The following is a 65,447-nucleotide window of genomic DNA, read 5'->3' as shown; positions in this document are numbered from 1 at the left end:
ACAGGCCCATGAGCAGCTGTGGCAGATCCAGACTGGACCAGGCAAAGAGATCCAGGCAAACACTGGAGTAGGCAAGTGTGGGTTATGTGCACCTTAGGTAACAAGGCCTGGGGCGTGCTGTCACCCCTCCTGCCCAAGGTGTGCTTCTGGGGGAGAGTGAGGCCATGGGGCTGTAGCAGACACCCTCAGGGTAGAGGTGCAACTCAGCACTATGTCTCCCATTCATCAGACCTGCATGCTGCTCTGCCGGTGCTTCCCCACCAGCTACCCAGCACTGGCCTGGAATATCAGGCCAGCCAGGACAGAGTTGATGCTAGAGAGTTGAGGGATGCTCCAGAGGCCATGGCAGAGCTGGAGATTGCTGATCCCATTCCTGAAGGGGGGTTGTCCTCCTGTTGCCCTGTAATTTGGTGATGTCCTTGGGTTCTTCACGTGGGCCTAGAATCCCAGCTTGCTTCAATGATTGTGAAAGCCTGTTTATCAGCAGCTGGCCAGGAACTTTCACCCTTCTCTTGCACATCTGGCTTTCACTTACCCAGGCTTGGGTCACTTCTGGTTTGGTCTAATCTAACGTGGTCTTTTCGGGCCTATACTTGAGGTCCACTCAGAAGCTACAGTTGGTGGAAGATGTTTTGATAGATCAGTAAATATTAAACCGGTATTTACATAGATTCAGCGGCTGCTTCTTTGCTTCTGGGTGCAATTCAAGGTGTTCACTTTAAATCCCATAAGGTTGGGGTCCCAGCTACCTGAGTGGGACCCACATGATCCAGTGTGTGGCTGGTGAGATCATCTAGGGCACTGGATCTAGCCATCCTAAAGAAAGATAATCCCAGAACTGGTTACAGTCCATCACTGACTTAGGAGCTTCTACTCTGGAACTGACTCCCCACAAGGGGTCCAAGAGAGTCCATGTTTGATAGGGCTCACTTCTCCTCTCATACTGATGTAATTCATGGGCTTTCAGTGGCATTTAAACAAGGGTAAAGTGCCCAATTCTGATTGAAAGTCAATGGGAGCTGGGCATCTCAGCCCATCTGTGTTGTAGGAAATCTCCCTCGTGTGTAGGTCGCAATGCAGGTTCACTTCCCCGAAGGGGGTATGTAGGGGGGGTCACATCTGATTTCTGCTTATTAAAGTGTTCCCACTCCACTGCAGTCTGTCACTGGGACTTCATTCTCTACTTGATCCATTGTTGGGACTTTATTCTCTACTTGATCTCTGTTGTATTTTTAGGGAGAGATTTTCAAAGGTACACATGGCAGGTATGCACTGAAAGGCAATGGGAATCAGGACCCAAGTTGTCAAAGCGATTTAGGCACCTAACGCCCAAAGATTTCTATGGGGCACCCCTGTACTTTTGAGGATCAAGGCCTAGGTGCCCGGCAGCTGTATGTGCCTTTAGAGATTTCCCCTGTATGTGCTGTGTAATCCCATCACACACAAGAGAACTGCCACGAACTCTTCCAGTTCCCACAGCGTGGCATGGTACCAATGGGCTCCTTCTTCCTGGCATTCCAGCCCTTGAACTAAGCTTCACAACACTCCGGGGAGACACACTCGCACAAGAAGCTGGGGAAACTCAGGGGTGGAAACATAGCTTCTACCTTCCCATCCCACGTCTTGGCCACAAGGTCGGTCTTCCTCTGAAGTGTCAGAGCCGCCTCTCAATCAACTTTACGCAGCACTTCGAGAGACATTACTTGCCTAACTGTAAATGCCAGGTATAAAATACTGAGGTCATTACGAAGAGCATGCTTCAGCATGGAAAAGGCCAAGGGGTTCTCACTGAAAAAGAGGAACATACCACAGTGGAATAAAATGCACTCTGCGGTGGCGGGTTGCGTTATAAACTTTCATATTGACACTTTGGAGAGAGTTGCTCAAGAGCCATCCCCATGAGTGGTTCTAGCTACGTAGCAATAAAGACATCTGCCCTCCCTGCCAGCACTGACGTGTGTAGGAGGAAGGATGCATAATGAGTGTATCTGGCCTGTGCTTGGGCTCTTTTCATTCAATTCAATAAATTATGCAGGTGATCCCAGCCTAGTGCCAATAGGACCCTTAGGCCCCAATCTGCAGCATCACAAACGGCAGCAAAAAGTCACGTCCAAAAAAGTTTTTACATGATTTTGCATCTGCCTCCCACTGGAGAGACTCATTGTGCATAGTCCCCATAAACAGGCCTCTGTGCAGATGAAAGACACACATGCATATGTGTGTGTTAATTGCCAGTGCCTAGTGGGGACATGCAGAAGGCTGCCATCCCATAAGAAATGATACATTACATTGCAGAGAGGTAGTGTGGCCAAGCATCTAGTGTGCTGGGACTCAGAGGAGCTAGATTTGAGTCCCAGCTCTGCTGCTAAATGACATTAGGCAAGTCACACCGTGCCTCAGTTTCCCCAGCTGTAACATGGGGACAATGATGCCGACCTCCTTTGTCATCCATGGATGAGAAGTGCGAGGTAAAATTATTGTTAGTGTGTGAGAAACTGAGAGTGATCGTGTCCTTATGCACATACACACAGGGGTAGAGTTAAGGTGGTCCCTGCAGGCCTGCCATTACCATTTCCCAGCATCTGCATGCTCAGCCCTGAAACTGTTGTGCTCTCTTAATATTATTTCTGGTAAGCATTTAGCAAAGGCTCCATTGCGAACACTAGCCCAGAAACACAGGGGGGAGGGGTCCTTCGCTGTTACAATCATTGCCTTCTTGTGCCAGTCTCCCAGGTAGCACCTCAGCTCATGGCCAAGGCTCATTAGTACAATTCCCACCAGATCTCATGCCAGTCCAAGTACCAAATGATTGTTAATTCATTTATTAGCTTCACACACAACTGGCTTCGGAGGCTGAATTACAGCCCTGTGATTCCATGTGGAAAAACTGAACTCGGTAAAAGGGCACGGATCATGCACAAGCCAATTACTAGTCTATATTGGTAGTGCTGAGGAGCCCTTGTTATGGGCCCGGACCGTACAGCAAAAACCAAGCAGGAGATCCTGCCCCACAGAGCTTACACGCTACGCGGAAGGTTGCATGCCCAGCTGCCTTTACTCACTTATTTCACACAGGATCACGTTGCTTTGGCTGGTGTGGAATGAGCCCCAGTAGGTTCCAGCACATTGTCCCATGGCTGCCTGGGCTCTGCCAGTGCTCACCGGAGCTTCTCCAGTCCCGTGAGGCACCATCACTGAGATGACACCCAGGGAGCAGAGCTGTTGTGCAAGGGTCATTTTTTCCCATTGCTACATTTGTTTAGGGTTCTGGGTGCCAAAAAACTTTGCGCTTACTCACACAAGGGGGTATTTGTACATGTGCACTCATGGGGTCCTGGCATGGGCAAAAGAGTGGTAAGAGGAGCAGTTCCTCCATCTGATTTACACTGGCAGGCGTTCAGCCCTACAGTGAATTACATGGTACAGAACCCTGGAGAGCCATGATACAAAAGGAGGAAGGTGCACACTTATGTGGGTGTCTGCACTGCACATTCAGAACGTGCCACTAACAACCACCAGCACAGGGGAAAGAGTTCCCAGCCCTCGGTGAAGGGAGAGCTGCAGTGCAAAGTGTGCACACGCACACTAGCTTTCAACTTCATTCAGAGCAAACAGGAAGAACGGTCTATGCAAACCTGGCTCTGGGTGCTAGCAAGAGCTCTGTTGCTCAACCATTCTTGAGCAGTGAGGCAGAACTACAACTGCTGACAGTGTTATGAAGGCATGGGGCCATTGGCTGTCAAAGACATATGGAGGGGCTTTCCCTGGAGGGAGACATATATATCCAAGCAACACACAGAAGCGAAGCAAACTCGATGGGAAAAATTCTTTTAGCCTAAAAAGAGTTGTCTCATTCATGGCAGTGGGTCAAATTATTTGCATGCCAGTGTGTGTGGAATCTTTGATTGATCAATATGCCCTCCCCCAGAGAGCTGCACCCCCTCACCAGACCACCCCCTTCCAGCACGGTGCAGGGTAGCAGCCTGTTTCCTTATCTGCTGCTCTCTCCATTCTCCAACATTTTTCTGGCGTGCTGTGACTTAGGCTCCCAGCTTAGTCACCTGCGGATCCAGCCCTTCGGTTCAAAACAAGTCTTGAGCAACATACCCATAAACTCTTCTCTTTCCTCCAGGGAGATCTGCTAGAGACCCACCGCTGGACTTACCATCTTGATCTTTCACAGGGAGCCCTCTACACACCTGCTCTCTTTGCCTGTCCCCTTGCAACTGAGAAGGGTTCTTCCTTTTAAGCCTCTCCCTGAAAGCCTGTTTCCAGCTCCAGGTGCCTGCCTTTGGGCTAATTGGGCCCTCAGTGTAGCCTATTAACCCCTTCCTGGTTTACACACAAGCTTGTAGGCCCCATTATGCTACATCTCTTGAATCTTGTTAGCAGCCTAAGCACTGAACCATAGTTCCTCTCCAAAATCTGGCCTCATGTTTATTCCTAACCCCTCCCTGATGCCAGGGCCGTGTGTGTGTGGGGGGCAAGTGGGGCAATTTGCCCCATCCCTGAGCCCCACAGGGGCCCTCACGAGAATATAGTATTTTGTAGTATTGCAACTTTTTTATGGAAGGGGCCCCTGAAATTGCTTTGCGCCAGGCCCCTTGAATCCTCTGGACGGGCCTGCCTGATGTTCCAGGGATGGGAAAGGGAGAATAGACTCCAGTCCCCAGAGTTCATTTGCCCATGCTGCTCAAGGAATGGAAACCCACTGAGCATTTCCCCTGCTTTTGATTCTGAATCCACCTCCAGTGGCCCATGAGCGGTCAACTAGGCCAGGGGCTTTGCTCAGCTGACAAGGGGTTCGGGGCCTGACATCATTACACTGTGGTGTGGAGGAGCTGGGAACTTGGGACTGACAGCACATGCAGTGTTGCCAACTCTCATGGTGTTACGGCAAGTCTCAAGCTATTTGAGGTTTTTCTTAAAGCCCCAGCTCCTGGGGTCATGTGATTAGGTGAGACTCTCAGCTTTCAATTTTTATTTTTGTAGAAGTTCCTTTCTCGTGCTCGGGGTTGAGGGAAAGAGCTTGTAAATGTGCCCCATCATGACTGGGACACCCAAACACATAGAAAAGGACCCTGAATTTATTATTTTTCTTCGATTCTCATGAGTTTTAAGCCAACCCTATGATTTGGGGGAACTGACTCTTGATTTCTGACGGACTGGAGATGATGCTACTGCTTTCACAAAGGACTGTTGGAAAGGTACGTACATTCAGGACTCACATATGGTCTTTCCTGCAAGAAGCCACGAGCACTGGCAAGGAAACGTCAAACCTATCACTTTCCTGGGCCAGGGGACATAGGGGCATCATAGAGGTGACAGCATCTGGGTGCTTGCTGGGCTGGAATGCAAGGGGCACATCTTCTCTAGGCGCTTCTAGCCCTCTGACCCACTGAGCAGCATCGACCTTAGACCCAAGGCAGAGGGCACATTTATTGCCAGACACTTAGAAGAGAGGAAATCTAGGGGCTCAGATGGGATTGTGGCCCCACAACGACAGGCGAGGAACCCTCAGAACCACCCCGAGATGGGTCAGGACTCAAGAAAGGAGAACGCCAGCTCTGAGTTTTGGGGCGAGCTGTCTGTCACTCATCAGCCAGGAACCTTGTATCAGTGAGCTTGCTCTGCAAAGGTGCAGGAAGGATTGTGAAGTTTTCAGATAGGAAATGACACTTCCATTGCCTAATTTAAACCTCGGAGCACAGGGCTGGAGGCAGAGCCAGAGAGAGAGAGGAAGCAGGAGGGTGCAGAGAACAGTGTGGATAGAAAGAGAAACTTACAAGAGAAAGGAGAATGGTGAATCTGCTGCACAGCATGAAATACTCCTTCATGGTGACAACCCTGAGCCTCCTGCCACTGCTGGGTGAGTAGAAGAGAAGGTGCGTGTGTGTGTGTGTGTGTGTGTGTGTGTGTGTGTGTGTGTGTGTGTGTGTGTGTGTGTGTGTGTGTGTGTGTGTGTGTGTGTCGCCTGCAGATGCTCTGGGTGCTTTCTTGTGCTTTGGACTAGTGGATCTAGGACTTTGAGAAAAGGGAAAAGTGCTCCCCACTCTTAACGAACTGTTTAACCACTCGATTGCAGTGACAGTTTAACCAGTGGGACAGACACTTCCCTTTGAAAGGCCAAAGTGATCAGCTGACAGCTAGGAATGGCAAGAGAGATGATTTCCCCTAAGCCTTTTGCTCTCTTTGGGCTAGACTGACTTGGGCATATGTTTCATTGCAGCCCGTCAGGGGCCTGCCCTCTGATTACGTGACCAAGTTTGGCTCATTGTCTGGCTCTAGCGCCAGTCACCTGGTGTCTGACGGGGAGCAGCTGGTGGGGTGATTTTTGTGCTTCCTGCATCATTGTGGGTAGGACAGGTTGGGAATCAATATCATGAGCATTCACTCAATCCCATGGAAAGGGATCGCCTGCCGCAGCCTGCTGTATGCTGAGTGTAGTGGCTACATCCCGGGAGGCCAAATCTGCTTTTTGCCAAATGATGGGGGGGGTGTCTAGAACATCTCTGCTGGGCTGGCAGATGTCTCTGGAACACTACACATTAGCCAGAGCTGGGGAATCCTGCCAGAAATATCTATGCAAATATGTTCCAAAGATAATCTGAGCATTCAGTGTGGGTCGAGCCAGCACCCACTGCAGTCACTGGGCTTCTTTTCCGGGACTCTAAGTGGGGCAGGATCGAGCAAACACTCACGCAACATACAAGCAACTGACATGAACATGAAAATCTGTTAACCCTTGGCACCCGGATTACCAGCCCAACTAGTGCAATGTACTAATGTAATGTATCATTATCGCTCGACATAGCTAGACTCACAGAAATGTGGGGCTGGAAGGGCCCTGGAGCGCTCCAGCCCCCTGCTAATCTTCTGAGGTTTCTTAGCTAGAAAATCCTCGGTTTGATGCAGTTGTATTGAAAGCGAGCCCTGGTTTGAAAGGCACTAGAAAAAACTGGCTACGCCAGGAGCTGCTACATCGCTTCACATCAGCTGAGGATCTGGCCCTGTGTCAGTAGCATGCCCATGTTAGCAGCCCCCTGCGGTATTAGTGATCGTGATCTGCGATATGGATTATTACCTATTCCATGTAATAGTGTCCTGTGTATTGTTAGAGTGCTGGGGCACTGGGAGCTGTAGGTCTGGCTATTGGCATCTCTGCCATGCCGAAGATGTGCGTGAACTCAATGTGGGTGAGGAGATTCAGTCACAATCTGCATGTGATGGGCTAGGGGCCGTGCATGTGGCTGAGGCAAAGGAATGATATTAAGGGACCCTCCACTGATGGTCTCTCCTCTCCTAGTCCTTCCTGTTTCCTTCCCTACAGGTTCCTGACATTCTTGCCCTAACCCCATTGCTCCAGTGGCTCTAAGCCAATGGGAGGGAACCGGTGGAGGGAAGGAGGGAGGTGGGGAAAGAAATGAAGGCGAGGAGGAGGAGGAGAGAGAGGACAAGACAGACGGAGGCTGACTCCAGTGTCACATGAGTGAGGAAGTGCTGAGTGATGCAACGGCTCTTCCGCTGGCTCACATGCGATGTGGTGATGATCTTTTCCCTCCTCTGACACCACTCACTGACCCTTGTGGTTTTGTCCATTTTCCTTTTGTTCCAGACTACATCAGAGGACAAGAGAGCTGCCAGGGTGAGTCCCTTCCTCTGCTGAACTGGGCCACGTGCTCTGGGGCTGCGCTGCAGGTACAGATCCATGTGAGGCTTGCTAAGGATGAATCCCAGGGGACCTCCTTCTGCCTCTGTTTTCCATTTTCCTTCCTTCAGCCACCCAACCCAGAGCTCCTCCCCAATCCTGCACCCTCAGCTCCCATAACCCAATGAGCCAACCACCTCCTGTCTCTGCGCTGCCACTAGACACTGCCAGGGCTGGGCTGATGCAGGAGGGTAACCACAGCCCGAAGGCAGAGTGGAGCTACCCCTGTTCATACAGAAGCAACTGCACCCTGTGGGAGACAGGGCCACAGCCTCGTAGAGTGGGCTGAGGAAGAAGCCTCCTTAGAAGGCCCTCAGTCAATCTGGGCTGTGCTACTGATCTGCTGTGTGACGTGGGCAAGTCACTTCATCTCAGTTTCTCCATTTCCCCATCTGCCAATGGTGATGAGACTAGTGACCCACCTTCCTCTCCCAGGTGCTGTAGGATTAATTATCCAATGTCTGTACAGAGCTAGGCACAGGCATCAATTTTTCAAACTTCCGGTGAATGCTCGACCCCCCAGCTCTGCCCCAGGCCCGGCACCCACTCCACCCCCTCTCCCAGATCGAGCCGGATTCAGCCCTCCTTGAGAGCTAGCATGAGTGCCAAGGGGTGGAATAAAGCGGAAACTGGATGGCAGGATCCCAGAGGGAGGGAGAGACACCAAAAGGAAGTAGGTGCCACTCCTTTGACATCAGGGGTGTTGCAGGTGTTCATGCCAGGGTGAATCCAGCTCAGAGCATCTGGGCAGGACAATCCAACACAGAAGACAGGCTCTGATCCGCTATCAGATTCCTCTGGCCATGCAATGGAAGCCAGGCAAAGGGCTGCCATTGCTCACAGATCACATCCCGGTGCAACTAACCAGCCTCCCGCTGCTCCCCTGTGAGGTGCCCAGCTGCAGCCCCACTGAGCCCCTGAAATAGCATTGGGGGGGCCCCTCGGGTCTTCTCTAGCCCATTCATTTCAGGCTGTCACAGCCCCCGGACACTGTTCTTTGCTCACTGTCCTTTGTTCCCAGTAACCCTGGGTTTCCAAATTGCTCCCCGCATGCTCCCTGTTGGCCAGAGGGTGACCTGGGAACACCCCCGCCGCTGTGTTTGCCTCCCTCAGCTTTGCCAAAAGAACCCAGGGGGGATACTGACACCAGCTGCTGTGACATCGGCCTGACCGATGGAAGTTTACCAATACAACTGGAGTCAGCCAACAAAATCACAAGCATTCCCTCCACGTGTGATGAGCTGCAGCAGGAGGACAACGCCTTCTGCAAATGTGTGATGGACAAGATCCACAGGTACGAGGGCGCACACCCGGGGAATGAGAGTGTCACCCGGGCAGGGCTCTGTTGGAGAAGGTCCCTCATGGCTAAGGGCAAGGGGCAGGCTCATGCCACAGCAGCTAATCCAAGATTCCCCCACATCCTGGCCCAAGAGGGAGGAACCTGGCCCAGCAGGAAAGGGCTCATTCTCTGGCAAGAGGGGATCTAGGCCAGAGTTTCCCCCAGCCCACACCAGGACAGAGAAGTCTGTCAGTCCCAGAGTTTGCCTTGTGCTGAGGTGAAGGGTTCATGACCTCCCACACTGGGAAGGGTTATTCCCATAGTCCACACCAGCCAGGCTCCCTTCCCTGCTCCCCATTAGCTTAAACATGCCTAGGAAGCACTTCCCTTGCCTCAGCTTCCTGGGGCATAGGATACGTAGTCCATGGCGGCCATTTCCTGTCTGGCAGGAACAGCTGTGGACCTCTGGCAGCTGCACTCCACCCTCCACGAGTTCTCAGCATGTACCTCCTCCCATTGCAGCTTTTGGCCTGCCTTCGAGGAGTACCTCACCAGGGAGGATGTGAGTGAGAGCGTCCTAGACATAAACAGGGTGAAGGCGCGGGTCCAGAATGTGAGCACCTCCATCACCCACGATCTCACCTTCACGCTCACACCGAATGAGGTAGCAAATGCCTTCCTTCCAAAATGGCAGCCTCTTCTCCTTCTGAGCAGGAGTGGAATAAACCTTGGGCCCTTAGCCTCAGTCAGACACCTCAGGGCCTGGGTGATAGCATGGGATGGCCACACTGCCAGAGTGCTGAAGGCAACCCCCGTGTTGAGTTAACCCTTGCTGGTGCACTGCAAGCCATGACGCAGCCAGGTGCTTCTTCAGAGCCCATGTCTCCAGCTGCAATAGGGCTGTAACCCTTCTGCCCATCTGAGATGGCAGCAACAAGGGCTGGGTTCAGTATCTAGGGGTTCTGTTTCAATAACGCAATGCAAAACCGGCTCGAGCCCCCACCCAGTGACCTGGGACAATTACATACCACCCCTGGCGCCTTTAAGAGGCAATAAATACTTCCCCTCTCGCAAACACAGAGTCTGAGTGTAGCAAAATCCTTTTAATAAAGGAGGGAAACAATGCAGCATCATGTTGGGAAAACACCACAGACAGGATTCATAGCACAAACCATGAGCAGGTTCTTAAGTCCAGCAACTCACAAAGTCACCCGAAGTCCCAACAATCCAACAGCCCAAAAGTCTCTTGAGTCCAGCAACTTGAAAATCACCCAAAAGTCCAACAACCCAGAAGTGTCTGTCCCCGATCAATGCAGCCCCAGAATTTAAAAGTGTATCCGTAGAGTTTTACCCACCCCTAGCCTGGGTGGAAATGGGGGGGGGGCGTTAAGGGGCTCCTTTCGTGGTCCGAGACCGACTGCCCCGCCTCTCCGTGGGGTTCTGCTGCAGCCTTCACCGCAAGCCGCTCCACTCCACTAGCCATCCCACGAACTGCTCCACTCTGCCAGTCGTGCTGCCCCATCCTGCCCCGCCCCACCAGCTGTCCTGTGAGCCACTCCAGCTGTCCCACAAACTGCTCAGCTCCGCTCCACCAGTCGTCCTGTGAGCCACTCCAACCGTCCCACAAACTGCTCCGCTCTGCCAGCCACTTAGCAATAGATCTTCAGCCTCCCCACCACTAGTTGACACAGCACTCAGTGGTCTCAGCTCTTCAGTGATTTCAGCTTGTAGTAGAGGAGCCCCAGTGCAGGTGCACCATTGGCCCAAAATGAATTCAGCTCAGCAGCCTGTAACTAGACCCCTAATAGAATAAAAATTAGCTGTGATATTCAACAGTGGAGAAGGTAGAATTGGTGTTTTAAGCCCTCAAAAGGGGCCCATACCATCAGGTACACTTACCCCCAACCTCTCTCCATTCACTGAGTTTTGAACTCATGTCCCTTGTCTAGCGAGTGCTAACTTAGTTGATGGTGAGTCCCTCTGTCATAAAACACTTTATTCTTCCTGCCTCAATAACAGAGACACTGGGGATCCCATAGCAGCCGAAGTGACTGTTTTGGGCTGCTGTGAGCTAAGGCCAGGTAGGGTGGGTGTGCCTATGCAAACAAGACCAGCCCCTGAAGTTCTTTTCCACAACTTGCCACAATTCACCACCAGATGTCATGGTAGCGCTCATCCTGACTCTGCTTACAGAACTGTGAAGAAAAGATCCTCTTGAAAACCCCACTAGAGAAGGTGGGGGATGCTGGCAGCTGTATCTCGCTATCTGTAGCTCTCACATTCACCTCCATGGCTGGCGTGTGCCAAGTTAGTTGAGCAAACATAGAGCACTGGGGTCCTCCTTGTCTGGAAGAACTTCCTTCTCACAGAGGTTACACCCAGCTTATGTGGCAACAGCTAGGCTGCAATGTTCTCTAGCGGTTAGAGTGGAGAACTGATTGTCAGGACTCCTGGGTTCTCGGTGCAGCTCTGCCACAGATGCTCTGAGTGACTTTTGATGAGTTGCTTCCTGTTTCTGTCTTCGGTTTCCCCATCTCTGTAGTGGGTAGAATAATATCCACCTCACGGGGACTTTACTAGTGTTTGTGGATCCTGAGATGGAAGGTGCTCTAGAAGAACAAGGCATTTTGTTAGCAAATAATAATCAACTATTATTGTTCCCCTAGGTCCCCAAGGAGCTAGACACAAGTGTGAAGGGGAACGTGAGCAACATAAAACTCCCCAGGGGACTATTTCAGTCCATTCACAATGAGACAGACTACGTCAAAGTGGCAGTGCTGGTGCTTGACGTTGGAAAAGTGGGCCTGTTTAAGGTAAGCATTGCCATAACAGTCAAAGCAAATACCTGAAGCAAATACTCACTAGCAACCACACACCACAGAACAAAAACACTAACTCAGGAACCTATCCTTGCAACAAAGCCCGTTGCCAACTCTGACCACATATCTGTTCAGGGGACACCATCATAGGACTTAATCACATCAGCTACCCTATGAGAGGCTTGTTCAGCTGCACATCTACCAATGTGATATATGCCATCATGTGCCAGCAATGCCCCTCTGCCATGTACATTGGCCAAACCAGACAATCTCTACGTAAAAGAATAAATGGACACAAATCAGATGTCAAGAATTATTACATTAAAAAAACCAGACGGAGAACACTTCAATCTCCCTGGTCACTCGATTACAGACCTAAAAGTCGCAATATTACAACAAAAAAAACTTCAAAAACAGACTCCAACGAGAGACTGCTGAATTGGAATTAATTTGCAAATTGGACACCATTAAATTAGGCTTGAATAAAGACTGGGAGTGGATGGGTTATTACACAAAGTAAAACTATTTCCCCATGTTTATGCGTCCCCTGTACTGTTCCTCACACCTTCTTGTCAACTGCTGGAAATGGGCCATTTTGATTACCACTACAAAAAGTCTTTTTTTCTTTCCTGCTGGTAATAGCTCACCTTAAATGATCACTCTAGTGTGTATGGTAACACCCATTGTTTCATGTTCTCTGTATATATGTATATCTTCCTACTGTATTTTCCACTGCATGCATCTGATGAAGTAGGTTTTAGTCCACAAAAGCTTATGCTCAAATAAATTTGTTAGTCTCTAAGGTGCCACAAGTACTCCTGTTCTTTTAGTCAGAGCAGAGGTTCAGCTGATCTCTTAGCCATCCTGCCTCCGGCCCTGAACAATCCCTGATTCTCCAGAGGAAGGCGAATGCCCCCATCATGCACCTCACTCATCAGGCGGTGTTGAATAGGGAGGGGGAAATGGCAGGGATCAGATTATGCCTGGCAGCATGAGGGTACATTCTCCTTATAAAGTAGGCACTGATCCATGAGAGTCACAACTTGATTCCACAGCTGATGCTGAGAGGCATAAAGGCTAGGTGACTGAATTAACTCCTCCGTGGCCATACAGAGTCTCATAGGACCCATGGCAGCGCACGGGCTGCAGTGTGTTGCTGCATCCCTCGGTGGGCCAGCAGCAGCCGCAGGGAAACAAGCCTAGACTGCTGGATCTAAAGGCATGAACCTCAATTACCTAAGCTAAAGGATCCAGCCCTGTTAGACAAGTGGGCTCATCAGCTGGGAGAGACAGAGCACTGTGCTAAGTGGGTACGGGTTCTTCTGCACTTGGGGTCCTCAAGCGTTCAGACTAACTGTGGCAATGGAACTATGCCAATGTCCCGCAGGACCCAGACCAGACAGGCACCATGCTAGACAATGTCATGGTCAGTGTGAAAGTGGGAGGCAGGCAAATTGCTGGACTCAGCGACTGTGTAGAACTCACCTTCTCCCATGGACGACTGCCCCAGGTAAGCCAGCATTCCCCTCCCTTCTCCGCCTCACCGAAGGGGGCCACCCTGCTCACTAACCCACTCTGTCTTTGCAGAATGTGTCCGGTCAGTGCGTCTTCTGGGACACCAAGAAAGGTACGTGAGGCGGAGGACAGGACTGAGAATAGACACTAGCTCAGGGGTCGGCAACCTTTCAGAAGTGCTGTGCCGAGTCTTCATTTAGTCACTCTAATTTAAGGTTTTGCGTGCCAGTCACACATTTTAACATTTTTAGGTGGTCTCTTTCTATAAGTCTATAATATATAATTAAACTATTGTTGTATGTAAAGTAAATAAAGTTTTTAAAATGTTTAGAAACTTCATTTAAAATTAAATTAAAATGCAGAGTCCCCCGGACTGGTGGCCAGGACCTGGGCAGTATGAGTGCCTCTGAAAATCAGCTCGTGTGCTGCCTTCAGCACGCATGCCATAGGTTGCCTGTCCCTGCACTAGCTTCACCCAGGGAGCACAGGCAGCCCCAGGAGAGGCTCGATTTGAGAGCAAGAAAAACCTTGCAGAGACAAGCCACGCATCCAGAAAGGACTGCGTCTTGGGCCTACCAGGGTGGGACTAGATCTGCGGGATCCTGCTGACCTGCCAACTCCTCTGTGCTGAGAGCTAGCAGCAATGGGGCAGTGCCCATCTGCCTCTTCACCTCTGTGGAAAGCTTGTGCCCTCCAGCGCCGAGGCCTTGGCTGGAAGGCAACATGGACACTCGTGTGTCTGGCAATGCAGTGGGCACCGGCGCTCACTCAGAATAGGTTGGGCTGCGGTTGCTTGACTTGTTTGGCTTTTTGTGTGTTTTAACTGCAATTGCTCACAAATTCAAAGTGTCCAATCCTGTGTCCCTTCCTGTTCAACGGCTTGGGGGCAGGCAGGAACCACTAGAGCCAACGTATTGTTAGAATAATCTAGAAAGGCCTGTGGTGAGGCAACATCAGAATTTACCTGTAGCCAGGTGAGTGATACAGGAACCCCCACAGAAATACCAGCCTGGGCACATGTATCTAATGAGGGGAGGAGCCCCTCATCTGTGCCTGAAGAGGTATTTCAAATTTAATAACTTCACGTCCAGGCTCTGGTTGTGCCAGAGGCTGTCACATGGTATATGTCCTTTGTTCTCATAGGCTAGACAGACACCAACCTATATATGTATTTGTCCCCCATCAGTGTCGCATCTGAGCCTATACCACGGTCTTTGCAAGCCACGGCAAACGAGACCTTCATCCCACCCCATGTCCTTTCCTTCACCATCCGCTCCCCAAACCAGAGGCTTTACAATGTCTCCTCAAGCTGTGCTTTGAGATCTCCAGGGCACTCACAGGGCCATTCAGCTGCTGTTTCGCATTGGTGGCTGTTACAATCAGTGTGCAGCGAGGACTGAGGATGTGCTTGGTTTCCACTCCGTAGCTTCTCCGTGTGAATTTTGCAGGCAAGCGTGGAGGATGGAACACATCTGGCTGCGTCACCACACTCAGAGACAAGGAGACCGTGTGCTGCTGTGATCACCTGACCTTCTTCACCCTCTTAATGGTATCACATATACTCAGTACCTACTGCTTTTAGTTTGGCTTCTGCTGCCTGCGCCATCCTGAGCCCCAGAAGCCAGGTTCAATCTGTGCTGGAACTGTTCCATAATTGACCAGTGCTATTACACCTCATCTGAGGCCTGTAGAAAGTCAGCCCAGCTTCTTTGACAAAGCTGGGCTCCACCTCTCCAAGCCCCTGGTCTCTAATCAGCAACAAACCCAATCTAGCTCCTTCAGGGGCTGGATGGCACAGGGGGACATTCTCCAGCTAAGCATCTGGCCTGCAATACCAAAGCAGAGAGACTCAAATTCTCTTCTTCCAGCCTGAGGTGCTGCCCAGTCATTACTGTCCATGGCACCCTTAGCTAATCCCCGCTTCTCCTTCTCCCATCTTTATAGAACATGGCAGGAGTGACTGGTCTGCTTAGAACCACGGCTCTCCTTTTGTGCTGCGCTTAGCCGGGTAGCCTGACTAGCTTTCTCACACTTCCACTCCCCTTCTCCTCACCCAGGGGCTTTGCAAGCTGGGCCTGCAGCAGCAGCCCCCCATTTAGTCCCCACCCAGCCCTGCCCAGAAGCTCAGCATTACTGTCCCAGCAGCTCCAGCAGGTTGTTACGCTGCCTGTGTTCTTTTGTTCTCTGCTGTTGCACCAGCCCGCACCTGTGGTAACGCAGCGCCTGTGTTTGTGTTTGACAGAGTCCATCCCTAGACGTCACAGTCCAGATGTTATTAACTATCGCAAACGTTGGCTGTGGGATTTCCGTGGTCTTCTCAGCCCTCACCATCATCCTGTACTTTGCTCTAAGGTAGAACACTTCCAGCTTCTCCCTCAGGCCCTCTCTGGATGTTCCTGGCATCCCCATCCTCCCGCTGGAGCCTGGAACTGGGTGAACGCAGTCTATGGGCCAAGCTCAGCCCTAGTGCAAACTGGCACAGTTCCAGTGACTTCACTGGTTGTAACATCTGCTTACACCAGGGCAGAGACTGGCCCCAAATCCCCCAGAGTCAAGGGGAAGGGAAACAAGAACTGTCCATGGTCCTACGTTCCTGAGGCATCCCTCATGCCGTGGTCATCCCATTGCGAGGGGCAGCCTCTGAGTGGCTCATTTGTCCCCTTCTCTGCCAGTCACTTGGGTTGAAGTAGGGCCCAGAGGTCACAACCAGGGACATGGGGGCCGTTGTGTTGGTCTCCATGCACACAAATACCAACAACAGAGTCCCTGCCCCAAAAAGCTTCCAGTCACCTCCCCTCTCATTCTCTCTTCCCCCTGCCCCGAGCTGGGTCCTTTGTTTTCCCCTGGGTTGTGCCACGTCTCTCTCTGCTCTGTGTTTCATTAGGAAGTTCTGGAGATAATATGTCTCTCGCTTTACATGGTGGGAGAGATTAAATCAACAACCCACATTCATGGGCCTATCTCACCCCCAAAGAAGGATGAGAGTACCCACCCATTGATTTCCTAAGAGGCAGTGAGGAATTGGTGCTCTGAGAGCAGCGATGCTCTTTGATAGGTGTCACTCTTTTCCTGAGCTGACTTGGGTCTTCACTGAGCCTCATTTCGCTCTCAGGTTCGCTTACAAAAAATTCAAGTCCAATGACACGGCCAAGATTCACGTGAACCTCACAAGCAGCCTGCTCCTCCTGAACCTGGCCTATTTGCTGAACAGATGGATCTTCAGCCTGGGCCATCTGGGGCTATGCAAGGGCATCGGAGGCTTCACTCACTACTGCCTGCTCTGCTCTTTCACCTGGATGGCCATTGAGGCCTTTCAACTCTACCTGCTGGTCATCAAAGTCACCAACATCTACATGCGGCACTACATGGTGAAGCTGTGCCTCGTTGGCTGGGGTAGGCTGCATCTCCCTCAGGTTGCTAGGGGCTGGATTGTCAGACTCAACGGTGGGCTCCCTAGCCGCGGAGAGCTTAGGGCGAGCTCTTAAAGGGACACAACCAACCTGTTTGAGATCAAAGTCTGACCTGCCTTAATAAGAAGGTTAGATCCTCTGGATTTTAAATATCGACCTTTATCAGAGATCAATCCCACAGCAGCAGTTAACAAGGCACAGCAACACTGCTGGGAGAGTAGGAGAAGGAGACCAGAGCCCACCCAACCTGAGTCTCCACACAATATCACATCTCTGCAAAATGGCTTCTTAAGACAGTTTGTGTCCACTGAGATTTGCCTGTTGTCTCAGACCCTGTCTGGACCTGAGCTTAGATGGACAAGAGGTCAGAGCATTTAGAAACAGAAAGAAAAATTAGCCCCCGATATCCCCCTTCCCCAGGCATTCACAGATGCCTCCCTTTGCTTTTTCAGGCTTCCCTGCTCTCGTGGTCACGATCACTGGCAGCATGAACAGCTATGGAAAATACACCATTACGGATATGGCCAACCAGCCCACCCTCACCCTGTAAGCTGCACCCTCTCTCCTGGCCCTCTGCGGCGTGGATTAGCTCTGTGGCTTGGCTCGGGAAAAGCAAGCCTGCTCCTGTTCCTTGGCTGCCTTAGAAAGGAAACTGGACCAATCTTTTCTCTGCTCCTCAGCTTCGCAGGAAGCTTATGCCCTCTGTTCCAGTTTAAGCACTGAAAGGCCACCATTTGCTGCAGGGCTTCCCTTGCATAGCCCCAGAGGCGGCAGGTATAAGAGGCCAGGGGAAGCTATGCCTCCCAAAACAGCCAGCCCGCCGCCTTTGGAGCGCACTGCCACTGAAAGGGTGGGTGCCCTGGCTGTGGCCTGGCCTGGGCTCCATCTCCCGCTCGTCCTCTTGCCCCAGGGCTCCGCCTCTTCCCGTCCCAGCTCCACTTGCATGGGGGCCTCACGGGGGGGGGGGGGAAGAGGCATGCGCAAGTGGTGAGTGGGCAGCCCGTGAGCAGCGGGGCTTCAGGGAGGGGGCTTAGTGAGGCCGGGGGTGGGCCTCAGGACAGGGCTACAGTCCAGGCACACGCAGCCTCCCCCCAAGGAGGAATCACGCACTGCCCCTGCATAGCTCTTTGCCTAGACTGTGCCCCAGCTGTGACATGGGGACACCACCCGCTGTAGAAGTGAAAGAGGAAGACCCAGGGCCCAGTAGTGCCTTCTGTGGGCAGCCGAGGCTTCCACGGACCTCAGCGGGGAATTGGGGAAAACAAGGAAAGCGGATCTGGCCTTCAGCATCCATGCTCCAGCCTGCTCCTGGCAGGACCCCATGGCCTAGGGATGGGAGTGGCCACTCCTAGGGCTCCACCCCACAGGAAGACTTTGTTTAAAAGGGCTGCTTGCCCTATCCCAGTACACACCCATTGCCACATGTCTTCGGGATTCACTGGCTGCTGCTGTGCTGGATGGAATTCCTGAGGTGACAGAGTGGGAAGAACATCACTGCCCAACATCACAGACCAGGGGTGCACTAGCACTGGGGCATTCCCAACCGCAGGAGATATGATCTGCCACCCTGTCCACCCGCACCATCCTTCCCCCCTTCTGAAACCACCTGGTCCTGCCTTCTAGGAGGGACTCTGAAGTGGGGGTCCCCAAGCTAGGAGAGCTACATGTGCTGATCCGTAGGAGCCATTTCTTGGTGTGCTGCCCCATTCCATTGCCTGCCCCCCACCCTGCCCTCCCCAGCTCTGCCAGCATCCCCAGCTGCCCCCCGCCCAGGCTCACTGTGTTGTCCCTTGCAGGTGCTGGATAGACTCCGCTCACTTGGTCGTCCATTACGTCACCAACTGCAGCTACTTCGGCCTGATCCTCCTCTTCAACACCCTGATCCTTGTGGTTGTAGCCTGGAAGCTGTTCTGCCTGCAGCGCGCCACAGCAGGGAAGGAGGAGAAAATAGAGGCCTGGAAGGGGGGCCTCACGGTGCTAGGCCTCTCCTGCCTCCTGGGAGCCACCTGGGGGCTGGCCTTCTTCACCTACGGCGCCACATCCGTGCCTGCGGTCTACCTCTTCACTGTCCTGAACTCTCTCCAAGGTCAGGGCACAGCTCCCAGCTAAAGCACCGAGCCAGGTGGCACTGCATACCCGTGGTGCCCAGGCATTGCCCAGGCTGGAGAGCCACAGCTGTGGCTCAGATCACAGCTGGCATCCCCTTTAATAGAGAGATGTGACCCCCTCGTGTAACGCCAACAGACCCCGGTCATCAGCAGGCAGGATCGAACCGGGGACCTCTGGAGCTTAGTACATGAGCCTCTATCACATGAGCTAGAAGCCAACTCATTTCTCTCTCTCTAAGTGGGCTTGGTGCCACTAGATGGGACAGAACGCCACACCCAGGAGGTGTGTGGTTACACTAGCACTATAGGTAGGATGACCAGACAGCAAGCATGAAAAATCAGGACAGGGCGTGGTGGGCAATAGGATCTTATATAAGAAAAGATCCAAAAATCAGGACTGTCCCTATAAAATCAGGACATCTGGTCACCCTAGCTATAGGTCCCAAAGAACAGTGCTATACCTTGAACTGAATGGAAAGCTATGAGGATCTCTCGTAGCTAGAGCAGTGCATGCTGGGACCGCTCTGCAGGCCCCACTTCCCTATTGAAGAGGTAGGCAGTTCTGGGGGGCCATGCCCAACTGCAGCGTTGTGAGGAGCACTAGAGCTGGAGAGCTGCCTCCCCCAGAAGCCAGGGATGTAGCACGAAAGGGGTGGGAGGGATGGCACGCTGGTGGCTACCACCCCACCTGCACTCTCCCCCCCTTAGCGAGAGATGGAACATTAATAGTGGCTCGACTGAGGCAAGTGAGTTTAGGAGCTTCCTTCAGTGTCACCTTGGAAGTCCTTGGGCTCGTTGAGGCAGCAGGAGACAGGTGAAATTCCCCCTGGAATGGTGTATGAGCGAATCTCCGCTGTCACCTGGGCACACTAAGAGCTAATGAGGCTAGGTTCAAACTTGTTCTGCTAAAGGTACCTGGGTATTAGCCATAGTGTTCGCCAGCAGGACAGATTCCAACATTTCCACCCCTGACCGAGGCCTGTCTGTCTCCACAGGTCTCTTCATATTCATCTGGTTCACTATCCTCTACTATCCAAAGAAAGATGCAGCCACATCCACCTCCGGCAATGGCAAAAATGTGGAAGTCACCACCGCTTCCCATGGCGAGCGGTAACACCAACTTCTCTTCCGGGCAGAGGGGGCAGGATCAGAGGAATTTGCCCAGTCCACGTAGGTTGGCAATGAGTGGAGAGGGATGGGCAGGGGCCTGGCAAGGTGGAGAGCTCCACTCAAGCTTGCTTGGCAAGCACAATCATAGACTCATAGACTTTAAGGTCAGAAGGGACCATTATGATCATCTAGTCTGACCTCCTGCAAAAAGCAGGCCACAGAATCCTACCCATCCACTTCTATAACAAACCCCTAACCTATGTCCGAATTATTGAAGTCTTCAAATTGTGGTTTGAAGACCTCAAGCTGCAGAGAATCCTCCAGCAAGTGACCCATGCCCCATGCTTCAGAGGAAGGCGAAAAACCTCCAGGGCCTCTGCCAATCTGCCCTGGAGGAAAATTCCTTCCTGACCCCAAATATGGCGATCAGCTGAACCCTGAGCATGTGGGCAAGACTCACCAGCCATCACCCAGGAAAGAATTCTCTGCAGTAACTCAGATCCCATCCCATCTAACATCTCATCACAGACCACTGGGCATACTTACTGCATCATGCAGTACGTGAGCCCCTTTCTGTGCTCCTTCCCATGGGGTGGGGTGGGGAGTTTTGTCTAGCAGTCAGAGGAGGGAACTGGAAGCAAGTGGCCTGCATTCTATGACTCATTCTGAACCTGATGCACTGCGTGAGGATCAGAATACCACCTACTTTACAGGTGGGTGAACCGTGGCACAGAGAAGTCAAGTTATTAGACCAAAGCTACCTAGCTACGGCTCAGTTTACCTCACTGTGAAATTGGTCTGCCATAAGAGAACCTCTTCACTGGGGCCTTGATTACCTGAAGACAGAGCCTAGAGCACTAGCATCTCCCATATTGCAGCTAGAACCCTTCAGCCAATGTCCCTGCAGATCATCACAGCTTTCTTGTGGTCTCAGACATGCTCCTTAGTCACTTAGGCCAAGATCTGCAAAGGTATTTAAGCACCTTACTCCCATTGGACTTGACTTCTAAGAAGCTTCTGAGAGAGAAGAGGAATGAGATCTGAACAGAGACTTCTGGGCTGGATTCAAGCTCTGTAGCAGCCCCAGTTTTGCCCCTTTAGTTAAGGCAGAAGAGTACCAGGGGTTAGGAATGGAGCCAATAGGAAAATCTTTCACATTTCCCCCATCCTGCTGAGTTTGGAGTCACTACAGGTTCATGGACGGAGTTTAACTGAGCTACAGCACAATCCAATGAGAGGATTCCATTCCCCCTCTCGCTACATATTAACGGGGAAGAAATTGGCTCCCAGGAACAATTCCTGTTTAGCAGATTCCAATAAATACAGACAGGCAGAATGATGCCCACATCTCAGAGCTGCAGAGGCCTGATTGGCTGACTTATTTCTCTCTCCTGCCTCATCCCCCCAGAGCTGAAAAAGCAGCTCTTCCATTTATCAGTGGGAAATACATTATGCACTAGCCCTTTGCATCAAAGCTCCTGTACACATTTCTAAGCCATAGCTCTGTACATGTACAACTGAGGAGTTTTGAGTAAATAGGTGAATTACTACACTATGCATAATGAGATTATTGCTTCCTGATGCCACTGGGAACCTCCAGGATGTGACACTGATCATCATCAGAAGTCTGGGGACAGCAGATCTTTCTCCTTGGGGTATTGAGTTGCCAGATCTGCACTGCTCCTGAAAACGGACATGGTTTGAAGCAGGAAGAGATTTCACTGCAGTGGCTGCTTTTACAAGCAGGCTCTTCACGCAAGATAGCTCATTCACCACTTCTGTACAGAATATCCTCCTAAGTACTTCAGGGAATGTTAATGCCATTTAGGGGTAGTGAGGACTGATACTGAAGTATCAGGGGGTAGCCGTGTCAGTCTGTATCCACAAAAACGACAAGGAGTCTGGTGGCACCTTAAAGACTAACAGATTTATTTGGACATAAGCTTTCATGGGTAAAAAAACCCCACTTCTTCCTCACATTGGGAATGCAGCTGAAGAAGTGGGTTTTTTACCCACAAAAGCTTATGCCCAAATAAATCTGTTAGTCTTTAAGGTGCCACCAGACTCCCTGTTTTTGACTGTTACTACGTAATTCTAGATAAAGTAATGCAAGAGGTTTTTTATACCTGGTGCAGGCCTGCACAACTCAAAGCGGTGAGGGCCATATTATCCCAAAGAAAACAGCTAAGGGCCAACCCCCTCCCCCAACACTGCCAAGCACCCCCTGAAACACACACCCCCTGCGCCACCCCCAGCACGACCCACCCAGTGGAAACAAACTCTCCTTCCCCAGCGCTGCTCCATCGAAACAGCTGTAATATGTTATAGTGGGCCCCAAAGGCAGTATAATTAAGGTAAGAGAAAAATGGCTTTTTGCTAGAAATAGAATAAGATCTTCCCCCAACTTTGTAATCAATTGCCCTGTTGAATGAATGAAGTGTGAATGAGGAAGGCATGGAGGGCAGCACCTCCAGGCAGCTGCAACCCTTGGAGAGGAGATGGGAGCCAGACCAGATCAGCAGAACAGGTCAGCCACTGACTCTTCGCTCTCCTCCTCAGACTCCCACCCCCCCCAGCTCGCCTACTCACCCCCCACCACTGTCCATCCGCCTCTTCAGCCCCCCTCCCTCACCCACTGCTTTCCTACTCACCTCCCGCGGGCCACACAGTGAGCCCACACAGGCCACATGTGGCCCCCAGGCTGCATGTTGTGCAGGTCTGACCTAGCGTATAGTCATACACAGGCCAGAGCTCACAATTCCTGTATGGGAGGCTCTGCATGTGTGCTAATTTGCCTATGCAAATGAGCAATAATTACAGTTTCCGTGCAGAATTAGGGAACTCTACCCAGTTACAAAGAGTTTGTTCTCCCTTAAGCAGACATGAGTTGTTACATTGCTCCAAATAGCCACATACCCTAGGAACCCTGAGAAAGAGGCACCGCTTACAGGTGTATAGTTCAGCAGATTCATGCACGGTGCCCAAGCTGGCAGCCAGTGTCACTAAACTCACCCAAACCTCCGAGCTCACAGTGAATCATTAAACCTGCTAGAAAGCCTGCTCCAGGGAAAGATTTGGCTTGTATAGCAACACCTCCAACTCTGAAGATTATGGCCTGCATCACTGCTGGCATTTAAAAGAGACCAAGTCTCTCAGGTATGGTATGTATCAGTGAGCCCCACTGCACTGAAAATGGCCTGCAGTGCAGTGATGGATCGCCAGCTAGATACTGGAGTCAAGAGATTACGTGCAAGAACCGACTATGTCAACACAGAGTGGTCGGGAGAGGAAGCGGATGTTAAAGCACTGACCAGCTGGAGAATTTAGACACAGGTCAGCATGTTCTAAGTTTTGGTTCCCACAACAACAGCCAGATGATTCTTCCTGTAAGTGTTTCCATTCAGCAAGTGCCTTGGGGAACCAACACTTGCACCTGACTGTCAGTGGTTAACCGGCCTACTGCCTCACCATCCACTTTAAGACAAATATACCCAAGGAAGAGCAGGGGGAAGGATTGTCAGAGGCACAGAGGGAAGTTAAGCACCCAGTTCATTGGCTGTTGTGACATTGACAAACTGGGACTGTATAAATCATTGTTGCAACTAAAAGTCTTATAGTAGCACCAAATCTTGTATAAAGGGGGTCAAATAAGGTGTCTATGAAGAGGTTATGATTATGCCATCTGTATGCATGTATCATTTTTGTAGTTAAAAAGTTATAAATGTTGGCTCTATACTATCTGTATTTCAAACTTATGCTATGCTTCTGGGTGACACCCCAGACAAGTTGGTGTCAGATCTGCCTAGCCTGCTTGAGGGCCCATTAAGGACCATCAGCTATACAACTGACCCAGTGAGAGAAGGTAGATGTGCCTCGTGACGCAAAGTATGCAGGGACTTGCCCATATGACTCCAGACTCCATTTTGCTGTAATTTTCCACAGTAAGAACAAAGAGGTGTTCTTACACCTGAAGAGACTATAAAAGGCTGATGCCTCATCTCCCTTTTGTCTTCAGTCCTGCTTCTTACCTCTGGAGGGACTACACAAAGGACTGATGACCTATCCCAGCTGTGGATGTACTCCAGAAACGTGATTTAAACTTACAGTCAGGGCCGGGTTTAGGAAGTGCGGGGCCCAATTCAAACAGTTTTGACGGGGCTCTGGCAGGGATGACTATATAAAAAAAATGTTAAAAACCACATGGGGCTTGTACTCACCGGGCAGTGCTCAGAGTCTTCGGCAGCACTTCAGTGGCGGGTCCTTCACTCATTCAAGGTCTTTGGCAGCACTGAAGGACCCACCGCCAAAGTGCTGCTGAAGACCCGGAGCGCTGCCGGGTGAGTAAAAATTGAAAAGGCACCTCTAGCCAGGGAAGAGATTCTCACTGGGCATGGAGCCCTCTTAGGTGCAGGGCCTGATTCAGGGGAATTGGTGGAATTGGCCTAAAGCCGGCCCTGCTTACAGTTTATTTCATCACTGCTACACACCTGAACCAAGAACTTTGCCATTACTGTATGTAACTGATTCTGTTTAACCAATTCTAGCTCTCATCTATACCTTTTTCCTTTTATGAGCAAACCTTTAGCTTCTAAAGGATTGGCAACAGCATGATTTGTGGGAAAGATCTGATTTGTATATTGACCTGGGTCTGGGACTTGGTCCTCCACAATCATGAGAACCTTTTTCTTTTACTGGGGTGTTGGTTTTAATAACCATTTGTCCCCATAATGAGTGGCACTGGTGGTGATACTGGGAAACTGGAGTGTCTAAGGGAATTGCTTGTGTGACTTATGGTTAGCCAGTGGGGTAAATTAAAGTCTTCTCGGTTTGCCTTTGTATGTATGTGTAGAAACCCCAGCCTTGGGCTGTAACTGCTGTTCTTTAAGCAATTTGTCCTGAATTGGCACTCAGTTGGGTCCTGCCAGAACCAGCATCATTACAGCTGTAATGGGCTCAGAGCACCTCACTACCCTTTGCAAGTGTCCCCTAATATCCTGTTTTCTAGTTGATAGCTCCAGCACCTGTCACCACCTTCGTTTCCATGGACGAGTGGCTAAGCTTTGTAAATCCAGCACAGTGCTTGTGCATGGGGGCTTGGATGTTGCAGGATATGCCAGGAAAGTCAGCTCCATGGCAGCAGCTATAGGCACAAGAGAACATAAGCAGCCGAGAGACTCAAGTGGTTGAACCACTTGAGCTTTAGGGCATTATACCAGCTTCCCTCCTCCAAAGAAGCAGCCTGTTCTTCCAGAGAAGTCTGTTTAAAGAAGCAGACAGATACCTTCTCTTTGCAAGTGGCAGGTTTATTTAGAAATTGTGCTCTCTTGGCATCCCTCATTTCTTCATGGCTTTAGCTATAGCAACCAGAACAAAGAGGCCAGTTATGATCAGCGTTACCAGGGCACCAAGAATCCACAGCTGTGGGCCTAAAAAAGAAAGCAGTTACATTACTGGTTCTTCCTTGAGTTCCTTACTAGGGAGCCTGCCACTGCAGGAGGCCTGGGAAGGTGGCGTCACTTTGTGACATGCAAGAGCTATCATGGCTGCTGCTCTCTGCACCAGTAAGACATTCGACCCATAAGACCTGTGTACTTCAAGGCTGTCTCTGAACTGGGGCTTATTTTTAGCCATTTGAGTTTTAGGTAGATGGCTCCCAAAATTGGGAGTTTTCAAGGCATGTTGTTTATACACACAATACTTATTACACTCCTACTCATCTCTTTGTAAATGTTTGCCAGAGTACATTAACTTAGGACAGCTTCAAATGTTACAGAACACTCAGCAGGGTCTACACAGACCAATTCATGCACAATACAGTGTGCTTTAGAAGTCACATCCCTGTAGTCTGCATTACTGCTCCATGTAGACAAGCTCTTTAGGTACACATCACCACTTCCAGCATTTTATTGGATAAACACTGATTTTGTTTTTTGGATCTGGATGTTGTATCGGCATTGGTCAGTTAACAATGAAAATCTGAAGCCCTGATCTTAATCAGTCCCTCACTCATGACATTTAGGGTCAGATTCTCTGGAGACCCCAACACCCACCAATTTTCAAAAACACTCAGCATGCGGAGCACCAAGCTCTTGAAAAACATGGCCCTTAATCACTCCCTCTGGATTTTACAGGCTTCCTGCCATCAGCTCCCCTCCTCCAAGTCATCCTCTGTCTTCCAAGTGACTCTGTGCCATGGCAGACGTCTCACCTAGGAGGAGGCAGATTTGATGGGGCAGACTAGGCTCTCTATACACATCCTACAGTCTGATCAACACTGGTGGGGGCGGGTGTTGATATAAGATACGCAACGTCAGCTATGGGAATACCATAGCTGAAGTCGATGTACCTCATTCAGACTTATCTCCCGTCCTCACGGTGCAGGATTGACAGTCACAGCTCCCCTGTCGACTCCGCTACCGCCGCTTGCTCTGATGGAGTTCCGGAGCTGACAGGGAGTGCGTTCGGGGATTGCTATATCGCGTCTCGACAAGACACAATATATCAATCCCTGACAAATTGATCGCTACCTGCCGATATGGTGGGTAGTCTGGACATACCCTACTGAGACTTCTAGTCCTGCAGAACACAACATAGGAGCATTGATATGGGAGTCGAAGACCACAAATTGCCACATTGCAGGGGAGAGATCTTAGCAGCCTCCTTTAATTGCTATATGTAACAGGGGGCAAGTGTGACTGGACTGTTCCTATTCAACTGGCTTTGTGCAGTTATCCAGAACGGGACATACGTACCCCAAAGGTCCTGCAGTTTTGTCCCCGACTCAGCATTCCATGCTCCAGAAAGGGGAGAGGCAAGGAGATGGATGGGTCCATAAGAGACAATCTTCTTGTAGTCATCCTGAAGTGCCCTCTTGCTCTTCGACTTCCTGGGACATTGCTGTGAGCGGAACAGAGGGAAGAAAGCTAGGGCCTGGGGCAGGATGGGACTGTTGCTTTTTCTTCTCCTGTGCCATGTAGGAAGAACCCTTCCTCTGAATATCAATCCCAATTTATGGCAGCAGAAAGCATCCACTTGCATGGGCCCAGGAATCTTCTACAAGCTACAGGAGAGGTTTTCAGTTCATTTATCTGCAGCCAGGCAGACCAATGAACTGGATGGACCCAGCTATCATTAAAGGGGAGGGTAAAGTAAAAGCCCTCCATGATGTAATCCTGGAGCTCTGAGGGAAAGGAGAAGAGGCCCTCCGTCACTGGGCAGCTGCCCCTTAAGAGGAAGCACCATCGTGCTCTTTTTTGGAAGCAAGGAGAGCCAGAGAGCTGCTGAAAGAACTGGGGCAAATCTGAAGCCCAGAGCAGACTATCAGCTCTTTGGGGGCAGGGCCAGTCTCTTTGGTCTGTGTTTGTACCCTGCCTAGCATGGTGGGGTCCTGGCCTGTGACTAGAGCTGCTAGGCATTGTAGTATAATGCAGATAAGCAGACTGACAGTGACAAGGGCCCTTAATGGGGCCTCACATGGTCATGCTGCAGAAGTGACCATCTCGTTTACAGGCCCCACAAGGGAGGCAAGTCTTAAAGAGAGCGGGTCCAATGGATCCTTATTGTTAAGTGACAATTCCACAGGGAGAGGCCTCCAGCCAGTGGTTAGCTGAATCCAGCGTAGGGTCAGAGCAGAGCCCTCGGCTGCAGCTAAGGCAGCTCGGAGGAGAAGGGTCTCCAACAAGTCCTGCTCGCAGTGCAGGGGGGCAGAGGGAACCTCACCTTTGCACAGGGTTCGGGGCCATCGGGGAGGCACAGGCGGACTCGGCAGTGCAGGAACACCTCCGAGTAGTTGATGAACTGGAACATCTGGAAGCTGAACTTTGCCACGGTGCTGTTTCCGATGGCATTGATGTACATCACAGTCTCATCACGGGGACACCTGCAGTGGGGGAGGGGAGGGGAGTCCCAGAGCCAAGTCAGCCTGGGGAGTTTTACACCCTGAGATGCCAGCAGTCCCAGTGCAGCGTATGGTCTATCAGTGGAGAAGGCTTTGCCCTTGAGATGTCTGGCTTCACACAGTAAGGGTCAATGTAGCTGCCAGATGCAGTCTCAGATAAAGGTCAAGGGAGGAAGGATGCCAGCATTGACGGAAAATGGCTTTGGACAAAAATGCAGATTTGTTTTCAAATTTAAAAAAAAAAAAAAAAGTTAGTCCTTGTTTCTCTTCCCTCCCACCCCTGCCCATTTTCCTCCCCTTCCCCACCCCCTGGAAGGATCAGGGGAAAAGAGAAGCAGTAAGACTTGCACGTCTCCCCCCGGAAGAATCTCTTTTTAAAATTTGTAATCAAGAACAGTTTCGGGTTTTTCACAATGCCGAATTCTGACCAGCTGTGATGTCTGGGTTAATTCCTTATCTGAACTCTGCAGGGAAACCGCTTCCCCTATACAGAGCATCTATGAGCAGGAAGCAACTAAAGTGATGTTTCTTTCAGAGCAGCAGTTGCCTGTGTGTGTGTGCAGCTCTCTGGGGCAGGGTGCTCCTTGTTCTACCTGGGAGTTTCATTGCCAAGTCACTTCCTGCCCATAGTTTGGGGAGGAAAGGAACGGTCTATGCCCAGTCCCACCTTAGAGCAGCAAGGAAAAAGATTCTCTTCCTCCCAACAGCCAAGGAGGTGAAAACTCCTATGTAGATCAGTAGATCTCAAAGCACTTTACAAAGCAGGTCAGGGAAAAGGATACTATTTTACAGTGGGGAAACTGAGGCACAGAGCAGGATAGTGACTTGCCAAGATCACCCAGCAGGTCACTGGCAGAGCTGGGAATTGAATCCAGGTCTCTTAAGTCCCAGTCCAGTGCTCTGGCCACGCTGCCTCGGATGAAAGGCTGGTGTATCAGGATGCTGCATCGGTGCCTGGGGGTTATGCATCATGGTATTGTGGGTCTCTCTGCAGTTCTATTAGTGGTTTGTGTGCCCACAGCTTAAATTGCTTTAATTGGGTCACTTTTCCCTGTACCCAACTTCTGTTCATGTCCCCTGCAGGCCTGTGCCCCATAGTTTTAACTACAGTGTTGCTAGAGCATGTACTGGCTCACAAGCTGCATGGGACAGTAACAGGCACCCCAGTCATTGACTCCCTCATAGAAACATAGGGCTGGAAGGGACTGTGCAGAGTTACCAAGAAAGCGACCATCTCTGCCAGACTTTGCAGTGGTGTTTGTACCACACCTGCCACAACAGAGTCCTGGTCCATGGGGGAAGAGAGGGCTCGATTACTACCATGATACAAACAACAAGTTACTTGGGACAACTTGCACAACGCAGCTTTAAACCAAGACAGATTGCAGTTATTGCATGAACGCCAGAGCACACTAGAGTCGTGGCCAACTGACCCATGCCTCAATACTGCCAATCAATGGACCTACCACCCATCGGTGCTGGGATGGGGGAAGAGATTGAGGGAGCGAGCACTTTCTTCCACAGATATGGAAGATGGGCCATGCTTAGGAGAGAAGCCGGCTGATTTAAAGATGAAGCGTGGGAGGAAGAGGGGAGTTTTTGCACTAAACATGGTTAGTGGCCAGGTTCATTTTCTCTGCCAGGCAATTATGAAGTCTTCACTGGCTGGCTATGACCACAGGAGACATGTCAAGACTTGACAGCTTGTCACTCCCATGGAGTGGTCATGGCAACCTGACCTGGACTCCTCCCCTCCCAGAGTTACCTAGCATCAGGGTCAGTAAAGCACATGGCTTTTCCCCCGGCGAGGAACCTGGGGAGAGCTCAAAACCTGCTGCTCTTACCCCTTCACAATGAGCTGGTGCTGCACATCATGGCTGGGGTCTGCTGACGGGGTGGCCCAACAGTCCTCGACGCTCAGCAGGAAGTACCGCACCTGGCTCGGGCCTTCCAGCTGCAGCAGGATGTAGAGGAACTCTGACAGCGGGAGGGCCGGGGGCTGCTGCCAGTAGGGCTGCAGGTAAGCCGAGGTCTCGTACAAGGCCATGGTCACGTTGAACTCCCCCTCTTTGACCACGAACTTCACCAGCCTAGGAGATCAGGGAGACCAGGCCCAGATTCAGAAAAAGGCAGGATGGAGGAGGCCACCAAGCATCCAGTTACTGGCGCTTGCAGACAGATCCCCATGGGCCACCAGCTCCTGCCCACGGGGAAGCATGTCTGTTGGGGCCCTGGCTGTAAGGAGGACATCACCAACCTTTAGCAAGTCATGCACAGTTCTCTACCTGACCTGTGAGAACAGAAAGAGCTGCCTCAGTGGCTCTTCTGCACAAGGGACCCCTGGGGAGCGCAGCTCCCATCCAGGCTGCCCCACTGGGGTATCGAACAGTGATGTCTGAGAAGAATGCACCCAAGACGCCTCCCAGGGGGCTCTCTCCCTGACACACCAAGCAGCGGGGAGTCTGATAGGGTAACCGTCCTCTCTCCCCCCACCCCCAGTTTATTTGCAGTGGTCAGGCAGATAGAAAGGCAGGAATCGGATGGTACACACCTCTGGGAACGTCTCATTTCCCTGCAATATGTGCTACTGAAAGCACTGGACCCTTAAGGTAAGTTGTCCACACAGCATGGGGCAGGAAGGCTGCTCCCAGCCAGTCCAAGCCAGGCATTTATGGCCACTTCTGTGCAAAGTGAGGGCAAAGGATTGTGATGTGGCATAGCTCTCAAAGCTCGCCAGCACCGCCTGGTGGCCTGCAAATCATCCCATCAACAGGAGCTATTTTTACAGCTGCTTTACATCTTTTAATAGCTTGTAAACATGAGAGACCTATTTTCAGAGATGCCACACACCCACTGCTCCTCTCAGCTTCAGCTGGAATTGTGGGGGGGTTCAGTGCCACTGGGGATCAGGCCTTAATCAGCCAGCTTCACCAGCAAAACTCAACCCCCTGAGGGCTGCAAGGTGGCAGCCAATGAGTATTTAGTCTAGGAGGGAAATGCCTATCCAGAGGAGAGAGGAAGAGCAGCAACTCACGTGTCGATGGCAGTAAGGGAGAAGGGCAGCTGGACCACCCGCTCATAGGAGTAGATGCAGGAGAAATGCACTCGCACAAGACTGCTTCTGGAGATCACGCCTGTGGCCTCCATGTTGGACTCCATCACATTGGCATAAGACACGTGTGTCCTGTTTTGCTGACATGGGCCAGAAAGTGTATTTAAGTCCTGTCTTCATGCCAGGAACATGTCTCCACACTCAGCCTGGCTCACCCCATCCTGCCTGCAGCAAGGTGGTCAGGGACCCAGTCAGAGCTAGCTGTAGGTCAGGTGGCGTAGGCAGCACAGCAGCCAGAAGGCCCTGCCTGTTCCTTGAGGCTCCCACCCACAGCCATCAGCTTGTGCGCACAAACAGGCCTCTCGTTCTGGGGTCCAGCTGAAAGCACCCAAGCACCCATTGATTTCACCTGGAATTTTTGGGTGCTCGTCTGAAGAGGCAGGTCTCCAGTTCAGCCTTTATTTTTTTGTGCCTCTTGAGATCTGAGCCATGAAATGGCCCAGAACAAGTCATTTGTTCCCCATGAAGGGAGATCTGCTACATACAGTGCTGTCTTAATACAGAGACTGGTAGTGGTACGTCTGTATGGTACTAGATATGGCTTGGCATGTTGCACCAAAACAGATCTAGATGTTGCCTACAGACCTTCAGCTAATCCAAACCCCATGTGTGGCAGGGTACAGAACCCAGGACCTTGGACTCCAGAAAGAGCCTCCTAGATCTTGAGATTGAGGAAGGATCTCCATTAGCTGGCAAAAGAAAGGCTCTTGTTCTGCAGTCCAGCCTCCAGAACAGGACACAATCCTGCTAGGACACGGAAAGTTGGCAGCGATCACAATAATCAGGGCCTAGCAGGCCTACTTTAATCCTTAACTAACGGATGACTAGTGGGGAAAGGCTGATGAATAGTCAATGGATTTATTACATGAAACTGTTTAAGAGAAGATGTGAGAAGGAGACAAAGTCGGATTTAATTTAAACAGAAAGCATCTGCCGACACCATTCAAAGACCATTCTAGTAAAGAGTAGAGTATTAGAAATTAACCAAAATTGGTGTGTGGGAAATTAGGCCTAATTGGTGGACAAAATAATGAAGGGGTGGGGGTCTGATCTAAAGTCCCTTTCCTGCTATCATTCCCCATTCAGAACTGAATAGCATTAACTCTTCCTTCCCCACCAAGGACTGGTCGACTCAATAAGAGGCTTTAACCCATATTCTGTCTCCAAAAGGGAACTTTGTGCAAAGCAATCTCCATTTTAATGCTCTAACTTGTTTTGAGTCTTTTCCTTTTGTATATTTCAATCAATCAATAAAAAGTTCTAATCTTTGGCATTTGCAGTGCTGTTGTAGCCGTGCTGGTCCCACGACATTAGAGACACTACGCTGATGCGGCAATAGCTTCTGTTGGAAGAAATTCTGTTGGTGAGAGAAGCTTTTGACCTATGCAGGTCCGAAGAAACTCTAGAACTTGAAAGCTTGTCACTCTCGGCAACAGAATTCAGTCCAATAAAAGTCTCTTTAATAACCTGTGACATGAATTGTCTAGCATGTTTGCCATGATGCTAAGCAGGTGGAGGACTCTGCCTACCAATTCCCAGACCTTGGTTAATACTATGACTGTTGGATTTTGACTGGGTTATGTTAACACCTTTAGCCCATTTATTCCATCTTAATACATACAATAGCTGCTGGAAAGAGTTACTCTTCGTTGGGAAATAGAAACTCAAGACTCCCATATTCTGCTGAATTAGCCAAGCACTGCTCCCTCAAACCCCAACCAACAACTCAGTGGAGGTCCAGAAAGAATCATTGACTATGTTAGATGGTGTACACTAGCCACCGTACCAGCTCTCGAGAGAAGACTTCCATTTAGAACTAGGAGTTAAACACTAATGCTACAAGGCAGAGAAAACAGGAAAAGCAGAAACACCCAGAACCCCTTCACCACTGTGTCTTGTCTCAGAATGGCTTCCCCCTCCTAATCAGATACACCCCATGGAGCCCTTACCTGAATCACTGACCCACACAGGGTATGGTTCTCGCCCGTGAGAATGGCTGCAAAGAAGATTGCTCCATCTTCTGTCTTTTCAGAGACCTTGCAAGCACCATTCTTCAAATGGACCCGCGCCAAGGGGATTTTTAACACTTCAAACACTTCCTTTCTCACCATCATCTTCATGTGATCTTCCTCACACTGCAGCTTGAGCACCACATCTGGGGAAAAAGCGATCTGCAATAGCCATAAGGAAGAGGCCTGAAGGAGCCCTATGTCAGCTATGGTGTGACCCAGCACTGGTATAATGAGAGTGTCCTTCACTTCACTGCTGGCCAAGAATGATTTTTCAGAGGCCTGCAAAGAATGCTGGGTGGAAGAGATTGAGAACCCACATGAATCCAGTGGGAGCTTGTCTCTCTCTAGTGGTTAGACACCAAGATGTTTCCAAGCCTACTGCTCTGACTCCAAACTGCGGGGTGTGGCCTTTTAACTCAGGACAGCAGAGGGCTCACACTTTTAGACCCAGAGGTGCTACATTTAATCCCTGTGATGGATGTCAGTGCAGTCATTACACTACAGCACGATCACCCTGGCAAGCCCGATGAGGCTGAAGTGCTTCTACTTCAGGATCTTAGTCTAAAGCAACTTTTTGGTCACTTTTCTCAAGGGACATGTAACTTTGCTATGCCAGAGTCCATTAGTGACCAAGGGAAGCTGTGGGATGCTACTAGACAGTGGTTCTAGTGCTTCCTATTGCAAGGCCCCTGGAATTACAGAGGGTCTGAGGCATCAGTCTCCCCATCCCACAGCAGCAGTGTCCCTTGCATGAAACATGAGGACAGGTTTAAGATGAAAGGAAAATTAACTCTAATGCAGTGCCTCAGGCTGGAGCTGCTTAGTTACAAGAAGGGAGGGGAGGAGAGCCAGTGGTTTCCTTTCCCCAAGTGCAGGGCTTCACATTTCTTAAGGCCAGATCTCCGCTGTGACGGTCACCATCCACAAGTCTGATCACAACTGAAGTGACTCCAGAGAGTAATTTCCAATAGAGAGCAGCCAAGCAAAGGGCTAGCAAATCCTCTCTGTTTGCTCAGTTTTGTTCACCAAGAAAGCCTTGGACTGGGCCATAGCCAACAGGAGCCGTCCTAGCTTGACTGATAGATGTTTCATTTCTGCAACCAGAGCAGCTCCATGCACCCCTTGCAAGTGCTGGGTCATCTGTGATCCACAGACCAGGGTAGCATGGAAAGGGTTAGAGAGCTACACTTCCTCCCTATGTCCACACCCCCCCTGCTCCCCTGAAAAGGAAGGAGTCCACCCACCCCACTCATTGTGCAAGCGTACACACAAGTCACATCACAGGCCCACTCCTTTTTTGTACAAGAGATCAGCTGACTCCTACGCCATCCCATGAAGTTGTTCCTAGTTCAGCAAATCCTTTCCTCATATCAGTTTATAAAGGCACTCACCGGAGTGCAAAAGCAAAAGTCCTCCCCTCCCTCCCCCCATGTTTTCCAAGTGGCTTGAGTAGTGCTCACTACTGCTAGAATTGACACGTGCACCCCAACCATGCCCAGCATAGCCCCAGTCCTACCTTGACAGAATGTCCCAGTGAAGCCAGCCTTGCAGGTGCAGTTTGGTTTCTCCTCAACTACCCGGCAGACTCCCTGGTGCTTACACAGGTTCGGAAAGCAGAATCTTGGGCTTCTCTTGGGACGGAGGGCAGCCTCTTCCATTTCGCCACGAGGCTTCTTCAGATCAGCTACAGCAGAGTGATGTGGGTGTGTTTAAGTGCATCGTGAATAACTGACTATAGTGGAGCAAGCTACAGTTAGCCTGTCTGTCGGAGTCAGTGCTCTGCTCAACTGTGAGGGGAACCCTTGTATAACACAGGACAAGTTGTGCTTATTTAAAGTCACTGCTTAGATCCCAAGAGAACCTTTACACTAATGGCAGAACTGCCTTGGGACACTACATCTGAAAGACAATGCCTCTTCAGTGCCTACCAAGAGGAAACGTCAAGAGTCTGCAATTCCCCTTGTTTGAGCTGAGGTCATAAGCATCCAAATCTCAGTGTGATGGGTGGCTGCCCTCAACTGGTACAGGAGATGCAGAATCTTCATCTCTGGCTTGGCAGGTAAAAAGCTTCTTGCTGACAAGAAGGTGGAAAGATCCCACTTCTGGCCCCAAAGCTTTAGTGCCCTTAGCTGTTGTGTGGGGTGTGTCTGTTCTTATACACATGCCCCAGCCACCCAAATTCCTTCTGCTCTTGGGAGAAGTGACCAGTGCTAATCCTACTCTGGATAAGTAGCTTGAGCATGTCCTCACGTACAGGATTTTACCATTCTCCTCCTCACAATTCATACTCATCCCACAGCCCAGTAAATAAAGAGACTCACTACTGAAGCTCTCACTGCCAGGCAGCCAGAGGGTAGAGATCAGCAGCAGGCATGTCACAGTCACTTCCTGAAAAGCAAACAGACTCTAGCTCAGGGGTAGGCAACCTATGGCACGTGTGCCGAAGGCAGCATGAGCTGATTTTCAGTGGCACTCACACTGCCCAGGTCCTGGCCACTGGTCCAGGGGGCTCTGCATTTTAATTTAATTTTAAATGAAGCTTCTTAAACATTTTTAAAACCTTATTTACTTTATATTCAACAATAGTTTAATTATATATTATAGACTTCTAGAAAGACCTAAAAACATCAGAATGTGTGACTGGCACACAAAACCTTAAATTAGAGTGAATAAATGAAGACTCAGCACACCACTTCTGAAAGGCTGCCGATCCCTGCTCTAGCTTATTTTGATTTCTAACATGCTCATCTGTAGCCTCTGGAAGCATACATAGACACGTAAGAGTCTTCCTGTCGCAGTAGGACATGCTGAGATGTTTAACCAGTCTAGAAGGCAGAGACAATATTGACTTTGAAGTTCACCCACTCAGAATACTCCGCTTTCCACAGCAAGCAAAAATTGCTTTTCTGGGTTTTTGAAGGAGTCTGTTACAGGCCACTAGTAACAGCTGACACTGGCCGTGAAATCACACAGTAGAGGCAAACAGAAGAGGAAGGAAAGAGTTGTTCCTCCTCAGGAAGTTCACTTTCCACTTTAGAGAGGAGCTATAAATAAAATGGAAAATTACGAGTGGAAAAGTATCTTCCCCTGGATCCTTTTACCCAGCTAAGGTAAGAATGTGGCTTTGAAGGGAACGTACATTTACATCAAACAAACAAACAGATAAAGGACAATGAGTCAAGGCCGCCTTCCACTTCCCAGATCTTACACTCCCAGATGTCTATCGTAACAGTTTGACAGAGAAGGAGCCATCTCATTGGTGAGTGTGCTAGGCGGCAGTGCAGGCTAGTGGATAGGGCTCCAGTCTACCTGCATTGTCCCTGGTGTTAATGACTGGGGGCAATGGAGTCATACAAAGTCCCCATCCTAACTCAGCGGTATTTTACACCTATTTTGCCCTCATGTTGTTAATGTCTCTGCACAAGGCTAAAAATCTGGGGAAGTCAGTTCTCTGCCACTGTCTTAGGAGGAGACTTTGGACAAATCACTTGACTTCTTTGCCTCACTTTCCCATCTGGGAAATGGGGAATCATTACTAGAGCTCTAGGAGATCTATGGATGACATACTGTCTAGAAGTGCATGACTCCTACAGCCCTGAGGTAGGCCAACCTCTAGAGAGGCTAAAAGAACTAGCAGTAAACAGCTGCACTTCTTGGATCTGATTCCCCCACTGCCTTGCATCTCGTGTAGCCATTTATACCTCAGCAAAGTAGGTATCAAATGCTACAGTTCTGGTGTGATCGCATTTTGCACTCACTTTGCCTGAAGGTAAATGGACTTGACAGGGAGCAGGAGACTGAGGAATCAGGACCCTTTATCTGAAAGGAGAACACGGCTACACAAGAAGACATTTCGGAAGCCCTACCAATTGCTTTCAGGAAACAAGAGAAAGACAGTGCTGCCTTCTTGTAAGCTACAATCTAGGAAGAGAAATCCATGACTTCAGCCATCACAAACAGAGCCCTGCAGTCCCTGTTTAAAGTTGAGATTTCATGAGCTTTTCTCTACTCACCATTGCCAGACATGCATACCCTTGCTCACTCACAGCTGTCCACATTTCCCTTGGCCTTGGCCTTGCTGTGCTCTTTATATCATTTTTCAACAGCTGATTCGCCCCCACCCCCTCACACTTCCCTAGTGATTGCATCAGTGCCAATTTAGCCTCCTGTAATTGCTGCAGTGGTGGAAAGGACTCACTAAACACCAGCTTTCCTGTTAGGCCACTCGTCATAAGCACTGAGCTCTGGTAGCTCACTAATTAAGAGAAGTTTCTGCATTCCTCCCTTCCCTCCCTCTCCCCCCACACCCCCAAATCCTTTTTAATACAACTAGTTACTTTTGGATTAGTTGTAATCCAACTTTTGCTCTTTACACAACAATAAGAATATGAAGACCCCACACAGACACAGTTGGATTGCAATCCATATTTACTAACTGTGCACATATATGCCAGCTGCACACAGTTTTCATTATCGTTCTAGTCCTCATGGTTGTAATGAAAAGCTTGAACACATGACGTGAGCGAACCTTAAAGGTTCAGAAAATAGAAAGCAAAGAAAAAAAGCCCAACGTGTATTACTATTAAAAATGTGATTTTTTTTTTTTTTAGCCAGTCTCATGATTTTTACACCCATGGATCCTATGTGTAACTGCCACCATCTTGGGCACTGTTAGGAACTGAACACTGAGCTCCAATAGCTAAAAGCATGAACCTCTACAGCTAGAGTTAAAGGACCAAGACTCTTGTCCTGCAGTGCAAACACCCTCACCTTTAACTTTAAGCATGTGAGATATCACACTGACTTCAGCAGGACTACTCCTATGAGTAAAGTTACGGATATGAATAAGCATTTGCTAGAGTTGGGGCCTTACATTTTGCAAAAAAGAATCCAAGTTTTTGCCAAATTAATATTGACAGAAATGTTTTTCAGAGATCCAGAGATTCCAAGGCCAGAAGGGACCACGTGACCATCTAGTCTGACCTGTATAACACAGGCCAGAGAACTTCCCCCAGATAATCCCTAGAGCAAAGCTTTTAGAAAAACATCCAGTCCTGATTTTAAAATTGTCAAACCTTGGTAAATAGCTCCAATGGTTAATTACTCTCACTGTTAAAAAATGTACTCCTTATTTCTAGCCTGAATTTGTCTAGCTACAAATCATGTTACACCTTTCTCTGCTAGACTGAAGAGCCCATTATTAAATATTTGTTCCCCATATAGGTACTTACAGACTGTAAAAAAGTCACCTCTTGACCTTCACTTTGCTAAACCAGATTGAGCTCCTTGGTCTATCACTGTAAGACAAGTTTTCTATTCCTTTAATCATTCTCATGGCTCGTCTCTGAACCCCTCCAGTAAATTTGATTTCTTCATATTAAAGTATCAGTGCTAACAGATGTTAGTTTGGCTGGAAACCCAAATCCAAGTACTGCAGGATGTTGCCAGTGCAGGAAGGAATCCTGACAGAAAAACTGACTAGAGGCAGAGGGTGACATTGACTGGACTAATTTCTCAATCCAAGTGAAATGCAAAAGGTAAACAAATGCATCAATGATAGAAAACAAACATTAGGGCCGAAATTGTCAAAGGCTGGGTTTAGCACAGGCTCAGTCAATGCAAACTGGCCTGACCTTTGAAAATGTGCGCCTGGATTTTAAAAGAGCTTTCCATTTTCAAAACCTCCACAAGTTACCCAGCGAGGAAACTGGTCTGGCTTAAACTGCCAGTCCCAGCCTTCTTCTCTGCACAAGGAACGACTCCTGCAGAAGAAACTACTGCTCCCAGAAGCCTCTGCCCATGGCAGGCGGTTGCCATGGCGAGGGAGCCCAACAGGAGAAGCTGGTGAGCCTGTTTGCAGAGGGGTGGGTGGTGAGAGGCACTGGGGCTCCGCAGTGACACCCGAGAGATGGAGAACAGCCGTGCGCCTGTGTGAGCGAGGATGTGTGTGGCTGGGTGCAGGCCGGGCAAACCCAGGGGTGCACTATGGGGCGGCGCAGGGGACCCCAGGGAAGGGGCGTCCCAGCGACGGGAGCAGGTGCATGCCCGGGAGGGCAGGGGCCAGGCAGGGCATGGAAAGGTAGGGCCCAGGCCCAGGGGCCGGGAATCAGCCGAAGGCAGGGAGCATTCAGCAGAGCCAGGAGAGGACCCGGGAGCTTTGGGGAAGCGAATGGAGGATGTTGCTGACACACTGGGACAAACTCCTGCCTGGCATAAGGCTCCAGTGGAGCTGTTATACTTGGGAGGGCGTCTGTCTGTCAGAGGAAAGCAAAACCAGAAAAGCTCAGCGCTCGTGCTGCATCGCCCTCAGCAGAGCGGGGGTCTGCGTGGGGCCTGATGAGGTGACCGGGGTCTGCTCCTAGCCAGATCACATGAAGCGCGTTTTGAGGACAGAAAACCAGGCCATTTTTTGGACTGTGCCACCAGGGGAGGGAGGGTGGGCTGGAGGGGGGACGTGAAGAAGGGAGGGGCTGGAGGCTGGGCACCATGGGAGCGTTTGGGAGATGGAAAGGGGTCAGACTGGGGTTGCTCCTGATGAGCGGGAGGTTGGGCTCCTTCCGTCCCTCCGTGGTCGCTGCAGCAGACCAGGCGTTAAATGCAGAAGGAACCGTGTTAAACATTTGCCCAGCGCAGTGATTAAAGGAGCTGGAAAGAGGAAGGGGAGCTGTGGGGAGCCCCCCTTTGCCACATCAGGGAGAGGAGGGGAGCCTCGTGCTCTCCACTAATTCCCATTTTAACCCCTGGTGCAGCGCCTAGCACAGTCGGGTCCTAATCCCTGACGGAGGCCCCAGGTGCTGCATCAGTGCAACTAATCAATACAAACACTGAGGAAAGCTGGGGCAGGGTGGGGAACGGGGGGAAGGGGAGAGTTTCACACACAGAGTGGGAGAGTTTGACAAATCTTAGTAAGTAACCAGAGACATACAGCCATGCGGTTGTCAACGGGACGCAATGGGTCGAGCTGCTTTGCTCCGGCTGGATGCTCCCCTCTGGCTGGCTGGCTGAATGCAGTCCAAAGCCCCCGGCAAGGAGAGCTCCAGTGAATGGTCCGACGTGAAATCACTCCTTCCTCTCCACCCCTCGTGGGCATTTCTGTCTTATTTCAGTAAATCTCCTCCTCCTGCAGTCTTCGTCCTACATGCCATTCCCGCTGCCAACCAAAACAACGCCAGCTAGAGAGAGTGCTTGCGTCTCCATTTCACTTCTTATCTCTCCAAGCCCCAAAACACAGGTTGGGATCAGAGTGAGCTTAAAAAACAAAACAAAGACAAAAAACAGGCCTTGGAGATACTTCTGCTGCTCTGCTGTTTATTTAGATTTTAAAAGTGCTCACAGTGTACACCTCGCCCTCGCCCTCAACACAGACTTATCCAACTGAAGGACAGCACATCAGAAATGGCTCTGAGGAAATACTTTTTCACCAAGGCACAGCTGGTTTGTGGAACCCCATGTCACAAGACAGCACCAAGGCCAATTGTTTAGCAGGGCTAAAACAAAAGGAGTGGACATTTATATGGATAATGGGAACCTCCAGAGCTGTTATAGTAAGGATTAAAATGACTAGGTGTTTTGGAAGGGATCTAAACCTTCATGCTTCATGGTACCAACCAAGTTCTAACTCAAGGGGGTCAGGAAGAAATTCCCCTAAGGGCAGGTTATTCCAAACTGCTTACTGCTGGCCACTGCTGGAGACGGGATACCAGACTAGATGTATCATGGGTCAGTTCTGCAGTTCCTGTGTTTCTAATCCATCAAAGAAGCAGTAGCCCTTCTGCTTCCCCACTCCCCCAGCCACATCTCACACTAATCAGTAGTCAGCAGATCAACAGGGATTAAAATCATGCCCTATACCACATTTTTCCCTAAGAGGGAATCCCACCCCCAACCAACTCCGTTTTCCTCATTCCAAACAAATCCATAGGCAGAGAATAAAAATGTGTCTCTGTTGTCCTTTCTTACTCTTTTAAAATAACCTGTGAGTGCTTCTCTCTCAGCAGCCCATGAGGGAGCAGGATGGAGGTCCTGAGAGAGCATGGGGAAGAGGAGGAGGAAGAAAAGAAAGTCTTTGTGGTTAGCAATGAACTCCAAGACCTGGAAGAGAAGCTGTCAAAGATCCAAGTCCATATCCCAAATGTTGTACCGTAAGTAGGAAGCTCTGTGTGCGTGAGAGAGACAGACAGATAGACAAGAATACATGACAGACTGCATTTCTGAAACAGCTAAGATGAAATCAATTCTCACCAATGCACAGCTAGTTTATGGAACTCCATGCCACAAGACAGCACCAAGACCAATTGCTTAGCATGATTCAAAAAAAAAATCCATTTATATGGATAATGGGAATCTCCAGAGTTACCAGAGTAAGGACTAAAAAGATCAGGGGTTTTGGAAGGGAGTTAAACCCTCATGCTCATGGCAGGAGCCGCACTCTAACTGGCTCTCTAAATTGCATTTTTCGTGTGTTCCCCATTGGATCAGATATATAGAGATCATAGGAAGATACTTACAGGCCCACTGGGCTGTGCAGCTCACTTGCTATCACTGGGAGCAGTTTAGTTGGGTTTCATGCTCTCCTATTTTGAATTATGCCCTTTTCAGTATGACCCCAAAGTTATTTAATTTGCACCAACTGCTGGGCGATAATAGAAGAGAGACCATAGTGTTTCTTCAGACAGGATTAACCCATCTGAATCTCACTATGTTCATTATCCGTCTCTGTTTGCCTCCTTCCACTGCATGAAGTGAATTTGACTGGAGTTCCATTGACACCTCCCAGTTACCAGCCTCCTACAAGACGAATTCTGCCAAGGAGCAGATGCTGCTGCAACTAGCTGACAATTTCCATCGACAGTATGCGCATCTCTGCCCAGATCGCCAGCCACTCTTCCTCCACCCATTAAATGAGTGTGGAGTGGAGGTAAAGGAACATCCGGAGACAGGGGTGTTGGGGACAATCTGGGTTTGCTTTCCTTTGATAGCATATGATATGGACTATGTACAATTCTGCACAGTCACGTCTTTCTTTCTATGCTGATTATCTTTTTATTCATTTGCATGTATTTTTTACTGCAAACATATTTTAGCAGTAGAATTGTCCAAGGGCCAGTCCCATGTGCTCCCTTGCAATAGACATAACCGTGCTGAAAACCCACCAATTGTACAGTCGGTGCCCAGGTATGCACCAGGCACCCCAGTTATATACCATCCTACCAGTTGTAGTTCCACCATACCAATTTCACACTTCACACAGCAGTTATACACACTGACTGTATACCCATCGCACTGACTGTACACTCAGCATACAATACATTTGGGGAACAGAAAAAAGAAGTGAATCAAACTAAAAAAAAGACCTGAGTCTAAGAGATCAACTCCGAAGACCCACAATATGCTCAGCCCTCAAGCTCGGTCTGAGGCACAAAGTTTAGATCCAGATTTGGATCTTAGTCTGAACCTCTCCAGATGTTGGGTCTTAAAATATGGGGTCCTGTTTGGGCCCATTATAGAGACAGGCCTGAGCTGCACAGCTAGCATCCAGTTCTGGGCCCGTCTCCCCCAAGTTCAGGATGGGCGGATCCAGCATTCAAAATTTTTACTGACAACATGCCAGGCACAACATGTGGAAGCTGGAAACCTACAAGCCTTCTATGAACCGCATCTGCCGGATGTGTAATGATAGGTGTGAGGCTTCCCTGAGATTAGAAGATAGCAGGGAAGGGCCCAATCCTGCAATGGGCATCTTGAACTCAACTCCCATTGACGTCACTGCCCTGGTTGCTGGCAGTCGGGCGCTGCAGCACTGTGTCCTAGTTGCAGTTACCCAGGTGCTGAAGGCTTCATGTCCAGGTATATCCCATTGCTGTAGTCCAGCCAGGAAGTGACAAAGGCAGAGGACAGACAGAGGTGTATTTCAGAAGCTGTGGTGAGATGGCCTCACTGCCCACTGTATTTTCCATCTCAGAAAGAGTCCATAGTACAGCAAGAAGGTTGATTAAACACTTGCTGTATTTTAGAGAGGAGCTGGACATTAGCTCTGGCCAGCTGGCCCCGGAGTCCCTCCCTGTCACGCCGCTTTCTGATGGATTCCCCACCGTGTAGCCGCTAACCAACATCCTCTTGCTGCAGAAATTTGTGAGCACCACAGTGCGCCCGACCCTGCAGCCATACCCGGAGCTGTACAATTGGGACGGCTGTGCCCAGTTCGTCTCTGACTATCTCAGCATGGAGCCCCTCTCGTCCCCCATCACACCGGTAAGAAATGGCACTTCCTTTGAGTCTTCCAGTTGCCCCTCTTGGCGCATTGGGATCCCACATCATTAACAGTAATGGGTTTCTCATCACGGTATCACACTGGCACAACCCAGTTTATGGGGCTATGATGAATCTTGCCCTTTGACCCCTCCAGGAGCCCCCTCCCCAAGAGGGCCTGTTAAGAACCCTTTCTCCCTCCTTACTCAGGCAAAACTCCCATTGATTCAGTGAGCCCTGTGCATGTGCATTATTTGGGCACACAACCATGTTACAGGCATGATCATTTCCCATGTGCTGAGTGGAGACTCTGGGCCTCCCAACCCAATGTCCACAGTGCCCACATGCCTCCCTGTAGCCTACTGGGCCTGATCCTGGTCTTACCCACAGCCATGTAAAAGCAGAGTAGCTCCACTGAAGTGGGCATGTACAACGGAGATCAGCTGGTGGCTCATTGCATGCTGAAGCATCAGGCTTCCCTTCCAAGGACCGGGAGGCCGCTCGCCTTGGAGAGGAGTAGCATGTGCAGGGACAGAAGCTGGTAGGTCTCGGTGACCTGTTATGAGGCACCTTGGTGGGATGTTGTCTCAGCTCCACAGGAGACTTTGGGGTGCCCTGACAGAGGCTTCCAGACCAAAGAGAGGGACTGGTAACACAGTTAGAGATGAAGGATCAGATCCTTAGCTGGTGGGGATCAGTGCAACCCCACTGATTGCAGTAGAACCATGCTGATTTTATACTTGCTGAAGAGTGGCCCTAAGTTCAAACTGGTGTGGGATTCAGCAATCAAATCCTGACACTTCTCTAGCTCGTTGCACTGACAGATCTCATAGAAAGTGTCATTATCTCCATTTAATGTATGAGGAAACTGAGGCACATAGTGGTGAAGCAACTTGGCCGCGGTTGCACCGCAAGTGTCAAAGCTGGGATTAGACTCCAGGTCTCCTGGCTGCTAGCCTTCTGCACCCTCCATTAGCCCACATGGCTTCCTAGCAAAGGAATCTACACAGGAGAGAACGCTGGGGAAACAGTGAACTCGGGCAGAGTTATTTCACATGCAGGGACCATAGATACAGGGAATAAGCTAACAGGGAAAGGATGTGAACCAGAGGGCTCCGTTCTCTCCTCAGCTATCTACATGCGAGTCCCATTGTAGTTTTGCAGTGCTTGACCCAGAGAATCTCAGTGCGTCTGAGAGCCTGTGCTTTGTTTCTGGAAAAGGAGGGGATTCGAGGGTGGAGGTAAAGAGAGACCAAGAAGATGGGAATAAGACTTTAAACAAGGAAACGTGTTTGCTCTTTAAAGCCCAGTTACCTCCCCTCCCCGACCACCATCCTGAAGTACCAAAGGGGGGATTGCTTTGGCTTCAGCGTGCTCCTGTGCTCCCTGCTGATCGGTGCGGGCTACGATGCCTACTGCGTGAACGGTTACGCCACCCGGGAGATCTGCATGATGGATGAGACCAGGGAGGTGTGTCCACTGCTGGAGAAGTCAAAGGAGGTGAGGAGCCCAACTCACTGGTTCTGGCGAGTCAGCCACAATGCGGTGAGAAGGGCCAGGAATACTGAATGTGACTGGCACCCCACAAGTCTGTGACTCTGGTTTCGACTAGGGGCTCCAGAGTAAATGTTCTGAACCAAGGGCAAGGTCTATGTATCTGATCTTCTCTATGCCTGGGTGATCTGCTGAGCTCTTTTCTATGTCACTCTTTCACTGAAGAGACCTGTTTGGGCTCTCAGAGTTTACTGAACCCCAGATCCATGAAGTACTAACCCACAGAATGTTAAGGGAGCTGAGCACCAAGGGGTGCCTGTGATCTGCCTGTCCTGTGGGCTCCCTTACATCCTATTGGGTTAAATAAGGCTCTGTAGCCCTCTGCTCTTGTGGTTGCAGGTCCTGAAAGAGCCCGTGAAGGAGAAGATCAAGAAGTATGCAGTCAAGCCCCCACGGGACCTGCGCAGCAAGTTTGAGCTCCAGCAGGTGGCCAAGAAGGAAGCCAATACTGAAGCCGCACAGAAGAAGAAGCAGAAGGAGGAAGAGGAGAGGGTCATGGTGAGTAAATGTTCATGTGTCTCCATCTTACTCCGAACTTTCATCAGCAAGATCCCTGACACAGCTAGTGACCGACTCATCAAGTTGCTAGCCACCTCCCATCATAGAATCATGGAAGATCAGGGTTGGAAGGGACCTTAGGAGGTATCTAGTCCAATCCCCTGCTCAAAGCAGGACCAACCCCAACTAAATCATCCATCATTGAGCTGTGAGAAACCCTCAGCCCTCACTGACTTCAGTGGGCCGGTAAGTCACTGTGTTTGTCAGCGAGCATTTAGCCTGGGAAAAGGCAGCATGAGGTAGCCCTGAAATATGTGTCAATATACAATCCCGTACACCTCCAAGATTTTCAGATGTTAAGTTAATCTTCACAACTCCCTCCAAGCCAGATGAGTAATATTAGCCCAGTTGTGTGAATGGGGAAACTGAGGCACAGTGCCATTGGGCCCTAGATTTTTAAAAAGTATCCACTGATTTTTTGAGATGATGAACACCTGCAGTTTCCATTGCCATCTACTGAAAGTAATAGTGGAGGCTCAGAGCCACTGAAAATCAGGCCCTAAACATCTCAGGTTGGACAACCCAAAATTGAGGCAGGCAAAAATGGCGGCCGCTTTTGAAAATTTGACCCTAAGCAGCTTGCAAAGGGGCACACACAGAGTCGCGGAACGGGGAACAAAAGTCAGGGGCTAGATCCTCAGCTGGTGTAAATTAGCATAGTTCCATTGACTTCCATAGAGCTTTGCTGATTTTCATGCCTTGAGGATCTGGGTTCAAGGAGTCCCTGATTCCCAGCCTCATGCTCTGTCCCTGGCTCAGAGCTACCTCACTGACACTAGTGCCACGACTGACCTAGTGCATTCTGACTGCTGTAGAGACAAGGCCTGGGGGGCGGGGGCACAGCTCAGCAGAGAGCAGATTGCCCACACAGACGTACACTGTATAAACAGACAAGCTGCTTAAACGAATGAACTGGTTACTGGCCAGCTTTGGTTTTCTTTTTTTCATTTTACCCATAACAGTAAATAGCGGTCTGGCATTTAGCAAGTTGATTTACTGGAAAGAATTCCAGCTGTTATAAAGAGGGGATGTGACCAGAACTCCTGGTTCCATTGCTGGTTGTTTCCGTGACCCACTGAGTGATCTTGGGGACACACCATTTCCCCGCTTGGTGCCTCAATTTCCCTACTATAGATTCATAGACTCTAGGACTGGAAGGGACCTCGAGAGGTCATCGAGTCCAGTCCCCTGCCCTCATGGCAGGACCAGATACTGTCTAGACGATCCCTGATAGACATTTATCTAACCTACTCTTAAATATCTCCAGAGATGGAGATTCCACAACCTCCCTAGGCAATCTATTCCAGTGTTTAACTGCCCTGACAGTTAGGAACTTTTTCCTAATGTCCAACCTAAATCTCCCTTGCTGCAGTTTAAGCCCATTGCTTCTTGTTCTATCATTAGAGGCTAAGGTGAACAAATTTTCTCCCTCCTCCTGATGACACCCTTTTAGATACCTGAAAACTGCTATCATGTCCCCTCTCAGTCTTCTCTTTTCCAGACTAAACAAACCCAATTCTTTCAGCCTCGCTTCATAGGTCATGTTCTCAAGACCTTTAATCATTCTTGTTGCTCTTCTCTGGACCCTCTCCAATTTCTCCACATCTTTCTTGAAATGCAGTGCCCAGAACTGGACACAGTACTCCAGTTGAGGCCTAACCAGCACAGAGTAGAGCAGAAGAATGACTTCTCATGTCTTATTTACAACACACCTGTTAATGCATCCCAGAATCACGTTTGCTTTTTTTGCAACAGTATCACACTGTTGACTCATATTTAGCTTGTGTTCCACTATAGAACGGGGCTAATGATACTTACCTACTTCACAGCGGGGGGCGTGAGGTTTCATTAATCAGTGTGGTGCCTGGAGAGCCTTGGCAGAACGGTACCAGCGAAGGACCAAGCACAACTGCTGTTGTGTTGGATTATAACTTCAGATCATTACTCTGTACTGCAGGAAGCGGAAAAGCCGAAGCCGGACCCTTTGTACGGGTTACGTGTCCACGCCTGGGTTCTGGTATTGTCGGGGAAGCGGGAGGTGCCGGAGAGCTTTTTCATTAATCCCTTCACAGCACACAGCTACAGCACCACCGACGACCATTTCCTCGGCATCGAAAGCATCTGGAACCACAAGAACTACTGGGTCAATATGCAGGATTGCTGGAATGGCTGCAAGGTAACTCTCCCTTTTGAATGGTGCCTGCCCTGCGAGAGAGCAAGCAGTTGGATTCGGTGGCACGGGGAAAATGGAGACTCACGTGGCTGCTCACCTTTCACTTGCCATCTGTCCCCTTTAACTCTGCTAACACTGGCGTTAGGTCCTGAAGTCAGAGCAGCTGCCTCCCCACACAACCGTCTGAGCCAGGGTGTAGGAATGGGCCCAATTCACCGCTGCTCTTTGACCACTTTATGTTGCTGTGGGATGTGCCTGCAAAGCTATCATTGCAGCCCATCCCTGGGGAACATCCCCAGCCAGCGGAGCTGGCTGCATGTCCCCTCCCTCAACAAGGGCCCAATACAGGGGGAGTTCCAGAGGCACGTCCGGATAGACCAGGATGGGAGGAGACGTGGTGAAGGTGTTTCTACACCCTCGCTATTCCCCAGCTGCCGCAAAGCCGTGGGGCCACGACAGCCAGTGCATAAGTTAGAGCAGCCCTTGGGAATACTCCAGTTGACACCAGGAACCCCAAGCTGCTTCTGCTCAGTCCTTGCACTGTTGCAGTGTTGAACTGCGTCCAGGGCCTTTAGTGGACAGGTGCAGCCCTTGGGCTTCTGACAAGCTGCCAAAGTGGCCATGTACAATACCAAGAGGAGGATGTTGGACTGGGAGGTGCCCTGCAACTGTGGGGCCTTTTTTTGTTCCTCCCTGATCACACGCGTCCAGGCAGAGTTCCACTGGACGGCGTCTGCTGGTTCCCTAGGCATCTTTGAGGAGCATTGGGCATTGTCTAGGGTTCTCTGCTCGGTGTCCCCCTTTGGAGCTCTAGTTTTGAACCTATGACTCCCACTCCCGATCCTGTTAATCCTTAGTTCCACCCCGTCTTCACTTTAGTCCCAGGTCCAGTGGCTCCTCCCCAAAGGTTGGGGGAGAGGTTTTTACACATGGGCGGGCTTGTCCCTGCCCACCTCCCAGAATTCAGTAAGTCCCTCACTAAGGATAGATGTAATGTCCCACTAAAATCCTTAGAACTCCACATGGTTCCGAACGTCTGCTACTGAGTGAGAGTCACATGCAGTTGAGTGCTCTGTGGCAGGTCATATGTTTCTTGGTATTAGCACCGTAAGCTGCAGACACCTTTATGGCCAACCCTGGTTGTTCTTAGGGTGACCAGACAGCAAGTGTGAAAAATCGGGACAGAGGGTGGGGGGTACTAGGAGCCTATATAAGAAAACGCCCCAAATATCAGGACTGCCCCTATAAAATCGGGACATCTGGTCACCCTAGTTGTTCTGTCCTGCTTAGGATCTCACCTTTGACCTCGGGGACCCAGTGCGGTGGGAGTTCATGCTGCTGGGGACTGACAAGCCCCTTCTGTTGCTTCCAGAGGAGGAAGAAGAGGAGTTAGCAGATGAGGACTTGGATGATTTTGTAAGTTTCCTATGTTTCTACTAGGACTTCTTGATAGAAGGGAGTGATGTGTAATGAACGGGGCCTATGTGTATGTGGGCCTCTGCCCCTCCTGGATAGAATCAGAGGTGCTTCACTGCCTCAGTCCCATAGGGCTGGTAGACATTCTCCTTCAGCTCAAGTGATGGGGAGGCGACCTGTGCTTTTTGGAGCAGGAGGCTTTGAATTCAAACACTGCTGTTAATGTGTAATTCCCTGTGACCATGATTAGCTGCGTAGTGGCACCACTGACATCCCAAGTGGTCACCGATGTGTTACTGCGCCTGCCAAGCTTTGATTGCTTGGAGAACTGATAGACAGGACCCATGTTCACGGCCCCCGTGCACTGAAGGCCACTAGCCTGCCCAGGATGAAACTGCATTTTAAAAATCAAATTCAAGTATACAACTTTTCAGGACACCTTCTACCTGCGTCTCGTCTCCCTGGGGCTGCAGGAACGTGGCAATGGGATTTGGAAATAATACATGTTTTTATAATATTCACAAAAGAAAATACTGTGTGTTGAGAGGAACAACATCTTAGTATGAAGGAGACAATGTGATAGCGTAGGGATGATATCAATACATTCTCTCCCTTTATCTAATCTGTTCATACCATGCCCATCACCATGGTATGTGAGTGCCTTTCTCAGATTCTATGAAATAAACAAGCAAGTCCTTGGTTCTAATGAGCACTGCCATATTCAATCAGTCCTGAGCTTCTCCACAGTCAGCGTGATCTTAAAGGAAAGTGGAGTCCTTTAGACCATGGCTGGGTTCTGTTAGTGGCAATGTGTGAGGGACTTCTGGATGGAGTGAACATAGCAGTGTTCCTTTCAGTGGAACAGCCACACAGTTACAGTGGAAAAATCCAAGAGCAATTAGTTGTGAAGCATAAAATAGCACCCGCTCTGCAAAATTATATGGTCAGAAATGTCCCCCTGGCTCTGAGACTTTATTGACTAAACAACCTGTATGATTTTTAGGGTGAGCTTTTGGAGGCAAATACTCACATGCATAAAGCGACAAAGAGTCCTGTGGCACCTGATAGACGTATTGGAGCATAAGCTTTCGTGGGTGCGTCTGACCAAGTGGGTATTCACCCATGAAAGCTCATGTTCCAATACATCTATTAGTCTATAAGGTGCCACAGGACTCTTTGCTGCTTTTTATAGATCCAGACTAACACGGCTCCCACTCTGATACCGGTCACATGCATAAATATCTCATGGGTCTCGTGGAACTGTGACTTTATAAACCATGCTTTGCTGCATGACTGTATCCTCAGCAGTGTGTATAACTCAAAGAAACCATCTCTTACCATACCACTGTGTGGCCTGGGAATGTGTATAACCTGCATGAACCACAGTCTAATATAACAAGTATTTCCAGAGACAAATGTGCTTCCTGTCATGGCAGGAGAGCACTACCAGCTTTGCTCAGGGCATTGCTCACCTAATGGAAACCCCTGCTCTGTCTTGATAGGATAAGGAGGAGGAGGAGAAGGGTTTTGACATGCCACCATCCTGGGTGGACCCGATTCAAATATCTCGGAAAGGTATTTGTGCTTCCTTTACCACATTGCATATTCTTCTGATGGCAACAGATACAATTTTGTGTATTGCAACGATTATTTGTAACATACTGGACAAAGTCAAGCAATGAAATAACAATAAATCAGGATACACAATAATTAGGATACCCATTATTATTTAATTACACAGCTGTGTTTTGTGCCTATGGGTTCTCCCAGAACCTATTATGTCATCCTAAATTGGGAACCTCTGCCCCCACTGTGGACACAGGACCTGTTTTCTTCCTTTGCCTGTTACCTGGGTGAATTCTGCCTGCCAGGATATCTTTCCTGGCATTATCCATGTTACATGGCAGTCGATGCATTAATGCAAATGTGCTATAGCAGAACAAAGTGTCATTAACCATCATACGTGTCTAGTGGTTAAAGCCCAGGTTTGGGAGCAAGGGGATCTAGGTTCTACTCTTAGTTTTACCATTGACTCACTGTGTGACTTCAGGCAAGTCTCTTAACTTTTCTGTGCCTCAGTTTCCCTATCTGTAAAACAGAATTAATAGCCTACTTCATAGTATATTGTGAAGCTTAATTCTTTAATGTACTTTGAAATCCTTGGACAGAAGATGCTATAAGAGGAAAATCTTTTATATTTGGTAATAACTTTATTCAAGAGTGGCTTATAGTTAAATTATTTGTAAATGGGAAATTCAGGCGGTAATTCAGAAGGTACTGCCCATAGTCTGACCAGTCAGAGAGAAGTGAAAGGTTCCTCACCCCATTGCTAATCCCCTCTGGCAGCCACACCCCCAAGGCTGTGTCTTTCTTTTCTACTTTGATTTAATCATCACTAGCAGAAGATACACAGATGTTAAAGGACAATACCCATCCATACAATCCATTGCAGTATGTTGTGTCGATGAAAATTCAACACCCGATCCAGCTCCCAGAGACAGCTGGATCAGGCCCAGTCCTGTAAGCTCCTATGTGCTCTCAACATTCACTGAAGTCAGCAGAGGGGGCTAATCACCCCCACCAGATTGACCCCCCCACCCCAAAAGTGCATCACCTTCCTACAGCCTCGGAGAGTATCAGGAACAACGTTCCTTCTCCACACTAAGGATGTTAATAAATTCTCAGGCAGCTGAATGTGACAAAGGAACAAATCGCTCCTCCTGAGTCTTTTATTTCTCCATGTGAATTCCTTTTAGTGTTGGCAGCAGCTGCTAAACACAAGCAACTAAATCTGTTCCTGTGTTCTCAGCTCTTGCAGCTAAATCCTTCTCCTTGCCCTCTGCAGAATTTGAGACCCGCTGTCCCCAAGGGAAGAAGGTGATCCAGTACAAGAACGCAAAGCTGGAGAAATGGGCACCGTACCTGAATAGCAACGGGCTGGTCAAACGCCTCACCGTCTATGAGGACCCAGAATGTAAGGGGAGATAAATGATCAGCAAGAGTCCATTGAGACAATACACAAATGGGTGGGGTGCAGTGGGGGGGAAGAATAGGATAGAGAGGTGCCAATGTATCTCCTATCCCTTCTCCCCCTCCTGTCACACTTCTTGCTTCTCCTCTTCTGCTCCCTCAACCCCTTCTTCCCGTTGCCCTGTTCGCTATGCTACAAATCCTAAGGCTTCCAGCACCGCTGGGAACTCTTACTGGAGTCTATAAATCTGTCCTAAGATGTAACTATGATGCTGGTCAGTATCACTGATAACTTTCGTACCTCTGGGTCTGATTCAGGGCTACTCTCAAGGGCTTTGTCGGGTTTGGGAGGCACCATGGGTCACGAGCTGGATGGCAGGCCACTGAGCTGTACGGTTCCCAGAAAGCAGTGCAGTCACCATGCTGTTTGATGGCTTGATCCATCCAGGCACTGAGCAGTTTGGCCTGATCCAACAGAGCACTTAAGCATGTGCTTTGTTTAAAGCATGTTAGTAATCCTTTCCACCCCCTGCTTGACATTAAGCACTTGCTTAAATGCTTTGCAGGATCGGGCTAGAGTGCTCAGCACCTCTCAGGATCAAGTCCTGAATTGTGAGCAGGAGGTGCCTATAGTTTTCTCCTGCAGAGAAACAGCAGGATAGTGCTAACTGATTGCCCTGTCTTCCACTGATGCAAAGGGGAGTCACGCAGCTAAATCTCTATGAAAATGAAGGAGACAGTGTGTGTTATGCTTAACTAAAGACCTTTCTTTATTTCTAAGTCATGTCCATAAGCAGATGGTCCAGGAAGCAGAGTGTAAGCCCCTAACTGGACAAACAACCTCCTTTCCGCAGCATCCTCCTTTAGCACAAGTCGGCTGATTTTCTCTCCCCTACCTCCTGTGTTGCCATCACCACAGAATGTCTGATGTCTAGGATTTTCAAGGGGCCACATGGTTGTGCCATGGGGTTTTTCTCCTGCTAGGTATTAGAGTGCTGGAGGTGAAGGAGTGGTTCGAAAACAGAGAGGACATGATGAACATGAGAGAACTGAATAAAAAAACAGAGGTGACGACAGAGTACTTCAGCCCGGGACACATCCAAGGTCTCAAAGGTACACAAACTCAGCCCCATTAGGGGCTGTGCACTCTCTGCAACCCAGTGACCGTTCCTCCTAGGTTTGGCAAAAAGGCCAATCATGGGACTGTAAACTACTGGACACAGTCACCTGGTTCAGCAACAAAAAAAAATCTTCCACCAAGCAAGGTTCAAGGTTTCATTCTAGAGCCTTTGTAAGCGCTGGTTACAACACAAGAAACTGAAGAGGTGAAATTCACAACTTGCAACCCAGGGGAGAGGGTGCTAAGGTGTGCACCTTCCTGGTCCTGAGGTATCCTGGGTCTGGAGAGGTCCCCAATGAAACGTAGACAGACCTGGGGCCTATCTAAAATATAGCAGTTTCCTCTGGCTCACCTATGGGCCACAGTACTGCCTGAAATCTCGACAGCACTGCATGCTGCAATCTTACTTCTGACATACCCCTCCCACCCCCAGCACATCCTTACATGGAGGAGTGTGAAGGGTGCTCAGAAGGCAGCCTGGGTTGTCTTCTGCAGCTCCAACCTGGGGAGAATCCTTCCCCTGGCAGAACCAAGCTCCTTTATGCTGCTCCAGCCCTTTTACTTGGCATAAAGGAATCAGAGCAGGGACAAAGATCTCACCGAAGAAGATTTTAACAGAAATAACTCTCCCCTTGCAGTCAGTGCTGACCCCAGAAGCCCCCCCGCACAGCATTACATAGGGATGTAAAATATTAACTGGTGAACCAATAAGCATTAGTCTTATCATTAACCCCCGAGGCCTGCCCCGCGCCAGCCAGCCTGAGGACCCCAGTGGCCCTGTGCCAGCTGGAGCAGCCTGAGTCACACCGCTCGACCAGGGCGATGCCGCCCAGCCAGAGCAACCCCAGCTGCGCCACCCAGCTGGAGCAGCCTCAGCCGCAGCAGCCCCAGCCACGCCGGCTGGATCAGCCCCAGACGGTTAATTATTGAAATGAAATATTTTTGATCGTTTAAACTAGGGCTATCAAGCGATTAAAAAAAATTAACCGCAATTAATAAGACTGTTAAACAATCACAGAAAACCATTTATTTAAATATTTTGAATGTTTTCTACATTTGTCAAATATATTGATTTCAATTACAACACAGACTACAAAATGCCCAGTGCTCACTTTATATTAATTTTTGATTACAAGTATTTGCATTGTGAAAAAAAATAATATTTTTCATTTCACCTAATTCAAGTCTGTAGTGCAATTTCTTTATCATGAAAGTTGAACTTACAAATGTAGAATTATGTAAAAAAAAGCCCCGGCATTCAAAAATAAAACAATGTAAAATTTTAGAGCCTGCAAGTCCACTCAGCCTTACTTCTTGATCAATCCAATTGCTCAAACAAGTTCGTTTACATTTGCAGGAGGTAATGCTGCCAGCTTCTGTTTACAATGTCACCTGAAAGTGAGAACAGGCATTCTCATGGCACTGTTGTAGCTGGCGTTGCAAAATATTTACATACCAGATGCACTAAAGATTCATTTGTCTCTTAATGCTTCAACCACCATTCCAGGGGACATGCGTCCATGCTGATGATGGGTTCTGCTTGATAACAGTCCAAAGCAGTACGACTGATGCATGCTCATTTTCATTATCTGAGTCAGATGCCACCAGCAGAAGGCTGATTTTCTTTTTTGGTGGTTTGGGTTCTGTAGTTTGCGCATCAGAGTATTGCTCTTTTAAGACTTCTGAAAACATGCGCTGCACCTTGTCCTTCTTAGATTTTGGAAGGCACTTCAGATTCTTAAATCTTGGGTCAAGCGCTGTAGCTATCTTTAGGAATCTCACATCGATACCTTCTTTACGTTTTGTCAAATCTGTAAGGAAAGTGTTCTAAAATGAACAACATGTGCTGGGTCATCATCCAAGACTCCCATAACATGAAATATGTGGCAAAATGCAGGTAAAACACAGAGCAGGAGACATGTAATTCTCCTCTAAGGAGTTTAGTCACAAATTTAATTAACGCATTATCTTTTAAATGAGCGTCATCAGCATGGAGTCATGTCCTCTGGAACAGCGGCCATAGCATGAAGGGGCATACGAATGTTTAGCATATCTGGCACATAAATACCTTGCAATGCCGGCTACAAATGTTCCATGCGAATGCCTGGTCTCACTTTTTGGTGACACTGCAAATAAGAAGCAGGCAGCATTATCTCCTATAAATGTAAAACAAATTTGTTTGTCTTAGCAATTGGCTGAACGAAAAGTAGGGCTAATTGATCCTGTAGACTCTAAAGTTTTACGCTGAGGCGGGGTTTTTTTCTTGAGTGCAGTTATTTAACAAAAAAAAATTACATTTGTAAGTTGCACTTTCATGACAAGGAGATTGCACTACAGTACTTGTATGAGGTGAATGGAAAAAATACGATTTCTTTTGTTTATCACTTTTATAGTGCAAATATATGTAATAAAAATAATATACACTTTGATTTCAATTACAACACAGAATACAATGTATGAAAATGTAGAAAAACATCCAAAATTTTTAATAAATTTCATTTGATATTCTATTGTTTAACAATGCGATTGAAACAGCGATTAATTGCGATTAATTTTTTTTTTAGTTAATCACATGAGTTAACTGTGATTGACAGCCCTAGGTTAAACAGTTAACTTTTAAAACGGTATTTACATCTCTAGTGTTACGTGGGGTCAGCATGGGCTACACCCCAGGCCTCTCAGAACTAGGGTTCATAATAAAGTTTCCTACGTTTCCTCTGAATGCTTGGCTGGATGTTTATTTAATGTTTGCAAAGAGCTCTTAAGTCTTTTGGGATAAAAGGTCCTGTAAACATGCCAAGTGTTATTACAGCTTTACAAAACCGAGGAAAATTTATCAGCTCATGCACAGGCTTTACTCCTCCACCCCTCACTACGGGATCAATTTGCTACAAGCCCCATGTGGGACAGTTTTGCATTGTTGCCCTGCCCCGGGGCAGATCAGGAACCAGATTGTTATTCAGGACTCGTTTAAATGTGAAAATTAAATCAAATATAAGCCAAGGGGTGAATTTAAACCAAGATAGTTATTCCAATGGAACTCCCTATGTGGACACACATTCCAGAATAAGAATAGTTGTTTTTTCCCCCCGTTTACTTTATATTGCTTTGGAAGGGGTTTTAGCTAACCTGAAAACAGCCACATGGGAGTTATACCCATCTAACTATTGGTTTAACTCAGGGTTTCTCAAACAGCAGTCACAGCTTCTGTAGGGAAAGCCCCTGGCGGGCCTGGCCGGTGTGTTTATCTGCCCCGTCCACAGGTCCAGCCGATCACAGCTCCCACTGGCCACGGATCGCTGCTCCGGGCCAATGGGAGCTGCTGGAAGTGGCACGGGCCGAGGGACTTACTGGCCGCTGCTTCCAGCAGCCCCCATTGGCACGGAGCAGTGATCCACAGCCAGTGGGAGCCGCGACCGTCCAGACCTGCAGACGGGGCAGGTAAACACACCGGCCTGGCCCGCCAGGGGCTTTCCCTACACAAGCGGCAACTTCTGTTTGAGAAACCCTGGTTTAACTATAGCAATATAATTATACTGGTTTAACTGGTAGAATTATCCTGTTAGGCCAGTCTCAAAGTCACAATTTGCATCCTAGGTTTCCCCTGCTCTGGGGCAGACATACCCTGTAACAGCCATAAACCCAGTGCAGCATGTACCTCCAAGGCAGCTGCACACATGGAGGCCTCCAGGGATGGAATCAAGGCTCCACCTATGCACAGCCCAGATGCGTGGGAGGATGCAGTGGCCCTATGGATGCTGCTGTCCTTCAGGGCTGCTATCCACAGGGCGCTGATGCAGAAGAGTATAGGGCATGTCACATTCTCTCACTCTCCTGCACAGGTGCGTGGGACATTCCGGCTCTGTGATGGCTGGTGGGGCAATCACAAAGCAAATCTTGTCACGAGAAATGCTACTTGCTCACGCCTAGTAATATTTTGCAAGTCTGTATTCATCATCGCTGTCATTCTTACATTTTAAGATTTACACAGCATCTCTGGCTTTCCTAGCACACGCATACAAGACGATGGAGCCGGAGACTGAGCGCACCATGGAGTTTTACAGCGAGACGCGAGTAGATGGCCTTCAGAAACGGGTTGAAAATGCCAAAGAGATGACGGAATACTTTGAAGGGCGGTCAGATTTCCTGCACTACCGGCACACGATGTTTGGCAAAAGAACAAAAAGAGCACAGAAGCTCCTCGTTAATACTGAATTGAACGCCCGGCCCATAGTGGTACAAGAAGAGGGAAATTTGGGGCATTACCAATATTAGAGCTGTGCAGAACATACCAATTTCAGTTTTGTGAGAAGATTCAGATTCATTTTCACTTGGCATAGCCAAACAAAACTCCAAACGAGAGAGAGGAGCCCTGCATATGGGCTAGTCTGACCCAGAAACCCCACCATGTGACCTATTGTCATGAGCAACTTCAATTGACCAATTCCACTGAGCAACCAAAATGAAACTAAGTCTTCGAAAATTTGTGCCAGGCAAAAGATTTAGCTATGAACTTGGACAAAAAATGTTCACAAGGACCCCAAAAATACTCCACTGGTCTTGTTTCCATGTTCTAGCCCCACATTAGCCAGGTTCATTGTGAAATTTGCCCATAGCTCTGCATAATGACACCAGCACTCTGATTTGCACCATGTCATTAGCAGGGAGTCATATAAGCCCTAATTCAGGAAAGCCTCCCAATCCATTGAAGGATATTACGCGTGTAGTTAAAGTTAAGCATGTGCTTCAGTGCTTTCTTGAATTAGAGCCATAATAATGACCCTCTCCAAAATAGTTGGTACTGCTTATTACAAGAAGACCTCAAAACCAGCCCTTGCTGCTAGGACCATGATCCTACCTTGTTTCCCTGGGGCAGAGACCTTGTAAAATGGAAATGCGTGAGATCTGTACCTGGGGTGTCCCCTCCAATGCATCCTCTCTCCCACTTGGGATTTCATGACCTAGTCCTTCCATCCTCTGCTGAAGTCAGCTCTTTCAGTTGGGGTGAACCCTGTGCTCGCCATACTGAGACACCATCTCCCTGCCTATCCTCAAAACCAAATCTGATAAGGGGGGAGGGGGCAAACCCACATCCGACCCCCTGAAGCCTGGGTCACACATCCCATCTGTTAATATAGGGCCAGAGCATGGCTGGTTCTTGGATAGGTGCTCAAAGTGGGAGGTTGCATCCTTTTTTCCCCTGCATGTAGGGAGCTCTTGGAGGCACTGGGTCTCTCCAAGGCATAATGCCTTATGGAGTGGATGGTGCAACTCTAGCCTTGTGCTTGAGGGGTATAACCTGCTCCCATAAGCAGCAACTTTGCTTGTTGCACTGAGCAGCTCTGACCTTGCTCCTTCTCCGTCACACTGCAGTCACAGGCGAGAAGAGTAGGACCCTGGTCCTAGCACTGAATGATGGCATCACAGTCCTACTCTGGACATAATTACTTCTTCCAAAATCTTTATCACTGTTATAGACCTTGGATTTGGAATGCAGCCCAATTTTCACCCAGGATCTTTGTCTCCCACCTGTTTCATCCAAATCCCCCCAAACTTTGTCAGTTTTCTAGACCATATGTTTGACTCTGACTGGGTAATATCTCTTTTCCCGATCCTCCCTAGCAAATCAAGGAGCAGTTCCATAGGAACCCAGAAAAGCCCGCTGATGAGGATGTAGCAGAGCGCATCTTTATGATCCTGGAGGAGCGGATTATGCTGACGTATCATTGCAAGGATGATTACATCACGGCCTCAAAGAAGGAGTTCATCAAACAGAAGGATGTGGATAATAAAGGAAACAAGATCATCATGACCTCAGACATGTGCATCAGCTATCAGGTATGGCGCGAGGCTGACCAGGGCCGGCTCCAGGCACCAGCCGAGCCAGCTCTGCTTGGGGCGGCAGATTCCAAGGGGCGGCATTCCTTCCGCCGCCCCTGCAGGTTTTTTTCTTTTTGGTTTGCTGCTCCTGCCGCCCTGTAGGGGTGGCGGCGTGGAGGAGGGGAGCTGCTGGGAGCGGTGCCAGGGCTGCAGCAAGCCCAGCACAGGAGCCCACGTCCTTCCCTGCCCGCCCACGGAGCAGCACGGCGGGAGGGGCTGCATGGCGAGCGCCCCGCTCCAGGAAGCCCTGGAGCCCCCTTCTCTCCCCCTGCCCCGCTAGCTGGGGTGTGCACTCCGCTGCCCGGGATCTGCAGGGGTGAGAGTCCCCCTGTGCCCGCCGCCCCGCAGGGATTGTTTTTTCTTTTTGGTTTTTTGTTTTTTGTTCCCTTCGCTGCTCCAGCCGGCTGGGCGGCTTGTTCCCCCCACCCTTTGCCGCTCCGGCCGGCAGGTTTGTTTCACGTCTCCCCCCCCACCCCACCGCTCCGATGGGTTGGCAGGTTCGCCCCTCCCCCCCGCTGCTGCAGCCTACAGGTTCCCCCTCCTTTGTTGTTTTGGCTGGCTGGCAAGTTTGTTCCCCCCTCCTCTTCGCTGCTCCGGCCGACAGGTTTCCCCCCTACCCCTTAGCTGCTTCAGATGGCTGGCAAGTTTGTTCCCTCCACCCCTTCGCTGCTCAGGCCGAGGCAGGTTTGTTTCACACAAACCCCCTTTGCTGCTCGGGCCCCCGCGCAGGTTTTTTGTGTTGTTTTTTTTGCTTGGGGCGGCAAAAAAGCCAGAGCCAGTCCTGGCTGGAGGACTAACTGAGATCTGGGGAGACCCAATTCCTGTAGTTCTGAGGCTCAAAGCTGGCAGTTCATGAAAGGAAGGCTGAAATCTCTCTGCATTTCTCTCTCAGGAGAGCAATTAAAACAGGGGACAAGAAGTCAGGAATACCCACCTGGGTTCTAGCTCCATTTCTGCCATGGACTTGCTGTGCGATGTTGCCATCTGTCCTAAACTCTCCATCCATAAGTTTGCCCAAGGTTAGGGTTTCTTCTGCAATCTGAATGCTTTTTAAAACGGTTGTAATTTTTTGTCACGTTGAAAAGAGAATGCAGACTGTAACTGCGGGGCTGCTGCCCTGTGAGGCCAAGTGTGCAGAAAACTGCTTCTGGCCACACAGCAGCAGCAAAGAGGTGAACAATACACTTTCTGGCTCAGTGAAGTGTTAGACTCAAAACCTAGATGGAGCTAAATTAACTGTTAACCATGGGCCAGATTCTCAGATGGTGTATATCAATACAGTTCTGTTGAAGTCAGTGGAACTATACTAATTTATACCAGCTGAAGATTTGGTCCCGCACGTCTGGAAGACTCTGCCATCCAACGCTGATGTTTCTGTCTTTAGGTGGGATCTTTTGTGAAAAACAAGAAGCTGCTGCACCTGTATGAAATGATGCTGAAGCTAATGGAAGCAGAAAAGCAGTTGAGGCATCAAGTCTGGGAGTCTGAAACAGAGGTGATGGGGGAAATCTCCTTGCTAATGTCAAAGTATGATAGGAGTCTGGAGCCAGATTCAAGTAACCATCTCTCCATGCCATGCCATATGTTCAAATATTATCCAGTATCTAAACAGTGATCACAGTTCTAATGACACAGTGCTGGTCCCCACCCCAGAATATATAAATCATGACTTGGCTTTGTTCTGTGGAGATCGTTCTTTGGAATGTTTATGAAGAGTCATGCTCAGTTCTTGTTCCACATTCTAGGGGAAGGGAATAATTTAAGAGCAAAGATCTGCAACAGAAAGGGTATGTATTGGGCTTTCTAGCAGCGCATCTGCCATTTGCCTGCTGACCAGAGCATGGAAAAAGAGGAAGCCCAAGAAGCTTGAGGTCTTCAAACCACAATTTGAGGCCTTCAATAACTCAGACAGGTTAGGGGTTTGTTACAGGAGTGGGTGGGTGAGATTCTGTGGCCTGCATTGTGCAGGTCAGATTAGATGATCATAATGGTCCCTTCTGACCTTAAAGTCTATGAGTCTGAATCTGTAAGTTGTATTGATTAAAATTTAGTTGCTAGCTAAGCACTTCTAAGGTACCAATTTGGGCCATAGTATCTAGGTGCCTACCACTGTGTTATCTGTAGGGAAGAATTACTTTAAAATAGATGGATTGCAATGAGTAACACATTGCAACCACATATAGCAAAACCCATTCCCGTGGCACTGATTGGAGAGGATTGACTGAGCACAGCCATTCCAGAATGTGAAGAGAGGGCCACTGCATCTGAAGGTGAGAAAGCTGCTTTGATGAAAGCCCTATAGCAGTGTGTTAGGGAATGAAGAGGATTGTGGAGCCAGTTGGGTGGCAAAGTAGAGGGCCACCAAAATACTAGGGTGAGGTCCTTGGATTATGAGTCTATAATTCCACCAATGGGTTTTGGACACCCATCTTTCACTTCCACAGTTCATAATGTCACCAGAATGCCTCAATGAAACTATAACCCCATTGTTCACATTTTATGCATTGTTTATTCTATATATAACACAAACAGATTTTTTCTTAGGATTGCAGTGGTATTACCATATTTTGTAGAACAAGAGAAAATAGGAGAGGAGGAAACAATGAGGGAGAACAGGAGAGGCAGTAAGTTCTAGTGGTTAGACTGGGAATCAAGATATCTAGGTTCTAATACCAGCTCTTCCAATGACGTGCTGTGTATCCTTGAACAAGTCATTTAAGACCTTAGTGCCTCAGTTTCCCTATCTTTAAAATATGAGACTTCTTTAATTAAATATTTGTAAAGGAATTAAGACCCTTGGATAATGGGTGCTGTGAAAATGCAAGGTATTAACAGTCATTATTAAGATGAAATGGATTGTCGAAGTACATATTGCAGAACAGTGAAGGGCATAAAGTGGTTTCCAGCAAATGACTTTTTAGGCTCTTTCAGTCTTGACACATCAGCAGGCTAGCGTATGGTTATATTAGTGAGTCCTGTTATACAGTGGGATATAATATGCCAAAGCTATCATTTCAATTTTTAGAGCCAGTGGGGAGTTTAGGCTCCAAAAGAGTGAGAAGATTTGGTAATTCTGTCCGAGTCTGTAGAAAATCGTAGACAACATCGTTCTTATTATTAGATATTCTTTTGGTCACACTGATATAGCCTCAGCATATGAATACATACATGCTGCTCCCTAGCTAATATGTATACAAGCTCATACTACAGTCCTTGCACACAGAACCTTGCATATGTTCTTTTAAGCAGACCAGCCAAGCTGAGGGTTTCATACTTTTGAGGAAATTTCAGGGGATCTTTCATTTTCTGATTTCACTGAAGGTGCTAGAAATTCTCAAGATCCGGGAGGAAGAAGCAGCAGCCAGCAGACTGACAGTTTCCATGTACGATACAGAGAGGAATGAAAAGAGCAAACAACAGCGAGAGACAATGGTAGGCAGTGGTGTCTAATAACAAACTAACACAATTTTTCATCCCTTCTTCTATCTCTTGTACTAAAGGCAGGTTATAGTAAGAACCATGGGATAAGCCTACTCTTTTTGAGTGGATCAGCAAGATCCAGTTCAAGTTTTTTTTAGCAGGGTTAGATTCAGAGTTCATTAGCAGTGGACAAAGAAATCCAGCTCAAATTCTTCCCTTCTCAGGGACTATCTCTAGAGCCCATTCTAGTGCCATTAAAACTCCCTGGGTGAGATCCTTGGCTGGTGTAAATCATCATACCTCCATTGATTTCCATGGAGCTACAACCATTTATATTAGTTGAAGATCTGGCTGCTTGTGCCTATGACTTTCTGGAAGAACCATGTCCAAAAAAATTACAACTTTATTTTGTTTAATTAAATAAATAAAATAATTAATGATGATTTAAAGTAATTGTAGTTGGAGCTGTGTGAGGAGTTTGATAATTGTATCCAAATCTGCTCCATAGCCAGGGTTCATTTTGTTGGGAAAATATCAACTTCTTCCCTGAGTACCAGGTTTGGAATAGATGGTTCCAAGATTCTTAGTCTTTTTGATAACAACAATATTGATTTTGGCTCAGAATATCTCTTGACGAATTAATACCCAGATGAGTTTTCTGGACAAATGTAAGGATATTCCAGTCTAGCTATCTGAAGCTGTTATGTGGCTTGTTTACAAATTCCAGTTCTCTACAAGATGTTTCTTTGGTATAGATTTTGTACTGGGCACAACTGTAACAATAAATTCCAGGAACAATACTGTAGGTGCTCTCCTGATGAGAAAGGTAATAAAAAGAGGTACTAGATTTTAAGTGTCACACACCTATGAACTGAACAGAAAATTGAGACAAGCAGTCCAGAAGCAAACATTTATCAGCCAGTTCAGGTGAACATCGCTTAGGAAGGTTTCAAATGCAACACATCCCTCCACTCTGAACCACTTCAAACCCAGAACGACAGTGTACCTTGTGGGGCTCTTCCCATGCCAGAGATGACATTTCATGTATGGGACAAGCTCTGTATTCTATGGGAATGGGGAGAGTTGTTGAAAAGCACAGCCAAAAACTAGGTAACAGAATAATAATCAGATTGGGTCTTTATGTGGGAAAAGGTTGGTACAAGAAACAGCCAGTGAAAAGCAAGCAGCTGTGGTCAGATCTTGGTGAGCTGTTATGTCCCTGGCAGGGGGAGACAGCTAGTCTGCCCTTGGCTATGGTAGTGCCCTATACAGGGATGTTTGGGGCACTAGTTCTCACCCTTACCCTCCAGGAGCGTCTGATGCAAGAAGAGAGACAGCGACAAGTGGAGCAGGACCTAGATTACCTGGCACCCTTCCTGATTCAAATGGGCAGCACAGAGAAGATGTCCAAGTGGCAAGCCCTACGCCTTAAGGAAGATTGCCTGAGTGATTTCAAGCACCGTCTCATTGACAAGGCCAACCTCATCCAAGCTCGTTTTGAGAAGGTACCCACCCACTTTCTCTGTTCACTCCTTTGGTTTGGTCTCCTTTGCTTTGGGAGTGGGCAATGTGGGGTTCTCTCTTCATTTTACAGCAAGTGAAAAAGCAACACTCCTCCAACATCTCTGTCTAGGAGGAGGCAGTATATATGCCCTCATGTTTCTCTGTCTTTACCCAAGGAGAACAAAAGGCAGAATAGCCCTAGGACCAAGTTCAGTAGATTTGTTCCAGCTTTTATCAGAGCAAAATTTGACCCTCAATGCTCTTATCTCCAAGGAGGCAGCGCTTCTACGTTTCTCTCTCCTTTCCTTGCTTTCCATATTTTGCTTACTTGCTCTATGTGTCCTCATCTCATTCATTGCTTCTCACTTATTACATTTCTTCTTCTACATTCTTTTTTCCTTCCTTTGGTTCCTTTAATCTTTATACGCTACTTCTGTATCTCTCTCTCTCTCTCTCTCTCTCTCTCACTCCCCCTAATATCCTCATTTATTCCTTCTTCCCCTCAGGAAACACAGGAGTTGCAGAAGAAACAACAGTGGTACCAGCAAAACCAGCTCTCTATGACCTTGGAGGATGAGGATGCTTACCTAACTTACTGCTCTGATGCCATGTTCCGTATCCGCATTCTGGAAATACGACTTAACAGGTAATAACAAGTATTTAATGAATGTGTGGCAGTCTGACAGGAGTGATTTAAGGGAGATCTACAGATTCACTGGGGCTTTGCGTTTCAATTGTTTGATAATTTCATCATCTGAAAATATTCCACTTAATCTCGTCATCATCATCTAATACAATCCAGCTTCTTCCTCTGATTTCCTCCTTATTTTAGACACAAAGAGATGGCACCACAGAAATACATAGAACTGGAAGAGAAATTGTGCAAGGATCCTCGCCTGGCTGAGTATCTCAAATTTAATGTCTGATATAGACCCTATTCCCTCACAACAGTCACTGGGAATCAGTGCAAGAACCTGCACATAGTTGGCTGAGCTAACCGTATGAGATGCTGGAGAGAAATGTGGCATCTTTTTTCCTAATTGTGTTCAGTGAACCATTTGTGGTCTGACTGATCAAATTTCCCTCAGTGCCTCCCTCCAGCTTTCCCAGGAGCTGCTGAGATCTCCACTTTAGAGGATATAATAGCAGAAGTACCTTCTTTTTAATATTTCATTTCCACACATTTCATTTATCCCTTTTTTTTCATTAAATGTTTTCCTAGTGAGGCTTTTGTCCTGTGTTAAATTATTTCATACTTGTATATCTGCCGCCTTCTTGTTACCTTGCTGTTTTAAGACCCACCTACACTACAATTACAATTGAATGAAAGAGCTTGGTTAGAATGTCTTCTAGCCAGTTACATCATGGTTCAGTTCTGGAGTCTAAATGAGCCCTCAGCTTTAGCCTTACTTTATAAGTTGCTATGGTCAAAGTTACATGTTGGACACTACAGTTTTCTCCTGTATCATGTCACTTCCTTCACATGATTGCTTATATCTAGAGATACATCAAAGTTGTCTCTCTCACCAACAGAAGTTGGTCCTACAAAAGATATTACCTCAGCCACCTGGTCTCTCTGATTTTGAGAGACTGCATTATTTAAAGAGTTGATTCTTCTGAAATCCAGTAATTTCT

At 48.8% G+C, this 65,447-nt stretch overlaps 3 protein-coding genes across 11 annotated transcripts; 2 read left to right on the top strand and 1 right to left on the bottom strand.

Annotated features, from left to right (window-relative positions):
* The first annotated feature begins 5,690 nt into the window (after positions 1 to 5,690).
* ADGRG3 (adhesion G protein-coupled receptor G3) lies at positions 5,691 to 21,301 on the top strand. 3 transcript variants are annotated; one of them, XR_004002835.1, is made up of 14 exons: positions 5,691 to 5,869; positions 7,616 to 7,645; positions 8,822 to 9,002; positions 9,510 to 9,651; positions 11,654 to 11,800; positions 13,194 to 13,316; positions 13,394 to 13,433; positions 14,770 to 14,870; positions 15,564 to 15,673; positions 16,434 to 16,714; positions 17,184 to 17,277; positions 18,528 to 18,817; positions 19,835 to 20,009; positions 20,663 to 21,301. XR_004002835.1 is itself a non-coding variant. In XM_030582043.1 (13 exons), exons 1-13 carry the CDS (start codon positions 5,800 to 5,802, stop codon positions 19,951 to 19,953), a joined length of 1,626 nt encoding a protein of 541 aa, XP_030437903.1. In that variant the 5' UTR covers positions 5,691 to 5,799; the 3' UTR covers positions 19,954 to 20,161. The 3 variants fall into 3 exon arrangements, 2 of the variants coding, with proteins under 2 accessions (XP_030437903.1, XP_030437902.1); XM_030582043.1 differs by lacking the exon at positions 20,663 to 21,301 and having other exon boundaries at positions 9,510 to 9,549; positions 19,835 to 20,161; XM_030582042.1 differs by lacking the exon at positions 20,663 to 21,301 and having other exon boundaries at positions 19,835 to 20,161.
* A 3,955-nt stretch (positions 21,302 to 25,256) lies between these two features.
* On the bottom strand, positions 25,257 to 39,975 carry LOC115660598 (uromodulin-like). Of its 2 annotated transcripts, none has more exons than XM_030582153.1 (9): positions 39,896 to 39,975; positions 35,292 to 35,358; positions 34,487 to 34,654; positions 32,908 to 33,113; positions 30,881 to 31,038; positions 29,691 to 29,936; positions 27,669 to 27,828; positions 26,702 to 26,846; positions 25,257 to 25,375 (listed from the first exon to the last, which is right to left on the bottom strand). In XM_030582153.1, exons 1-9 carry the CDS (start codon positions 39,899 to 39,901, stop codon positions 25,284 to 25,286), a joined length of 1,248 nt encoding a protein of 415 aa, XP_030438013.1. In that variant the 5' UTR covers positions 39,902 to 39,975; the 3' UTR covers positions 25,257 to 25,283. The 2 variants fall into 2 exon arrangements, with proteins under 2 accessions (XP_030438013.1, XP_030438011.1); XM_030582151.1 differs by lacking the exon at positions 39,896 to 39,975 and adding an exon at positions 36,984 to 37,044.
* On the top strand, positions 38,779 to 65,023 carry DRC7 (dynein regulatory complex subunit 7). 6 transcript variants are annotated; one of them, XM_030582148.1, is made up of 18 exons: positions 38,779 to 38,814; positions 40,968 to 41,111; positions 41,713 to 41,887; positions 43,096 to 43,221; positions 44,524 to 44,718; positions 45,112 to 45,270; positions 47,288 to 47,506; positions 48,794 to 48,919; positions 50,422 to 50,494; positions 51,765 to 51,893; positions 52,874 to 53,002; positions 57,019 to 57,245; positions 58,632 to 58,847; positions 60,274 to 60,384; positions 62,211 to 62,321; positions 63,620 to 63,814; positions 64,319 to 64,458; positions 64,645 to 65,023. In XM_030582148.1, the coding sequence occupies exons 2-18, from the start codon at positions 40,984 to 40,986 to the stop codon at positions 64,736 to 64,738; spliced, it is 2,553 nt and encodes an 850-aa protein (XP_030438008.1). In that variant the 5' UTR covers positions 38,779 to 38,814; positions 40,968 to 40,983; the 3' UTR covers positions 64,739 to 65,023. The 6 variants fall into 6 exon arrangements, with proteins under 6 accessions (XP_030438008.1, XP_030438007.1, XP_030438005.1 ...); XM_030582147.1 differs by having other exon boundaries at positions 38,792 to 38,814; positions 40,965 to 41,111; XM_030582145.1 differs by having other exon boundaries at positions 38,813 to 38,901; positions 40,965 to 41,111.
* The last annotated feature ends 424 nt before the right edge of the window (positions 65,024 to 65,447 follow it).

This window comes from Gopherus evgoodei, chromosome 12, assembly GCF_007399415.2.
Source record: "Gopherus evgoodei ecotype Sinaloan lineage chromosome 12, rGopEvg1_v1.p, whole genome shotgun sequence".
Classification (NCBI taxonomy): Eukaryota; Metazoa; Chordata; order Testudines; family Testudinidae; genus Gopherus; species Gopherus evgoodei.
The sequence above is the reverse complement of the archived record's forward strand: the minus strand, read 5'-3'. Positions and strand labels throughout refer to the sequence as shown.

Excerpts from the sequence above, each read along its gene's own strand:
- ADGRG3 (XM_030582042.1), top strand. The coding sequence starts at position 5,800 with ATGGTGAATCTGCTGCACAGCATGAAATACTCCTTCATGGTGACAACC. Across the intron at positions 9,652-11,653 it reads TCACGCTCACACCGAATGAG|GTCCCCAAGGAGCTAGACAC; the intron begins GTAGCAAATGCC and ends TTGTTCCCCTAG. Across the intron at positions 13,434-14,769 it reads CTTCTGGGACACCAAGAAAG|GCAAGCGTGGAGGATGGAAC; the intron begins GTACGTGAGGCG and ends TGAATTTTGCAG.
- LOC115660598 (XM_030582151.1), bottom strand. The coding sequence starts at position 37,028 with ATGTGGACAGCTGTGAGTGAGCAAGGGTATGCATGTCTGGCAATG. Across the intron at positions 27,829-29,690 it reads CACCAGCTCATTGTGAAGGG|GTGTCCCCGTGATGAGACTG; the intron begins GTAAGAGCAGCA and ends CCCCCACTGCAG. Across the intron at positions 26,847-27,668 it reads GCCCCGAACCCTGTGCAAAG|CAATGTCCCAGGAAGTCGAA; the intron begins GTGAGGTTCCCT and ends TTCCGCTCACAG.
- DRC7 (XM_030582148.1), top strand. The coding sequence starts at position 40,984 with ATGGAGGTCCTGAGAGAGCATGGGGAAGAGGAGGAGGAAGAAAAGAAA. Across the intron at positions 43,222-44,523 it reads TCTCGTCCCCCATCACACCG|CCCAGTTACCTCCCCTCCCC; the intron begins GTAAGAAATGGC and ends TGCTCTTTAAAG. Across the intron at positions 58,848-60,273 it reads ACATGTGCATCAGCTATCAG|GTGGGATCTTTTGTGAAAAA; the intron begins GTATGGCGCGAG and ends TTCTGTCTTTAG.